This window comes from Cupressus sempervirens, chromosome 3, assembly GCF_028749045.1.
Source record: "Cupressus sempervirens isolate cs-2001-9-10 chromosome 3, ASM2874904v1, whole genome shotgun sequence".
NCBI classification, from domain to species: Eukaryota; Viridiplantae; Streptophyta; class Pinopsida; order Cupressales; family Cupressaceae; genus Cupressus; species Cupressus sempervirens.
In genome coordinates this window covers 771,877,745-771,949,833 of record NC_143120.1, presented here as the reverse complement: position 1 = coordinate 771,949,833, position 72,089 = coordinate 771,877,745, and positions in this window count along the sequence as shown.

Sequence of the window (72,089 nt, the reverse complement as noted above, 5' to 3'; positions counted from 1 at the left end):
ACATTATTTACAACATTCCCCAATGTAGCAATAAGATTGGATAACTCTACCTAGTCACTAGTAATTTTCTTAGCTACATTTTCTAAAAACAATTGTTCAAACTTCCTTCCTATCTTTTAAAGAAGTCTTTCCTAGCCATCTAACTCTTCATTGAACTTATGTATAATTTCAACTAATTGTTCAATGATGGGAAATTTTTCATTTACCTCTATAGATGGTGCATCCAAAAATATGTCTTTAATATCCTCAAGGACTTTTCTTTCATGTATTTCTACTCTCAACTTCTGCCCATTATATCCATTTTCTTAGTAGAGAAAATTGATAGATCCTAATTTGGAATCACAATTTCTTCCTCTTGGTCAATATCATCAATTTTCTTTTCTTTTCTTTTGACCTTGGTACCTAAAGAAAGGATGATTTCTTTCTCTCTACCTCCATCACTCCTTACTTCATTTCTTAGTTGAGGCTTCTCTTCTTTATCTTCTTCAACTATATCTTCATGCTTGATAGGTAGTTTCTTAGTTAGGCTTTCCCCATGAGTAGTTAGAGCCTATTACTCAGTTACTACTAGGGTGGATGAAGGATTTTCTTTCTCCTCTTCTTCCTTATCTACCCATGGTGAAGGTGTAATTTCTTTTTCTTTTTTTCCTTCTCATCATCATTCGGTTGAATTATGTTCAACTTGCTAGACTATAGCTCAAAGCTTGATGAGATAGGAGCTTAGCTTAAAGAGGTTGGAAGAGATATCATGTTTTCTACTGCAATTTTCTTAGGATTAGACTCTTCAATGGTCTATACCTCTAGTAGATCTTCCTCTTTCTTCTTATCATTTAGATGAAAAATTATTTTCCACATATTGGATGTGGACTATAAAACATCCTCTACTTCATTTGACATAATATGAAATGTTTTGAATCTAGGAGTCTACCTATGTTTACACTTTAACATTGTCTCCTTTATTTCCTTCACAAAGACATTTTGCATTATCTTCCTTAAAGTCTGTTCTTTAATATCCTGCTGTATTTTGATTGCATTATTCCAATGGTGAGAAATAACCTTCAATAGGGCTTCAAGAGCAATTCCCTTTGAGTACATTGGGATCATATTTCCACTTTTCCATTTTCTCCACCAATGCATCTTCAATCCATTCTTGCTCCTTTTTTTCTTGATTCATATTTGAAATATTTGAAATCAGCCATGCCACTTCCCTCCCTTATTGATTTCAACCTCTGTTAAAAAGATGGTTGGGGCTTCTTTAGTGAGTTTATTAGTGTGTTATCTTCCTCATCATCATCATCCTCATCATCTAGCCTTAATCTCCTTCTTGACTTCCTAAGCTTGGTGGTAGTAATCACAGGAGTAGAAGACCTTGTAAATTTTCTTGATGGTGTCTTCGCTTTCTTCTTTGGAGGTTCCTCTTCCTCTTCTTCTTTGTGTTTACTTTTCTCTTCATTTTCTTCTATATCATCACCTTTACCATCAGATTTTCCAAATTTCTTCTCAAGGATTTCCATCCTTTTCTTTCCTCTCTTCAAGATTTACAGAATCTGAATCTCAAGTGAGATTCTAGTCTTGGCTTCTTCATAAGTTCTAAAATAAGTAGCTTTATGATCCACTGGTTCATTGATAAGAGATTCAATGACGTCTTTTGTTTCATCAATGTTAACTTCATATCCCAATGGCCTCACCCATGCAATCCTAGGTCTGACTACTTGAATTTGATCCTTGTCACAATTAACTAAGAAATAGATGTCTTTCTCATAATCATCAACCATTTGCTTGGGGATCCTAAACCTGTTTTAAATCTTCTCCTTGAAGTTCTCATAATATGCATCCATGATGCCATCTAAGTTGTCACCCATTTCATTAATGAAATCATTGATCTGATATAACACAAGTCTCTCCTTGCTTCAGAAAATATTTACCTTGGATGGAAAGAATTTTTGCACAAAGAAAACTGAGCATATCAGAAGTGAACCAAAATTACATGTATTATTCTTGGATGCTCAAATTCTCTCCATATTCTTGCTCAACTAAATACACATTAATTCGGCGAGATCAAATGATAAGTTTTTCTTCACCACTTTGTATGTTAGGTAACTAATTCACAAGGAATGCTATTAGGTATGCTTGAACTATAGAACTTGTGGGATATGACATGAATTCTAAATTTGATTTCCATATTGCTAACATTATTCAGCTTCATGCCTTTGTCATTCCATTTAGCTTAGGTTAGCTTAAACAATTTTCCTTGAGCTAGGGTTTTTGTTGTCTTCAATTTTTCCAACATTGGATAACCATTAACTCAGTGGATCATCTTCTTGGTGATCTTGGCCAATTTCTAGAGCTAGAAGGTCATTTTTTGAACTCTACTTATTATGTACCTAATCCATTTTATTTAAAAGTTCCTTGGCATATGTAGAATGTGGGTCAAACCCTTAACTTCCAAATTCTTTTGTTCAGGTTTCAAAGCTCCATTTTCACAACATGCATTGTATGCTTGATCTAGCTTAGAATTACCTAACTCTTGAATTGAGCAGTGGTAAAAAGTCCTGACATCATGAATTATAAGTACCTTTAGAGGGATGATTGAGTGTGCTCCTTTGGGATCCTTCTCTTCAACAATTTTAGGGTACAATTTGAATTTAGGTGCTTTGCAAATTGTATTTTTAACCAACATTTTAAAACCCCTCCTTATCTTCATACTTGATGAAAATGAATAGCTCTAAGAAACCCCCCTTTGTAAAAGAATATAAAACTTTGGAGAATCTAATATTATTTTAGGGGGGAAAAACAATTTTTATTGGAAATTTTTTTTCTCAAAGTAGAAAAAAATAAATTCTATTGGAAATTATTTTCAATCATATAAATTGTATTGAAATTCTATAAAATTTTGGTTAATCTGGTGTGCTCCCTATCATATTATAGAGTAGGGTTAAGGGACAACTGGGTATGTACAGGATCATGGTGTGCCAAAAAGTGGCGATCTGAAAAATATGTATTTCTGAAATGCCTCAAAGAATTTCAAAATATATTCCCATTTTTTTCCCATCCATCCTAATACTAAATGAAAACAATTAATACCTTCATAATTCCTACTATATCTTTCAATACCAACCTTATATGGTCATATTTAAGACATCCTGAAAATGCGTTTTTGGCATGTTGTTATGTGTTTTTACTTCAAGCATGTAGCTGACGACTTTTTTTTAACTAAAATTTGATGTAATGAAAAGGGTTTCTTAAGAATGTTCTTATCTTTTCATAAATATAAGTTTTGTCAAATTATGAGTTCAGTAAGTAATTATTACTTATTTTCTAATGGAGTTAGCTACAAAGTGTTGATTGACATACTGGTTGAAAAATATCTATAACTTTCAAACCGTATAAGATTTGTGAAATCCAAAAGATGTGTCACATTCTATGCTTCGACTAGTATAAGAAAAAAAAAAAAAAAACCTAATTTTGATTTTTTTTGAACTAGTTAAGGTGGTCAGACATGGGAGTTTTTTAATTCTGAAAATAGTATAGTAGAAAATTCATAATTAATTATTTATTTGGAATAAAAATTGCCAAAAATATGTGTCACATCTAGGCATGAGTCTACTTTTTATATCTAAAATTATATTTAAAAATGTTATCATTTGATTATGATTAAGGTGGTCAGACATACATCTACTTTTTATTTTCGCCCTAAAATTTTTGTAGTACTGCATTAAAATCCAAACTTTTGACCAATCAAATAATTTTTTCTCTAGATAAGGCCTTGCAGTTTAGAAACTAGATTCAATTTCCTACAAATTATTTTCTTACAAGTTTTTGATATAAAGTCCAGAATCACTTTAAAATTATGTGTCAAGTTGACATAACCCTAATTTTTTGGTTTTTCACTGCCACTTAAGGCCATAGTTTGGTACACCATGATCCTGCACATACCCAACTCCCTCATGGGGGTTTCCAAGAGTAGCACTCCTGAAAGCCCAAATAACATTTAATATTTTATTAACATGTCCTAATTTTATATTATATCATATAACATAGAGAAACCCAATTTTTATAACCATTGGATGGTTCTTAATCAATGGTCCAAATCCTATTTTGGAAAAATCTTTTGAAGGATACCGAATTTTAAAGAAATTTCCTAAAATGAAGACATGTGTCCCTAATCAAATCTATTTTAGGCCAAAGTGAGAAATGATAAAATTTTCCATGGAAACTCTCCAGAATAGGGACACCTGTCAAATATATCTACTTAGATTATAAATAAACTTTAATTTATACCACATATTGGTGAATATGACCATTGACCAAGGCAATCCTTGCAAATTGTAGCCAATAATATCTAATTTTTCATGTGAAAATATTAGATTCTATTGGCAAAGTCATCACTAAAATAAAAATAAATTTGTATCATTAATGGCAATTGGCTGAAGCATGCTACCCAATTTTCATAAAGTGTGGGTGACATGGCCACCCTAAAAGTCCAATTTAGTTTTCCAAATTTGGAATCCCCAATCAGTGAGATTTGCCAATTGGCAAATATTTTCCACTAAAGTTATCCCTGCCAAGGATAACTTTGAGAAACCCCCCTTTGGAAAAAAGTATAAAACCTTGGTGAATCCAACATTATTTTAGGGAGAAAAAATTACTTTCTATTGGCTATATTTTTTTCAAACTTGGAAAAAAATTTAATTTCATTGATGTTTTTTTTTCCATCGTATGAAAATTTTTTAAAATCTTGCCAAATCTTCAATTATTTAATAAAATTTCTACCAAAAGTATAAATACCTAGAAACCATATTTTAATCATAAATCAATGGTACAAATCATATTTTAGGCCTAAATGTTCAAAGACAAATAGTTTTAGACAAAATCTCTAGACTAATGACACCTATCCATAGTCAAATCTATTTTGGGCCAAATCTTAAAAGGATAAAAACTTACTTAGAGAGACTCTGCAATAGAGACACCTGTCGAGTATATGTACTTATCATATAACCTAACGTAAAGTTTTACCATAGATTGGAAAATGTGACCATCGAATAAGACAAGCCTTAGAAACCCTGGGCAAAAAGATTTAATTTACTTTGTGGAAATATTAGAATCCATTAACAAAGTCATCATGAATTTTTTTTTATTATGTATCATTATTGGCAATTGGTTCGAGCATGGGACCCAATTTTCAAAAAGTACATGAGACATCACCACCCAGCCAAAAGTGTAAATTTTTTTGCAAAATTCAAGGTCCTCAATGAGTGAGATTTTCCATTTGGAGAATATTCGCCACTAAGTAATCATTGTTGATGAAGCTACCATAATGCTCAATTAATGAAGAAATATTGATAATTAATAGATGTTCTTGCAACCTAGCTTGGCAATTCACTCTTAGATTGCTCGGGGGTTTGAAATTTCTCTCTAAATTTTTTGTGAAAGAATAAAAATTCAATTTAACCTATTATAAAACAATAAACTTTTAGGGCCTCATAAATGCTTCATTCTATTGCAAGTGAAATAACTCAGTTAGATCTTCGAACTCAAACTCAACATGAACTTGGTTAGAACTAGCTACCAACATAAATTCACTCTAATTAGTCATGTGAATCAATTGAATGATGGAACCTGATCTTACATGGTTATATTTGAAGAGTAACTTGGTAATGATTGACATCTTGGTTATAACTAAGATTTGACTCTGTTAAAACATGATTCTTCGATTTGTCCTAGTGCATTTAATATGATGATTTGGACTTTCTTTCTTACTTGTCTAGAACTGATGTAGGATCTTATATTTTATTTATGGCTCTAGTGGTCTCCTTGTATGTTTACTCAAAGGTGGTTGAATCACTCAACTCATTGACTTGGGTGTCAGCAACTTCATAGTTTTGACTTGAACTTTCAGGAGATTTCCTTACCCATTGTTGATTCCTTTGAGCCTTGATCTCATAAATCTTAGTATTGCCTTTATTTTCTTCATTAGTATTTATAGTAGCTTGGTCATGTAGTTCCTTTCCAAATGAATGAGTTATTTGTACACATAGCATATTTTGGTAGTATTCATTTTTCTAAAGTGAGTCCTTACATAGTTTTCTCCAATGTGTCTATATTCTCAACTTAGATAATATTTGTACCGTGTTTTGTAATCCCAACTGATAAATTCTCCAAGTCTTGGTCCAATGTTCCATTGCTTTGTTATGTACTTAGAGGATTTATGACCTTACTTGTTGCATGTAAAGCACAAGTTCCTTCAAACTTTGGTTAATTTTTAACTTCACTTGATATGTGTCTAGGCTTTTTGCAACTATAGCAATTTTCACTAAATTTTGACTTTCCATTACTTCAACATTTTTTTGATGAGTTTCCTATATTTTTGTAGTGGTTTCATCTAGGTTTGTTGTTCTTTTGAGCTCCTTGTTGTGATGACTCTCCTTGTTTAATGTAACCCAATCCTATTTTTCTTTTGTATCTTTTCTAAGATAGATCAATTAACTAATTCATGATTTATTATGATCTCATCATTCTTTCATTCATTTCCTTTACCTCTCTAAGATAATTCTTGAGTCTATGATTTTCTTTCCTTAGATTGATGACTTCTTGATTTTCACCATTAAGATAATTTATCATATATGATTGATGTAGTGATAGCTGATGGATCTCATTGTCCTTTTCTTCTAGTCTTGTGCTAAGTTATCTTTTATCTTCATTTTCCATCTCTTTATCATTTTCATCTTGATTATTTTGTTCCACGACTTCACATATCTTGACTAAATGAATTTTTGGTTCTCTTTTCAATTTCTTGACTTCTTCTTGCAGAATGAGGTTCCTTCCAAGTAGATCTTCTATTGTTGAATCTTCTTGTTCTAAACTTCTTTCTCTACAAATAACTTCTCTTCTTTCTTCTATCTATAGATTGGCATTCATCTATACTGCTAACTCTTTTCTTGTTTTTAGGCATTGAGAGAGTTGAGCCTTCAGTTTCTTGATTTGTTCCATGGCTACATGTAGATCCATCTTTTTATTCCAAATGACTTTCTCTAGTTTGTACACTTCTATTGCTTCTAATATTTACTCTCAAGATGCTAAACTTCTGAAAAAGTGTAATGTAATATGCATGGAACATAAAGAAATAAAAAAACCAACACAATAATACTTTGACACTATATTTGGTAACCCAAAAACCCTCCAAGGAGAAGGTAAAACTAGGGTGGGAATGGTACCCACAATGCTTCACTACTATAGTAATAAAGTTGGCCTATTAGGGATTACAATTGATCACTTCTGGTGAGCTACTTGGTTAAGAGTATGTAGGAATGCTAGGTCCATCTTGTGAAAGGATTTATACAATATAATGAAGTATGCACTCTATTAAGAGATTCTGTAAGGATTGTTAGGTCTACCTGGTTAGAGGATTTGAGACTAATACACCTATTAGGATGAATCATTAGGTTGATCTCTTCTTTGCAACTTTTTTTTTTCTGATGAAGATCCTTTGAATAATATGACAATCACCTAACTATGATAGATGAGTATTTTCTTTACCTTTGTACTTCCTAGTAGCCTCCAAATCAATATGCTCTTCCATTATCCATATTTTCTTATGATAATGAATAATATATTTCCATGGTTATTTGAATGAAACAACATATATTTCATATATATATATATATATATATAGAGAGAGAGAGAGAGAGAGAGAGAGATCCAAATAGTAAATCTAGATTAGGTTGGCCATAATAGCAATTCAATATTTTCAAGAACAATTACCATGCCAGCTAAATGTTGATACTAAGGTCCAATAGCTTACTTAGGTGATATGTAGATACTCATGCAACACTATCTACTTGGCTAACATTGGATTCTTAGTTCGTATTGATCACTTAAAAAAATTGATGGCTCAATTCCCATTCCTTCTGCCCACTCAATTCTCATTGTAAAACTAGAATGCTCGGGTAACTCGATTTACACTAGATTTTGATTGATAGTGTTACCTTAGTTCATACCTGAGCTTGGTTAAAAAAAAAGAATTTGGTAGCATGGGCTATACTTGTGCTTGCTACTTTATGGAAAGCTCGGTTGGAGTACTAATCAACTTCCTATGATGACTAAATGCTTTGCTAGTAATTTAAAATATGTCTTGTGATAGGTTCAACATTATTTTCTTGTTGTTTTAATCCTACGTGGCATGTTGTTAGTGATGATGAAGAGGAATACATAAATCCTAACCCTAAACCTAAGGGTAGATAAGATGAAGAAAGGCTTCTGAGAGTTTTTTCTAGGGTGAATTCTACAACTTTTGTTGAAGTTTTTTTTTAATGATGGATGGCTTGAGATTAATGTTGTATTAGATTGGATCACCAAGATGGATAAATAATTTGAGTAGGAAGGCACTCTTGATAATAAGAAGGTTAAGACAGAAGTCACAAAGTTGAAGGGTCATGCTTCACTTTAATGGGTTAATTTTGCAAACTAAGATATAGAAGAGGGGAAAAGAAAAGATCAAGACAAGGGAAAACATTATTGGAAATATTCAAGGGAAAACATTATTGGAAATTTTCAAAGAAAAAATATCAAGTTAATTTGTTGAGAAAGATGAAAATTTGAGACAAAAGGACATGATTCTGAAGGAATATACAAAGGAATTTCATAGATTGGATATCAAATCTAGACATGTGGATGATCAAGTTGAGAAAGTTTTTAGATATATGAATGGTTGAAGGAGATAAATTCAAAAATGAGATCATCTATGTTATGATGGATAGTGTAGAAGAATCATATCAATATGCCTTAAACGATGAAGAAATATTGTTGTAGAAACATGATGAAAGACAAAGAGGAAGAGGTGGCATATTTCAAATAAGTAGAGACAAAACATATGGAGAAGGTAGCACATCTAATAGAATGATTCAAGTTAAATTAAAATCATAATGGAAAGAAGAGCATGTTGTAGAAGTAAACACTAGGAATAATAATGGTGGAAAAAGACAAGAAAGATCTTCATTTAAAGGTACTTATTATAAATTTAGAGAAGGACATAGATATTTTGAATGTACTAACTCTAGAAAGAAGATTGGAGGTAATAGTAGAAGCACCTGCCTTGTGAAAAAAGTTGTTGAAATGCTTAGTGGGCTTGAAAATGGTGAGAACCTAATGTTAAGAAGGATCTTGTGGAATGAAGAAATTGATGGAGAACCTATTTTGAGAAGAAGTTTGTTCAAAACTAGAAGTAAGATAGCTAGAAAATATTGCAATATAATAACTAATAGTGGATAATTTGGCATCTAGGGAGCTTGTTAAAAAATTGTAGTTGTAGAGATTAAGACATCTTAAGCCTTATTATGTTGCTTGAATCCAGAAGGAGAATAATTTAATTGTAAGTGAATAATGACTTGTTAAATTTGAAATTGGGAATTATCACTATGAATTCTTGTGTGATAGTATGCCTATGGATTATTGTCATATTCTTTTGGATAGACCTTGGTAGTATGATAGACAAGCTTTTTATGATGGTAGATTGAATTGGTATATTATTCAAGTAGATGGAAAGAAACAAATATTGTTTCCTTTGATAGAGAAAACTGAAGAGAATCATTATACCACATTCAGAGTATTTCTAGTTGAGGGTAATCAATTTGTTAGAGATACGAAGGAACATAATATTTGTTTTTCTTTGATTCCTAGAAAGACTAAGAAACAAGATCAGTTAGAGCATGCACTTGAGATTGATTTCTTGTTAGCAAAGTTTCAAGACATCATTATTTTTTATAATGTACTTGATGGTTTTCCACCCATGAGAAGCATAAGTCATTGTATGGATTTGATACTTGGAACTAGTTTTCTTAGTAAAGTATTGCATAGATTGACACTTGATGAAAAAGGTTGAATTGAAAACATAAGTGCAAAAATTACTTGAGAAGAGTTCAATTAGATAAATTTTGAGTCCTTGTGTAGTATCTCTTGTATTAACACCTAAAAAGAATGGGGAATGAAGTATATGCACTAATTCTAGAGCTATAAAAAAGATAATAGTGATGTGTTTATTTCCTTGGCCTAGATAACATGAAAAAATGGATAGTTTGAGTGGAGCGATGTATTTTACCAAGATTCATTTAAAAAATGAATATCATCATATTATAATTAGAGAAGGTTATGAATGGAAATTTGATTTTAAGACCAATGATGGTTTGTATGCATGGTTGGTTGTGCCTTTTGCTTAATTATTGCACCTAGTAATTTTATGAGGTTGATGAATGGGTTTTGAAAAGATTCTCAAATAAAAAAATTGATTGTATACCTTGATGATATTTTGATATTTATTAAGATTAAGGAAGAGCATCTTTAGTATATCAACCAAATATTGTAGAGATTGAAAGACAAGAAATTTTTGATTAACTTGAAGAAATTTTTATTTATGAAGAAATAAATTGTGTATCTTGGCTTTTGAATTTCAGCTAATGGTTTGAAAATGGATCCAAAGATGGTGAAAGTTATTCTTGATTGGCCTACACCTTAGAATGTTGTAGAACTACGATAATTTCATGGATTGGCTATTTTTTTATAGGAAGTTCATCATAAATTTTAGTTCTATTTGTAATTCTATGAATTAGACTATGAGAGGAGATAAAAGGATTTAAAGTGGACACATTGAGTACAAAAGAACTTTGGAACATTAGAATAGAGGACTCTAGAATTGCCTAAACTTGCTTTGCTTAATTTTAGTAAAGTATTCAAAGTTGAATGTGATGCTAGTGGAAGTGCTATTGGAGCTATTTTAAGTCAAGAAGGAAGGTTTGTAGATTTCTTTAGTGATAAATTGAATGATGCTAAGAGAAATTATTTAGTTTATGATCAAGAATTCTTTTCTATTGTTCAAGCTTTGAAGAAATGGAAGCATTATTGGATGCCTAAGGATTTTGTGTTGTATACTAACCATAATGCTTTAAAGTATTTGGGATGTTAGAATAAGTTTAATAAGAGACATGTGAAGTGGGTTGATTTTTTGTTGAACTTTTCCTTTTCTTTGAAACGTAAGAGTGGATAGACAAAAAAGGTTGTTGATGCTTTGAGTAGAAGAAGAAATTTGTTGACAAAAATAAAAGTTGAGGTACTTTGTTTTAATGATTTGAATTATTTGCACATGAAAAAAATCCTAATTTTGTAGAACCTTGGAATGCTTGTAAGGAATAAATAGTGAGAGATAAGTGGACATATTGCTTCTTTCAAGAAGACATGTTATTTAAAGGAATCTAGTTGTGTATAACTGGAGGATCTTTGAGAGAGATCATCATAAAAGAGAAGCATATAGGTGGACTTACTAGATAGTTTGGGATTGATAATACAATAATTTTAATTTTAAATAGGTCACTTTGGCTACATATTTATAAGAATGTGCATAGGATGGTAAGAAGTTGCAAAATTTGTCAAATGGAAAAAAGAACTAGTCAAAATTTGGGATTATATTCCCCATTTCTTATAACTGACAAGCTTTGGGAAGATATCAATACGGACTTTATTCTTTCCTTTCCTAGAACTCAAAGAGATTATGATTTTGTTTTGGTGGTAGTTGACATATTTTCTAAAATGGCTCATTTCATACCTTGTAAGAAGACATCTGATGTTGTACATGTAGCTGAATTAGTTTGTAAGGAAGTGGTAAGATTGCATGGATTGCCTAAAACTATTTTTTTAGATAGAGATACTAAGCTTATTGGTTATTTCAAGAGGACACTTTGGAAGAAGTTGAATATAGAATTGAAGTTTAGTTCTACATTTTATCCACAAACAAATGGAAAAGCTTAAGTTCTAAATAGAAGTTTGGGTAACTTATTGAGATGTTTTGTTGGAGACAAGCCTACTAATTGGAATTTGATTTTGGCACAAGAACAATTCACATAAAATAATTCTATGAATAGGAGTACTATGAAAAAAAATTCTCAAATTGTTAGTGGAATTTATCCTAAGGGAACTGTTGGAAATCTGATTGAAAAGATCATTGATGAAGAAGATTGATTGAAAGAGGGAGATTGTTGTTAAAAGAATGTTTTCAATCATTGTTTTGTCATTGATGTCAAACCTACTATTTGCTAGAATGAAATTTTCTTATTAGATCCAAGTACTATCAATTAGTTGATTGATGAAGAGGATTTGATCAACAAGATGTAATAAGAGAACCTAAGGGAAAGGTTGAGTTATGGTTTTGTAATGAAGTGAAAGGATCAACTAATACAATGGTTAAATGATGCATTGATAACATACTTGAAGATATAGAGGCTAGCCACACTTAGAAACATTGGAGGAATAAGTTGTAATAAGGTTGACTACAAAGCTTAAACTAAATTCATCAATGGGTGCAAAGCAAGCTAGTTTAAGCCAATCAAATTTTTAGTTGGAGCCAAGCAAATACAAAATCTAGTGTGTGCCTAGTGAAATTCAAGGGCTAAGTGAACTTTAGGTGCTGAGTGAAGTTAAAGTACTGAGTGATAAAGAATGAGCTGAGCAAATAGAAAATCTTAGTAGGTGCTGAGTGAACTTCAGGTGTCAAGCATTAGTAAAAATATAGTTGATGCCAAGTAATATAGTATGTGTTGAGCAATAGAATTTCAATAGTGCCAAGCTACTACATTATTGGAAATGTCAAAGATTCACCAGACCTAAGCCAACAGAGTTGTTACCTTTAATTTTGTGAACCAGTTGGAGGATAAGGATGATGAGCTAGTGGCACAAAATTCTATGTAAACCATTATTGATTGAATTCAAGAGGATTCTTCATGATGTTTCTAGAAGAAACAAAATATGGGTTAGATTCAATGAATCCTACATAATCCATTCAAACAAAAATTAAAGGAGGGAAGAATTAAGAAGGAAAATAAATTGCAAACTTCTATTTAAGGAGTCATAGACCAAGAAGCAAGAGTTGCTGGTGTGCCAAATTATGAAGTGGCTGAAGGGTGTCAAGGAGAAGGCATCTAGGGGAAGGAAGAATAGAGAAGAGAGACTTTACTTTGACAAGTGGTCAAAAAAGAGAAGATTGCACTAGTACATTAAGCATGGAGACTCAAGGAGAGAAAGCTTGAAAGGAGGGAAAGTTATCAAAGTTGCAGAGACTGAAAGCTAGGCAATGTTATGAGCTAAGAAGTGATCTAAAATTTACAAGTTAAGTTGTATTTTGTAATCAGGTCAAAACCCCTTATTGTTACTCTCTAGCAATTGTATTAGTTAGGGTAAAAGAAAATCCCATGGACTTGGGTTGTTTAATAGTCATTTGTAAATCCTTTAATAGGATGGCCTTCCAAGTGAATGTTGTAAAGTCCTCTAACCAGGCCCACTTCTAACAAGGTGGTTAAATCCTTTAACCAAGTCACATTTAATAGTGAGTTGTAGCCTTTAACAGGATAGGCCTTTGATAGGGCATCACTTTAGAAGAGTGAGAATTGAGTAGCATGTTACTAGTGGTTTTTCCCAAATTGGGTTTCCACATAAATCACTGTGTTATGTGTTGAAATTTTTATGTGTTATGTTTGCATGCTAATTTACAGTAACTTGCTTAATAGGAAAGTTAAAGCTTGGATGAATGAATGGTTGATTGGGCTCACTACATAGTAAAAAAATTGATTTGGACATATCAACCTTGAATAATTGATTCACTGCACCCTTTCAATTATTCTAAAGCATTTCTAACAATTGGTATTAGAGTCATCTACTGATTTAGTTTCAAGGTAGTGGAAGCAACAAGATCAAGATGTCCAAGGGAGAAGTTCCCAAGCTCAACAAAGAAAACTTCTTTGCATGGCAGAGTCTGATGAAATTGCACCTTGGATCAATAGGTGATTATGAAAAAACTTCAATTAGAACAGAACATGTAGACCCAGCTGGACCCCTCTCTATAGATGATTTGAACAAAAGGAAGGAGAAAAATTAGGCAATGCTAGAGATTGCCTCTACACTCAACTATGTTGAATTTGATGACATCAAATGTTGTGAGATTGCATTCAAGATGTGGAAATCCTTGTCAAATATCTATGGAGGAGATTAGAATGTCTAGAGAGAAAAGAGAGAAAGCCTCAAAGGAAAGTTTGATGACATGAAAAAGGAAGAAGCTTAAAATGCTACTCAATATGCTACTAGAATGAAAGAAGTGGTAAGTACAATAAGAAGTCTAGGTGGTCAATTGGAAGAAGAGACTATTAATAGTAAATACTTAAGGACCATGCTTCTTATCTATACTATTAGAGTTTTAGCCATCCAAGAACTAAGGTGTGTACAAGGAAACACACTAACCTTTGAAGGAATAGTGGGAAGACTTGCTGCATTTGAGTTATCCAACTTTGACAACTATAGACCCGAGAACCTTGAATCTTCTTTCAAGGACAAGCTGACATTAAAAGACACTAAGGAGGTGACATCAGGGAAGAAGAGTAGAAAAGGAAAGCATGCATCGAGTGACAACATCACAGATGAAGAAGATGTGGAATAGTTAGAAGCACTATTGGCTAGAAGATCTCATAGAGGCAAAGGTAAATTCAAAGGTAAGATACCTATCATTTGCTTTAATTGTAATGAGGTAGGACATATTGCTATAAGGTGTACACAGAAGAAGAACTACAAAGAAGGAAATGTTGCCCCACTTTTCATTTTGTACCAATTTTGCAAAGTAGAAGTTAACTTGTATTGTGTTTAGTTTGGCCAAGTTAGTTGGTTCTTTCTTCCTCAAGTGATAAGTATCTCTGTCAGGTTTTCATCTTTTCCCTTCTCCTGCATTGTATGGACGGGTGGGTTTTCTTTATCATCACGAGTCTTTTGTGTAGTTTAGGACCTATGGAGATTCTTGAATTATGTTACTTTAGATGAACTACTTGTAGCTCATTTTGTTTCAAACATGAAGAAGGTTGAAATCACAGAAAATCCAGTTTCATCTTCTCTTTGGTGAGTTTTCACAACCCCGAAGGTGAAACTCCACAGAGATTCACAAATGCAGTTTGTGAGTTTAAATGAAGAGAGATAAATTATGTTATGGATAGATAATTCAAATATTTCCATTTTTTAACTGCTTGAATCATTCAAAACTCACTAAGATGATTGAAAAAAAAAACATCGACAGAAAACTCATAAATAGCTTCTGCTTGGCGAGTTTTGAACCAAGAAGTTAGTTTTTTGAAAAGGCATTTTTGAAGAGGTAAAGTGAGTTAGTGGGTCCCATCTTTCACTTGTGAAGCCAGTTTAATATTTTTTGGAGGGTTAAAGTAAAGCGATTAGGGCAGAGAAGGTAAAATGAGGGCACAAGCGAAAAAGTGGAAATCGCCTTCTCCTCCGCAGGCTTTCTACCCTCAAGAACAATTTTCTACAAGTAATAGAAAATCATTCTTGCAAGCATAGTAATTGTGTAAATTGATTGTGGGATGTTTTGGGAAAAATATTTGAACCAAATAAGTTGAGTTTGTGAAGGTATTTTAAAAAGAATCTAGTTAGGCAGATTTCTTCCCAAGGAGTACTCTATTTTTATTTCTCTGAAACAAGGTAAAAATGGTAAAGTAAGTCTATAATTAAAGAAAGTTACCATTGGGCCAATGGGAACAGTGAGAAGATAGGGAAAAATCCATTAGAACCCTCACATTTACTAATTCAACAAATTTATCCTTAAATTTTCTCATGTGGCACGAATCATGAAAATCAATGGATAGATTAAGGGTTCTTATAGAAAGTTAAGTGTAATAGATTTTCAAATCACTTCTTTCTCTTTTGAATTGTTATGCTAAATAGCGCTTCCCAAAAATCTTCAAAGTTACAAGGTTCACTCTTCACACTATTTGCAATTATTAGATTTCAGTTTACCTTTATATCAAACAAAATGGCAACAAGATTCACCAGTTTTAATGGATTGGGTGGAATCAAGTCTATATGGAAAAATATCATAGACACTTCACTTCACTTCTTCAACATGCAAGACTTCCAAAGGAGACTAAGGATGGAGCCAATTCACCCCATAATGGAGAAACTTCGAGGAAGTGGATTAGTAGAGGCAGCTAGATTTCCAGTAGTAGTACAAGCTCCAGAGTTGATTATTGAATGCATCAATCATTACAATCCAGATACAAAACAAATCTTACTACCAGATCAAATAGTGCTAATCTCAATTAACAATTGTAGGAGCTATGTCTGAATTCTCTCTGAAGAATATGGTATGGAAAAAAGAGATATGAGTTCTTGGTTCTGAAATCCAAGGTGAGCTAAGAGTAAGGTCCCTAAAACCCTTTTCGACACTAATCTCAAGTGTGAGATTGTGGACATTCTCATCCTCTTGCATAGAATTAAAGGTGAGGTATAAACTCTTAATTTTGTAGAACAATACTTCTTTTTGGTGCAAGTTATTTTCTTGGATACACAATATGTTGGTTGGGCATATGAGGTAAGTGAACATCTATCTAGGGCTCTTAGTGTAGCTAAGTTCTACAATTCATTTTATATGTCTTCTTTCTTGATATATATGTTGGCTTCCCTACAATTGTGGCCAAGACTCCATAGATTAGAGAATTTCCATGATGACGTGAAAAGCTATGAATTTTATCCATGCTTGCAATTGTAGAATAGTTATGCAGAGTATATCTGAGTAAATGATGTGTTCACAATGAGAATATGCAGGGAACTCCAAGGATGTCTAGAGTGGAGATTCAATCTAGAAGCAATGGCGACCATCAGTCAATTTGGCAGTTATTCCATTCAATTCTCATCTTTTTCTTATTTTCATCTTGTAGTGTGTGATGGATTTCCTCTAAAGCTACCTAGATACCTGAATGACATGATTGTACTCATTAAGATCGTGAGGCAAGCAATTCAGATGAACATGTTGAGTGCCAGTTTGAGGAAGAAGTGATATGAATTCCCTAGGAAAGTTGGGGCCTACAGTTGTGAGACTCGATCAAATGCTAAAACTATGCCTAAGACATTTGAGAACAAGTACAAGTTAGAGGAGTATAAAATAGTGAGGCCTATGTTTGACCCAAATTGGTGTTCCAAAGATGTGCTTCAAATTGGAAGCATAATCAAGCATGTTACTACTATGGAGGATTATTGGGTGGATTGTAAACATGAGTTGGAAAGCTGAGATCAGGCTTTTGCTAGATTGATAGTGGATCAAATAAAGACATATGGCATTAACTTAGATGTGGATATGTTGATATGGAAGAGGACCTTGATGTTATGATAGCCTGGATCATCAAGAGAACCACAAAATGGGTTGAGTGGACAACAAAAAAGGGTTAGAGTAAGAGCAAGACTACTCAAGCTTCTCTAGTCGCTTCTACTCCCACTTCTTCTTAGAGTGCCACACCAAGTGTTACAGCTACAGCTACTCAAGGACCTACTCAATCTATAGGAGGAGGTGACCAACCCCCAGAGGAAAACATTTCAATAGCTCCAACTTGCTAAGGTGGTCCTCTACAAGTTATTGGAGCCCAAGCTAGCACTGAAGAAAAGAGAATTGAAGAGCCCAAAGATGGTGTTACTACTCCAGTCTCACCTCCTCATTTTACTACTCCAGTCTCACCTCCTCATGTTATTGCTTTAGTCTCACCTCCCCATGTTATTTCTCTAGTATCACCTCCTCATGTTACTCCAACTCCATCTCCTCATCATAGCCCTGGTCCATCTGCAAGCGCTCCTCTTTTGAAGCCAACTAGTTCCCCCATTCAAATAGTAGAGATCGGGGATGAAAAGAGCAGTAGCAGTGAGTCCACTCAATCTAATGAAGCTGCAAGGAAAAATCAAGAGAAAGAGAAAGCCCCAAGTTCATCTAAGCTTCTTTTTTAAGATCCAAAGAATCCTTTTTCTGCAGCTATAGTGGTAGTGACTCCGACGAAGAAGAAAATGTTCAGTATAGAGTCACTTGGGGTTGCTTCTAAAGTGATTAATATAAAGTCCTGGCTAGAAGAAACCTTAGAAAGGAAGAGAAAGAAGAAAGAGGAGAGCATCCCTACAAAAGATACTGTGTCTCAAGTAGTTCACTCTAGGTCTACAATAGTGAAACCTAAAAAGAAAAAGACTTTATCAATACTTGGGCAAGATCCAGAAATAGGACACTTAATAATGGAGATAGCAAAGCCAAAAAAATTAGGGAGAATTGAGGACATGACACCCAATGATTTCACTCTGCATTCAATTGATCTTGGAGAGGCTAGACATGATACAAAAGTGGGCCAATGGAGATCAAGTAATGAGGTGATAGAAGAACAATTGGAGAGCCTCAAATTGTTGAAAATCAAGATGAAGGCCAAGATTGAAGAATTGAAAAGATTTATAAGGTAGTTAGTTGTTCTATTGGCAACCATTACAGGTATTCTTGCTACTGAGAACCCCATAGTAGAAGAAGTGCAAGATTTCATCTCACAACTTTAGAAAGATAAACATTTTGGTCAGATCGAAAAAGATTGGATTGAGAAACTCAATGCAAATGGAATTGCTCTGATCAATCAAATTGGAAATGTTATCCTTCAATTGGAAATTGAGAATGATAATATCATATCTAATCACAACACTTTGGCTATGGAGAGGGCAAGATTTGATGAATGCATTTCCCTCTTGAAAATGATCATTCAAATGAAGGCAAAAGAGGCAGTTGAAGAAAAGATTTTTAAGAAAGGGACGCAGCCTTTGTTTGAATGGCTTCAAAGCATGCAATTTAAGCTGGAGATGATTCAAGAAGATGAAGAGGGACTCAAAGAAATAGGGGAGAAAGTGAGGAAGAACCAAGATAGAGCATTCAAACTCATGTGAGGATTACACATTGACTCACAAACTAGTGGGCAAGGGAAAGCTCTTGTCGGGGTAGAAGTAATGCAGAACAACTTCTCCACATACTTCATTAATCTATTTGGAATGATTTCAAGCAGTCAAAATAGAGTATTAGAATTGCAAACGCTTGGTTGATGTGCGTACACATGGCTGTTGAAGAATTGAGAAGTTAGCTAAATGCAGTAAAGGAGCTAGCTCGAGAGCATTTGAAGTGGCTCTTAAGATTCACTAATGTACATGTGCCTAGTCACAAAGAAATGATTCCAATTATAATTTTTGCTAATGCATATAGAGCAAAAAATGAAAAAGGAAAGAAGCCCAAGTGATTTAATGGATGGCCTCTTTTCATTTTCTATTGTAAACTTTGCAAATTTTGTAAATTTTGTAATACAACAAATTGACATCTTGCCATTTGTCATCCTTAGAAGATGAACTTATTAAAATTCCTATTGTAATGTTTAGTCATCTCTCAAACTCTATATGTATCAAGTTAAATGATTAATGAAAGGTGGGAAAATTTTTGGTGTAGGATACTTGATGTTGTAGAGTCATTTGAAGAGAATTTTATGTCAATTATTTTATGTTCCAGTAAGTTGATAGTTGTTAATGAGCTAATTATTTCTCTTAAACTAAGTTAGAGTAGTAAGGAAAGGATGTTTCATTCCTTTGTTTCAAGGTTGTGAATAAACCCAGTAGGATGTGCTATGGAAAATTTAGAGAAGGACTCATTAGACGTTTTTTTATGTCATTTATATCTCTATTAATAGTTGTTGTATATTAGTAAGCACTGAGTGTATGAATTCATAGGATGTGTGAGTTCTATCATTTGGTTCATAGACTAGAAAATTCCCCTTTCCTAGATTAAGTTCTTCTTAGGCTTGATTTGGTTTTCCTCTTTTGCTCTCAGGTTAAGAGCATACCTTGTGTTAGTTTTAGGATCAAAACATAATTCATTGCATATCATTCCATAAGGGAGTTGTACCTACCAATTCAGAGAAAAGGCAATAATCAGAGAATGACTTTTCAACTATTGTAACTAGATATTCTTCACAATTTGGGCACTTAGAGTCATATTCCTAAGAAACAAGAAAGGACAAAATCTATTTACCAACAGATTTTTGTCAATTTTGTTGGGGACATGAATAGTCGCTTGATCAAAAAGCCTATTTCATGAGGGAAAATGGTACTATCTCATGAAAAAATAATCCCAGTGCTCCAACCTAACCTTGGTTTTCAAGATGAAAAAGAGGACATAATTTCATCCCTTAACACATTCATTTGGAGGGACAAAAGGAACACTAAAAATTATCAGAATGCTAGCCAAGTATTAGAGGAAGAAGAAAGAAGAGTTGAAGCCTTGGAAAGAGCTATTCAAAGGAGAGATATCTAGAGAGCAGAAAGGTAATTAAGACAATAAGCTCAGAGATGAACTAGACTCAACATCTTGGAACAATTTAGGTTCCTCAAAAGTACCAAGGAATAGGGTGGGCAAGATCCTACCTTTGATAAACTTGCAGAGCTCGGCTTTCCTATCTTAGATGTCCCAAAGTATAAAGGTGAAAGTAAAAGTTAGAGTAGACCCCCTTCTCCTATTAGAAATTAGGACACCAGCACTTCACATTCCACTTGTCAGGTGTTAGAACTTCACAAAGTTACTGCCCCTCCAATTGTCAATTTTCCACCACATATTGATAGAACAATCATGGCCGCTCCATGGGCCACAACAACAAGACCGTTAGCATTAAATGCTTACCATCCACTCCCGACTGGTTCAAGGAAGAATTTTCCTAAATTCTCAGGTGATGGGAAAGTCACTCTAGATGAACACATTAAAGCTTTCTTTGTGGCTACTCATATCTTAGGAGTGGGACATGAAGATGTTGATGTGAGATTGTTTGTAGAAACCCTCATAGATAGTGCAGTAGATTATTTTTATCATCTATTTGATGGCTCAATAACTGATTGGGATACAATGAGAACTAAATTTGAGACAAGATTCAAAATTGTGGAAGATGAACATGCCTTGCTAACACAGTTGACTTCAATTAATAAGCAACCAACTATGAGCATGAGAGATTTTGTTTCCAAATTCAATAAGATTAATAGCAGAATTCCTACTACTGATAGACCCACACCTTGTAATCTGAAAACTTTCTTTATTAGCACTATGCCTCTAGATATCAATTATGATCTGAGAAGAGCATGTCCCACTAATTTGGCTGATGCACAAAAGAAAGCGATTGAATGTGAGGACGGTTTAATTTTTGTGTGAAAATGGAAACGAGAACTTCAAACTAAAGGAAGTTCTAGTAATATCACATCATCAGAAGAGATGATTCAGAAGTTGTTTAATGAATTAGTAGCAATGAAAAAGTAGTTACTCGGATTCAATAGCTCTTGTTAGTGGAATTACCAAAATTCACCAGGAAGAAGCAATGAAAGTAGATTTCCACAACTTACAAGTCCACAACCTAGGTTGCAAATTGAAGTAGTGCTAAGAAAAGGAAATATGTGCATCTTTCATTTGACCATAGATCATGACAGTGAGAATTGTCTGAAGACTGCTTGTATGATGCAGTTGTTATCTACTAATGAATTAAACACTACGGCTCCTTGTTCAGAACCTGATTCTTATTCAAATGGCAACTTTGGAAATTTATTTTTAGAATATGAATCAGATTCTAAATCAAAAAGTGAGTGTTATGCAACTATTTATGGAACTTCATACACAATGCTTACCCATGAACAAAGGTTAAAGAACCAAACCTCTAGTCACACTCACAAGAATGACTTCAGTCCTTCAACAAGTAATGTACATACGAATCAAGGAGCATCTACTTCACAAACAGGTAAGGACAAGACATCCTTTGATTTCATTCAATTTTGTGAAGAGTCAAAAATTCAAATTTCCACTATTGATTATTTAAAGTTAGATCCTTCCAAGTTAAAAAGACTAGTAGACTGATGTAAAGGAAAGACATCAGATGCTAATTGTAATGTAATGGTTGAAAAAAAAGACGAAACCTTGACATCTGGTTTGTTTAATCAAGAAAATTCCATAGTTTTAGCAACCTCTCCTGGGAAAAAACTTGAACCTTTTTATATCTCATTGTACATCAATAGATGTAAACTCAGTAATTATATAATAGATTCAAGTGCATCAGATAATGTTATGCCTTATTCTATAGCTAAAGCTTTGGGTCTCAATCTTACTAAAGTGCATGGAAGATGCTATTCAATGGATGCCAAACAAGTTCCCTTACCCAAATAGATTAAAGATGCTTAGGTAGCTTTAGCTTCACATCCAGAAAAGAAGCTCCTATTGACAATCCTAATAGCTGATATCCTAGCAAGCTATGGACTTCTGTTAAGTAGGAGCTTTTTGTCATGACTTAGGAGGAGAAATAAAACTAGACTAGTCCCAAGTAGTAATACCTATTGGGAATAAGAAAGTCATATTAGAACCTGAAGAAAAGGAAAAGTTCACAGTGTTGAAATCAGACAACCCTAAAGCTTAGATCCTATATCAAGAATTAGAGTTTGACAATTATATGTTGTTTACTGAAGAAAACCCAAAGGAACAAATGGATGAAAATCCAAGCAATAAAGTTTCCAATGAAAATGCTTGAATTTGACAGAAGTTGTGCCTCTTTAGGATCTGGAGCTAGTGTAGTATTGATATCCTCAAAAGGAGAACCTGAACTTATGGCTTTCAAATTAGAATTTGGGAATACGAATAACACTACACAATATGAGGCCTTATTACTTGGGATAATGATAGCAAAAGAAAAAGGAATAAAGATTTTAAAAGCCCAAGGTGATGTAAAGCTTATTGTAAAGCAGGTAAAGGGGCAGTATTTTGTTAAAAATCACAAGCTAAAAAATTACAGGAACAGAGTTTGGGATGAGATTGAAGGTCTAGATGCCTTCTCTATTGAAGCAGTTCTGAGAGAGATGAATACCAAAGCTGATTCCTTGGTATCTTCACCTCCCTATTACTTCCTCACCTAGATTTACAAGACAAGAAGTACCAGATCAAAATTTTGTATTGATCTGCCATTCCAGATAACACAGAATCATGGTAAGTTTTCAATGATGATAAAAGTTTGTAGATGTTCCTTGAGAATGACAAGTTTAGCTTTGTGCATGAATCCAATGGAAGTAATCATGAAAGCCCTGATGCAGAGAAAGAACAGAGCCAAAATGTGGAAATTTAGTTGAAAGGCAACATTATTCCCCCATATTTTGTGGCCCTAGAAAAACTATTTAATAGACATGATGCTTACATGAAGTAGAAGAGAGCAAAAAAAGGGCCAACAATGGGTGAATATGAAGGAGTTAACATTGTAGATATTCATAATCCCAAACTAATTAAAATTAGGAGGTGTTGTTCACCTGAAGAGAAAGAGGCTGAAAAGAATCTATTTATGGAATATAGAGATGTTTTCACTTGGAGCTGTGAAGATTTGAAAAGTTATATAAATGGGAAGGTAAAACATGAAATTCCACTGAAGCCTGATGCAGTCCCTTTTTGGCAGAAACAAAGGAACTATAATCCTAAAGTCACTGATGCCATCTTCTGAGAAATAAATAAGATGTTAAAAGAAAGAATTATTTATCCCATTCATCATTCCACTTGGATAGCCAATATAGTACCTGCCAGAAAGAAGAATGGAGAAATAAGAATCTATGTTGATTTCTGCAACCTAAATCAAGCATCCGTGAAAGATAACTTTTCTCTTCCTAATATGGACTATTTATTGCAAACAGTAGTAGGATCTAAAATGGTGTCTATGCTTGATGGCTTCTCGAGTTATAATCAGGTTGAAGTAGAAGAGAAAGACCAACATAAGATGACGTTCACTACCCCTTGGAGTACATTTGTGTATCATAGAATGCCTTTTGGACTTATCGACATTGGTGCTACATTCCAAAGGTGCATGAGTAAGACATTCACTAATTTGAAAGATCGAATCATATTCATATACCTGGATGACCTTACCGTTTTCTTGAGAAAAAGGAAAGATGACATGGAAGATTTGAGGAAAGTGTTACAGAGATGCCAAGAGCATGGAATATCTCTCAATCCAAAGAAGTCAATTTTCTATGTGATAGAAGGAAAGCTCCTTGGCCATATAGTGTCCCATGAAGGCATTAGAATTGACCATGAAAGAGTAGAAGCTATTTAGAGACTGAGCCTACCCTCAAACAAAATAGGTGTTAAATATTTCTTTGGGTAGGTAAATTTTCTTAGAAGATTTGTGCTTGATTTTTCAGAAACTACTAAACATATAGTGGACATGATGAAAGGGAATTCAAATTTCAAATGGAATGAGGTAGGAAAGCAAGATTTTCATGATATAAAAATCGCTATTGCTAATGCCCCAGTACTATGTCATCGAAATTATAAGCGTCACTTTTATCATCTATTGCTACACTTTTGAACATACATTATCGGCTATTCTTATGCAGGAGAATGATGAAGGAGTACAAGCTCCTATTGCTTTTATGAGCATACCTTTAAAGAACCATGAACTCAAATATTCAAAAATTGAAAAACATGCTTTTTCAGTGGTCAAGGCTCTTAATTTTTTTTGGTTCTATGTCCTACATTCACATTCAATAGTTTTTGTCCCAAATGTAGTAGTAAAGAGCATATTGACGCAATAGGATATAGGTTGCAATGTTAGAGGAGCATGGGTAGCAAAAATACAAGAATACGATATAGAGGTTAAACCTACCAAGTTGATAAGAGGGAATGCTCTATTCAAGGCAACTGTAGAAAAAAAAATCATTGGAAAGTCAGAAGAATTGGGTGAGAAGCAATTGGTTTTAGTTGTAGGTCTCTACAATCCATGGTTTGAAAACATCTCTTACCTTTTAACGTACGGTGAATGTCCAAAGGGCCCAAATGCAAGGCAAACAAGAGACCTTAAATTAAAAGTAGCCAAGTATGTCATCTGGGTTGGTAAGCTTTTCAAAAAATCTATTGATGGTACTTTCTTTAGATTTGTAGATAAACAACAACAAGAAAAGTTGTTGAAGACATTTCATGATGAAGGTTGTGGAGGACATTTCTATTCTTCAGTCACAAAATTTAAAATACTAAGGCAATGCTATTACTAGCCTAGGATGTTTAAAGATGCATATGCCTAGGTAGCAAAGTGTGAAAAGTGCAAGACATTCACTGGACACCCTTAATTAGTTGCTCTACCACTGAGACCTATTATCATCAAAAGGCCTTTTCAACAATGGGGCCTTGATTTCATTGGTTCGATTACTCCTATATCCAATGCTAGTCATCAATATATAATAACTACAACTAATTACTTCACTAAATGGGTAGAAGCTAAAGATACAAAGAAGACTAATTCTAAAGTAGCGTGTGAATTCATAAGGGAGAACATTCTGGTCAGGTTTGGTGTTCCTATTAAACTAGTGATGTATAATGCATCTTATTTTTCTTCAATCAAAATTACTTATTTCTGTTTTGAGTATGAGATCACTATTGGTCATTCATCTAATTATTTCCCTCAAGGGAATGGCCAAGCATAGTCTAGCAATAAGAACTTAATTAATATTATGAAGAAGCTAGTCTCAGATAATCAGAAGACCTAGCACAAGAGGATTTATGAGGCATTTTGGGCAGATAGAGTGACACCCAAGAGGGCAACTGGTATATCCCCTTTTGAATTGGTTTATGGAACTGAAGCCAATCTGCCTCTACCTCTAGAGTTAGCCACTAGAAAACTTAGAACAATAATTGAGGATGATGTCTATAAGGATGGTTTGGAGAAGAGGATCCTATATTTGAGTAAACTTGAAGAAGAAAGGAGGGAAATTGTAGACCACATTACACAGCACCAAATGTTAGTGAAAGAGCTCTTTGATAAGAAAACAAGACCTCAAAAATTTATGGTAGGAGACATGGTACTACTTTGGGACAAAAGAAAGGCTCCAAAAGGAATGCATACAAAGTTTGATGCTCTATGGAAAGGTCCATTTAGAATTCAACAGGAATTCAAAAACAATTCTTTCAAGTTGGCATATGAAGATGGTGAAGTACTACCCCTGACTTATAATGGTCAGGATCTCAAGCTCTATCAAATTGCAAATTAAAAATAGGTAGCCCCTGTGTCTTGTGTGCATCTTAGTTAGCCTTTTCCTTTCTATTTTCTTTTCCTTGTTCCTTTTTTTGTTTAGTTTCTATTGTGTTGTCACCTTTCATATCCTTTTGCAAATCTAGAGATTTTAAGTTCCTTGCTTGGGCATACTCTACCCAAGTCCCCAGTCAAAGCCACTTGTTGCCCCACTTTTCATTTTGTACCAATTTTGCAAAGTGGAAATTAACTTGTATTTTGTTTAGTTTGGTTGAGTTATTTGGTCCTTTCTTCCCCAAGTGATAAGTATCTATGTCGGGTTTTCATCTTTTTCCTTCTCTTGCATTGTATGGTCGGGTGGGTTTTCTTTATCATCACAAGTCTTTTGGGTAGTTTAGGACCTTGCTCGATGGAGATTCTTGAATTATGTTACTTCAAATGGACTACTTGTAGCTCATTTTTTTCTAGACACGAAGAAAGTTGAAATGGTGGAAAATCCAATTTCATCTTCTCTTTGGTGGGTTTTTGCACCCTGAAGGTGAAACTCTACCGAGATTCACAAATGTGGTTTGTGAGTTTAAATGAAGAGAGATGAATTATGTTATGGATAGATCATTCAAGTATTGTCATGTTTTCACTACGAGAATCATTCAAAACTCACTAAGATGATTATAAAAAAAAACATCAGCGAAAAACTCAGAAACGGCTTCTCATCAGCAGGTTTCAAACCAAGAAGTCAATTTTTTGAAAAAACATTTGTGAAGAGGTAAAGTGAGTTAATGTGTCCCATCTTTCACTTAAAAAGATAGTTTTATATTTTTCAAAGGATTAAAGTAAAGAGATTAGGGTAGAGAAATTAAAATGAGGGCACAAGTGAAAAAGTGGAAATCGCCTTCTCCTCCACAGGCTTTCTACCTCAACAACAATTTTTTGCAAGTAATAGAAAATCATTCCTGCAAGCATAGTAATTGTGTAAATTGATCATGGGATGTTTTGTGAAAAAAAATTGAAGCAAATCAATTGAGTTTGTGAAGGTATTTTAAATAGAATCCAGTCAGGCGGATTGCTTCCAAAGGAGTACTCTATTTCTATTTCTCCAAAACAAAGTTAAAATGGAAAAGTAAGTCTATAATTAAAGAAAGTTACCATTGGGCCAAAAGGAATAGTGAAAAGATAGGGAAAAATCTATTAGAAACCTCACATTTACTAATTCAATGAATTTATCCTTAAATTTTCTTGTGTGGCACAGATCATGAAAATCAACGGATAGATTAAGGGTTCTTATATAAAGTTAAGTGTAACGGATTTTCAAATCACTGCTTTCTCTTTTGAACTATTATGCTGAATAGTGCTTCCAAAAAAATTTCAAAGTTTCAAGGTTCACTCTTTGCACTATTTTCAATTATTAGATTTTAGTTTACCTTTATATCAGACAAAATGGCAACAAGATTCACTGGTTTTGATGGATTGGGTGGAATCAAGTCTATATGGAAAAATATCACAGACACCTCACTTTGCTTCTTCAACACGCAACACTTCAAGGAGACTAAGGACGGAGCCAGTTCACCCCATAGTGAAGAAACTTTGAGGAAGTGGATTAGTAGAGGCAGTCAAATTTCCAGTAGCAGTACAAACTCTAGAGTTGATTATTGAATGCATCAATCATTACAATCCAGATACAAAACAAATCTTACTACAAGATCAAATAGTGCTAATCTCAATTGATAGGCGAGTGGTAGTGAACTACCTGGGGATTCCAGAGTGAGAGGAGTTCTTTGAATTAACAATTAGAGGAGCTATGTCTAAATTCTCTCTGAAGAAGGTGGTGTGGCGAAAAGAGATCATGAGTTCTTGGTTCCAAAAGCTAAGGGGAGCTAAGAGTAAGGTCCCTAAAACCATTTTTGGCACTGATCTCAAGCCTATGATTTTTCTAGATTGACAGTGGATTAAATAAAGACAAATGGAATTAACTTAGATGTGGAAGGGCTAGAAAATGATGGGAAAAATATGTATAGTAATACATATTTGACCAAATTGAGAAATACTCTAATTAGTTCCAAGCCATATGTTGATATGGAAGAGGAACTTGATGTTATGATGGCTCAGATCATCACGAGAACCAAAAAATGGGTCAAGTGGACAACAAAAAAGGGCCAGAGTAAGTGCAAGACTACTCAAGCTTCTCCAGCTGTTGCTATTCCCACTTCTTCTTAGAGTGCCACACCAAGTGTTACGACTACAACTGCTCAAGGACCTGGTCAATCTATAGGAGGAGGTGACTAAACCTCGAAGAAAAACATTTCAATAGCTCCAACTTGCCAAGGTGGTCCTCTACCAGTTATTTGAGCCCAAGCTAGCACCAAAGAAAAGAGAATTGAAGAGCTAAAAGATGGTGTTACTGTTCCAGTCTCACCTCCTCATGTTACTGCTCAAATCTCACCTCCTCATGTTACTACTCCAGTCTCACCTCCTCATGTTACTACTCCAATCTCACCTCCAAATCCTTCTCCTCATCATAGCCCTAGTTTATTTGCAAGCACTCCTCTTTTGAAGCCAACTGGTTCCCCCATTCAAATAGTAGAGATTGGGGATGAAAAGAGCAATAGTAGCGAGTCCACTAAATCTAATAAAGCTGGGAGGAAAACTCAAGAGAAAGAGAATGCCCCGAGTTCATCTAGGCTTCTTTTTCAAGATCCAAAGAATCCTTTTTCTGAAGTTACAATGGTAGTGACTCCGGTGAAGAAGAAAATGTTCAGTATAGAGTCACCTAGGGCTGCTTCTAAAGTGATTAATATAGAGTCCTAGCTAGAAGACATCTTAGAAAGGAAGAGAAAGAGGAAAGAGGAGAGCATCCCTACAAAAGATACTGTGTCTCAAGCAATTCACTTTGGGTCTACAATAGTGAAAGCTAAGAAGTAGAAGACTTTATCAATACTTGGACAAGATCCAAAAATAGGACACTTAAAAATGGAGATAGAAAAGCCAAAAAAAGTAGGAAGAATTGAGGACATGACACCTGATGATTTCACTTTGCATTCAATTGATCTTTGAGAGGCTAGACATGATACGAAGGTGGGCCTATGGAGATCAAGTAATGAGGTGATAGAAGAACAATTGGAGACCCTCGAATTTTTGAAAATCAAGATGAAGGCTGAGATTGTACAGAATTGAAAAGATTTATTAGGAAGTTAGTTGTTCTAGTGGCAACCATTACTGATGTGCCTACTATTGAGAACCCCACAGTAGAAGAAGTGCAAGCTGTCATGTCACAGCTTCAAAAAGATAAGCATTTTGGTTAGATCAAAAAAGATTTGATTGAGAAACTCAATGCAGATGGAATTGGTTTGATCGATCAAATTGGAAATGTTATCCTTTGATTGAAAATTGAGAAGGATAATATCATATCTAATCAGAACGCTTTGGCCGCGAAGAGGGAACAAAGTGATGACTGAATTTCCCTCTTGAAAATGATCATTCAGATGAAGGTAGAAGAGGCGATTGAAGCAAAGATTTTGAAGAAATGGACGAAGCCTTTGTTCGAATGGCTTCAAAGCATGCAATTTAAGCTAGAGATGATTCAAGAAGTTTAAGAGGGACTCAAAGAAATAGGGGAAAAAGTGAGGAAGACCCAAGACAAAGCATTCAAACTCATGCGAGGATTACACACTAACTCACAAACTAGTGGGCAAGGGAAAGCTCTTATTGGGGTAGAAGTAATGAAGAAAAACTTCTCCACATACTTTAGTAATCTATTTCGAATGACTTCAAGCAGTCAAAATAGAGTATTAGAGTTATAGACACTTGGTGGATGCATACACATGGCTGTTGAAGAATTAAAAAGTCAGCTAAATATAGTAAAGGAGCTAGCTCAAGAGCATTCAAAGTGCCTCTTAAGATTAACTAATGTACACATGCCTATTCATGAAGAAATGATTCCAATTATAGTTGCTACTAAGGCATATAGAGCGAAAATTGAAAAAGGAAAGAAGTCCAAGTGATTCAGTTGACACCCTCTTTTCATTTTCTTTTGTAAACTTTGCAATTTTATAAATTTTGTAATATGACAAACTAACATCTTGCCATTTTTCATCCTCAGAAGATGAACTGATTAAAATTCCTATTGTAATGGTCATCTCTCAAACTCTATATGTATGAAGTTGAATGATTAATGAAAGGTCAACAAAATTTTGGTGTAGGATGCTTAATGTTGTAGAGTCAATTGAAGAGTATTTTATGTCAATTATTTTATGTTCTAATAAGTTGATAGTTGTTAATGAGCTGATTGTTTCTCTTAAACTAAGTTATAGTAGTAAGGAAAGAATGTTTCATTCCTTTGTTTCGAGGTTGTGAATAAACCCAGTAGGATGTGCTGTGGAAAATTTGGAGGAATCATTAGACCCTTTTTTTATGTCATTTATACCTCTATTAATAGTTGTTGTAGATTAGTAAACGCTGATTGTATGAATTCATAGGATGTGTGAGTTCTATAATTTGGTTCATAGACTAGAAAATTCCCCTTGCCTAGATTAAGTTTTTCTTAGGATTAATTCAGTTTGCCTCTTCTACTCTCGGGTTAAGAGAATACCCTGTGTTAGTTTTAGGATCAAAACATAATTCATTGCATATCATTCCATAAGGGATTTGTACATACCAATTCAGAGAAAAGCCAATAATCAGAGAATGACTTTTCAACTATTGTAACTAGTTATTGTTCATGATTTGGGGACTAAGATTCATATTCCTAAGAAACAAGAAAGGACAAAATCTATTTAGCAATAGGAAATAAGTACAAATAAAAAAGAGAAGATGATAGCAGAGATTATAAGGGCAAAGGAAAAAGATGCTACATTGTTGAAGAGGATTCTGATGAGAATAGTGATGAAGTAGTCTATGTGGCCATGAAGGATGAATCATATGAAGATGAAGCAACAACACTGGTGAGTTGTGTGAACAAGAATGACAAGTGCATCATAGACAATGGTTGCTCACATCACATGATAGGAGGAAAAAGTAAATTTATTACATTTACTCAATATGATGGAAATAGTGTTAGATTTGGAAATGATGCTCCATGTTAAATCAAAGGAAAAGGTTCAATTAAAATTACAGAGAGAATTTCATGTGATAATGAATTCTATATTGAAGGACTAAACTACAATCTATTGAGTGTATCATAGTTAGCCAATGTAGGTTGAAAAGTAGAATTTGGAAACAAAACTGCCAATATCTATGACACTGATGGAAATCGAATAGGAAAAGGTGAACAAAAAATAAGTAATCTATTTTACCTAGATATGGAAGATGCAACTTTTCTTGTTGTTAGACTTGATTATGTGTGGTTATGGCATAAAAGATTGTGTCATATTAACTTTGACAATCTGATTTGCATCAACAAAAAGAAGAAAGTCAGAGGTTTGTTTAAAATGAAGAAACCTAAAAACACAATGTGCAAACAATGTCAACTAGGAAAGATGACTAAGTCTAGTTTCAAAAGCAAAACCTACACTTTAAAAGAAGTACTAGAGTTAGTCCATACAGACTTATGTGGTCCAATAGAAGCGTAAAGCTACCTAGGAGACAAATACATAATGGTATTTGTAGATTACTACTCCAGGATGATGACTGCTATGTTCTTAAAGTAAAAATATGATGCATTTCAAATGTTTAAGTGGTATTTGGCCAGAGTTGAGAAGGAAACAGGAAAGTCTAAAATGCCTAAGGTCAGATAGAGGATGAGAGTTTACATCAACAGACTTTGAGATATTGTGCAACGACAAAGGTATTAAAAGACAAACATCAACACCAAGAACTCCACCTCAGAATGGCATTGCTGAAAGAAGGAATAGGTTAGTAATAGACTATGCTAGAATCTTGATGATGGAGAAAAATGTTGCTCTAAAGTACTGGAGAGAAGCTGTAAGTACTATTTTTTACACCCTAAATATAGTCCAAGTATAGAAAGCAACAACTACAACACCTTTTGAATTGTGGTATGGTCACTCACCTAATGTGAAACATTTCAAAGTATTTTCTTGTAAACGCTATATTCTTAAAGATACTAGAAATGAAAATTTTGATGCAAAAAGTGATGAAGGCATATTCCTTGGATACTCCACTAGAAGAAAGGCATATAAGTGTTTGAATAGTAACACTAACAAGATTGTGAAGAGTACAAATATAAATTTTGATGAGCATGTAGAAGTCCAAGTTGATGAATCCAAGAAACTAGAAGATTATAGATCTTTTGTATACTTCTCTAAAGGAATGACTATTGAAGATAATGCTATCAATCAAGTTGGAAATCATTAGCAAATTTCAGTATCAACCGAGTCACAACCAATGAATGCCAAGCTACTTTCAGAAGCTAAGTTGTAGAATGAAGAAAATGCACATTCTAACTCTAAAAATAGTATAAATGAAAGAAATGAAGAAGAGAAAAATGACTCTGAAGCTAAAGGATCAAACATGGAAAGAAGGATGGAACCAATATTAGCCAAGTATGTAAGAAGACATCACCTTGCAGATCAAATCATTGGTGACAAGGATGTCATACCAATGACAAGGAATAGACTAAGGAATGAATCATGTCTGTTGAACAAGGTTGAGCCTAAGATAGTACAAGATGCACTACAAGATGATGACTAGTATAAAGCTATGGAAGAAGAGATAGATCAAATTGAGAAGAATAAATCTTGGACCCTAGTTCCTAGACCAGCTGATAAGAATGTAATTGGTACCAAATGGGTGTTTAGGAACAAAATTGATGAGAATGGTGAGATAACTAGAAACAAAGCCAGATTAGTTTGCAAAGGCTATGTACAACAAGAAGGACTAGATTATGGGGAAACATTTTCCCCTGTTGCAAGAATGGAAGGAGTAAGAACACTGCTTGCATATGCTGCTTACAAAGGTTTCAAGGTCTACTCAATATATGTGAAGTCTTCTTTTCTAAATGGTATACTGGAAGAGGAATGTCTACATAGAAAAACTAGAGGGATTTGTTGATGAAAACAACAAGGATATGGTCTACAAATTGTATAAGGCACGGTATGGTTTGAAGCAAGCACCTAGAGCATGGTATGAGAGACTGTACAAATATATTTTGACAATTGGATTTGAGAGAATAGATGACAACAACAACCTAGACATCAAGGTAGAAAAAGGTAAAGACATTCTGATATCTGAAATCTTTGTTGATGATATAATATTTGGAGGAAAAGATGTTCTATGCAAAGATTTTGCTAATCAAATGAAACATGAGTTTGAAATGTCAGTGTTTGGAGAAATCGAGTTTTTTGTTGGATTTCAAGGACATCAATTGAAGCATGGTATATTTGTGACTCAATCAAAAAACATCAAGGAGATACTCAAAACATTTGGATTAGAAGACTCAAAAATAGTTAGCACACCAATGGTGATAGGACATAAGTTATACAAGAATGATGAGTCAGCTGAAGTAAACTAGACAATGTATAGATCAATGATTGAAAAGTTGTAGTATGTTGTACATAGTAGACCAGACATTGCATTGGCTGTTGGAATAGTGGCAAGATTTTTTGCAAATCCAACGGAAAATCATCTAATGGCAGTAAAGAGAATAATGAGGTACCCAAAAGAAATTGATGACTTTGGTTTGTACTACAAGAGGAGTGAGAAGTTTGAGCTAAGAGCCTACACTAATGCTGATTGGGGAGGTAATATTGATGACAGAAAAAGCACTAGTGGAGGAGCACTTTTCTTGGGAAGAAGATTGATTACATGGACCAGCAAAAAGAAAAGTTGTACCTCATAGTCAACAACAAAAGCTGAATATGTTGCAGCTGCTATCAATTGTACCAATATTGTATGGATCAAACATCTATTGCAAGCTATGAAGGATGAAGTGAATGAGCCTATGATACTTTATTGTGATAATACAAGTGCTATCAACATATCAAAGAACCCTATAATGTATGCCAAAACTAAGCACATTGCAATCAAGTATCACTATGTAAGAGAATTGGTGGAAGGAAAACAAGTGAAGATGGAGTATGTTAGCTCAAAGGAACAAATTGCTGACATCTTCACAAAAGTACTACCTAAATATGCTTTTGAGTATCTTAGAGGTAAGTTAGGGGTGATACCCCTAGCCAAGACTACTTAAATAAGCAAAGATTTCCCTATATCAAAGGAATTGATTGATGAAATATTACACATTGATGCACAAGATGTTTACTTTAGGATCATGCCTAAAGTAATTAAAGTGTTGAAGTTTCAAATCAGTCACAGGCAAGGTGATAGAGGGAGAAAGTGAAAGAACATACAAAAGCTGCACTTACATATTAAGATGCTAAAACAATGTGTCTTTGGCATTATTGGCAAAGAGGGAGAAGTAAAGCAAAAATTGATCAATAGTTGAAGGAGAAGATGAAGAAGCTAATAAAAAAAATGGACAAAGAAAGAAATAGTAGAAAGATGAGCAATGCATATAGAGGGAGAGAATGTAGGAAGGAAGAAAGGAAAGAAAAAGGATACAATAGCTAAGAGGGAGAAGTAGAAGTAAAGCAATCAAGATAGTAGATAAAGAGAAGGAGATGAGATAACTGATGGTAGCACAATTTTCTTTTTGGCATTTGACTTACTATTCTAACCTAGTTAGCCCTTTGATAACTTGGTTAAATAGTTTAGTCTGATGGTTGATCATTTTGGTTTTCCATCAATGCCAAAGAGAGAGATTGTTGGAAATCTGATTGAAAAGATCATTGATGAAGAAGATTGATTGAAAGGGGAAGATTGCTGCTAAAAGAATGTTTTCAATCGTTGTTTTGTCATTAATGTCAAACCTACTATTTATTGGAATGACATTTTCTTATAAGATCTAAGTACTATCACCTAGTTGATTGATGAAGAGGCTTTGATCAACAAGATGTAGTAAGAGAACCTAAGGGAAAGGTTGAGTTATAGTTTTGTAATGAAGTCCAAGGATCAGTTAAGAAAATGGTTAAATGATGTATTGATAACATACTTGAAGATATAGAGGCTGGCCACACTTAGAAACATTGAAGGAATAAGTTGTAATAAGGTTGACTACAAAGCTTAAACTAAATTAATTAGTGGGTGTCAAGCAAGCTAGTTTAAGCTGAGAAATTTTTTAGTTGGATTCGAGCAAATGTAAAATCTAGTGTGTGCCGAGTGAAGTTTAGGTGCTGAGTGATAAAGAAGGATTTGAGCAAACAAAAAATCATAGTAGGTGCTGAGTGAACTCCAGGTTCCAAGCATTAGTAAACACATAGTTGATGTTGAGTAACATAGTATGTGCCAAGCACAAAAATTTCAATAGTGCTAAGCTGCTACATTATTGGAAATGTGAAAGATTCGCCAGATCTGAGCCAATAGAGCTATTACCTTTAATTTTGTGAACTAGTTGGAGGATAAGGATGATGAGTTGTTGGTATAGAATTCTATGTAAACCATTTTTGAGCGAATTCAAGAGGATTCTTCATGATGTTTCTAGAAGAAACAAAATATGAGTTAGATTCAATGAATCCTACCTAATCCATTCAAATAGAAATTAAAGGAGGCAAGAATTGAGTGGAAAAATAAATTCCAAACTTCTATTTAAGGAGTCACACACCAAGAAGCAAGAGTTTCTAGTGTCAAGGAGAAGGCATCTAGGAGAAGGAAGAACAGATCATAGAGACTCTGCTTTGACAAGTGGTCATAAATGAGAGGATTTCACTAGTGCATTGAGAATTGAGACTCAAGGAGATAGAGCTTGAAAGGAGGGAAAGCCATCAGAGTTGCGGAGACTAAAAGCCAAGCAATTTTATGAGTTGGGAAGTGATTTGAAATCTGCAAGTTAAGTTATATTCTGTAATAAGGTCAAAACCCCTAATTGTTACTCTCTAGCAATTGTATCAGTTAGGGTAAAAGAAAATCCTATGGACTTAGGTTGGTTTAATAGCCATTTGTAAATCCTTTAACAGGGTGGCATTCCAAGTGAATGTTCTAAAGTCCTCTAACTAGGCCCACTTCTAATAGGGTGGTTAAATCCTTTAATTAGGTCACATTTAATAGTGTGTTGTAGCCTTTAACAGGGTAGGCCTTTCATAGGGCATCACTTCAGAAGAGTGAGAATTGAGTAGCATGTTACTGGTGGTTTTTCCCAAATTGGGTTTCCACGTAAATCACTGTGTTATGTGTTGAAGTTTTTATGTGTTATGTTTGCATGCTGATTTATAATAACTTGCTTAATAGGAAAGTTAAAGCTTCGATGAATGAATGGTTGAATGGGCTCACTACACTTGGTAAAAAGTTTGAATTCGACATATGGACCTTGAATAACTGATTCACCACCATATGAACATTGAGATAAAGAAAAGTGTTGACACTGAGGAATTTGCAAATTTCATAAAGAATTTACATCAAGAAGTTAAAATAAATTTAGAAGACAATAATTTGGAATACAAACAAAGATTTGATAAGAGGAGGAGACATAAATATTTTGAAGTTGGTGATGAGGTTATTATACACTTGAAGAAAAACTATTTTTTTACTTAGTACCTATAGTAAGATGAAGATGGAGAATTTTGGTCCTTGTAATATTCTGAGAAAGTTTGACACTAGAAATTTTTTTGAAGTTGAATTGAAAGAAGATATGGACATTTAACCTTTATTAGACATTGTCGATGTCTTTTATTAATTTTAATTAGATGATAAGTTGAATAGTGACTTGGGTTTTCCCAAAAAGAAAATAGAGAGTATTGGGAAGATCTTGAGTAGGCAAGTAAGTAAAAGTACTAGAGGAAAAGATTACATGGACTACCTAGTTCAATGGAAGGACAAACCAATTGAACATAGTTCTTGGATTACACAAGTTGTGTTGGATATTTATGATTTAGGTTAACATATAAGGAATTCTTTAATTGGACATCATCTCTTTATTAACCCTAGATATCTGATGAAGGAGCATTTTGGGTCTTTGAGAAATCTTGCATCAATCAAAAATATTTCCTATTTTCCATGCTAATCTATTATTCACAAAGTTATTATAACTAGTTTTATTTTCAAGTTATGTTCAATTGTACTCATGTCAAAGACCTATCCTAGATCCTTCTCCTAAGTATGCAAATTCTTACCTTCTATATTTCTTATGTTCTGTGTGGTTCTTTGTGGTCTTGTTTTCCTATTGTTTTCATCCTACATAGCATGTTGTTTTGATTGGTGTAAATTTCATGGATTAGATGGCATCTTGCAAAGTTATGTGTCGAATCCTAACACATGTGTGGACCTACCTTTAAGTGTGCATTGTTCCATATTTATATTTGCACATATCTTGGTTACTCTTCCAAGTATCAACCTATATTGCAATTAAATCTTTGATTACCTGACTTGTGGCTTAGTTGGCTATAAAAGAAGCTTGGTTATATGTAGGTAGTAGGAAGATATGATTCATAAAGTAGGACTTATAATTAATTATGGATATAAGACAAAAGATGAGAGATAAGGCTCTAATATTGTACAATTGTTATTTTCTATAAGGCTACAACCTAGAAGGCCTCATAGGAAGGTTAGTTGTGGTTTCTTTATATGTAAAGTGAAACAATTACACCTACAAATATTATTCATTTAGCCTTTTCTTTTTTGATTTCATTATTCTATGTGTAGCTTCCATGTGCATCTCTAAGTGGGGAGTGTCAACTACTTTAAGTTGAGTTTATTCCACATGTTGTACTTAATTTGTTTCACTTCCCTACATAATGATCACTACTCACATTGTCTCCCTTGTACAAAGTTAGGTATTCTATGTTCAAAATGGGTGATATCCCAATATTAGATGGGATCTCTATTTCATAATCATTATCACTATAATTGTGAAGGATTTTGTATGGACCTATCTTCTTGATGCATGAACTTCATGAGTCTTTGAGAAATATCACTTTAATCAAAAATATTTTTTTCTTTCTATACTAATCTTGTTTTCCAAATAAAGAACCATGTATATTAACACCTATATAGAATAAATAATTAGGTAGACAAGTGCAAGAGTTTCTTCAGAAAGGTTGAAGGCTAGAGAAATTTTGAGTCCTTGTGCAGTACTAATTGTATTGACACCTAAGAAGACCGGTTAATAGAGAATGTGGACTAATTCTAGAGCTATAAATAGAATAACAATAAAGTATAGCTTTCCTTTACCTAGAATTGATGAAATTATCAATATATTGAGAAAATTAAGGTATTTTATAATGTTTGATTTCAAAAGAAACTATCATCATATGAGGATCCTAGAAGGGGACAAATGAAAGACTTATTTTTAGTCTAATAAAGGTTTGTATGAGTGGTTGGTTATGTCTTTCAATTTAACTAATGCATCTAGTATGTTAATGAGATTAATGAATGAGGTTCTGAATAAGCTCTTGGGAAATTTTTTTATTATATATCTTGATGACATATTAATATACAATAAAACTAAAGAGGAACACCTTGAACATATCAAACAATTTTTACAGAGGCTAAAAGAGGAGAAATTGTTGATAAATTTCAAGAAATGTTATTTTATGAAGGAGAAGATTGTGTATCATGGTTTTGTGAATTCTATTGATGTATTGAAGGTGGATCCTAAATAGTTATAATCTATTCTTGATTTTCCTACTCCTAAGAATGTTGGAGAAGTTATATCATTTCATTCATTGGTAAGTTTCTACAGGAAGTTTATCAGAAATTTTATTCTAGTATGTAATGCAATGACTAAAACAATGAGAAGTGATAAAAAGAAATTCAAATGGACACATGGAGAAAATAATATCTTTGAAATAGTAAAGAAAATAGTTACAAAATTACCTATACTTTCTTTACCTCATTTTAATAGGGTAAAAGTACAAAGTTGTGTCACCTTTCAAGTTGACTAATCAGAATGACTGAATTTGAGTATTTCTATCTAAAAATTATTTTTGTTCAAACATATGATCTAAATAAATTCATTCCAGCTAAGTTATATATGGTATCATAGATTTACAATTGGAAATGTCTATTAAATACATGTTTTATACTAGTTTGTATTCAATTACTAAAGAAATATATGTATTTAAATAAATTGATGTTTTAGTAACTCTTACTATTTTTTATGATTTTTTTAAATAACTTATAAACACCATTTTATAGAGTTCAAAGTCAAGAATATTATCATATAGAGTTTATAGTGTTTTAATTAGATGTAGTATATTATAATTAAAAAATATATACAAGCACACCTTTTAACACTAAAAAAGATGTCAATTTTGAGAAAGAAAAAAATATTAAATTATATAAAAAAATTGAAACTTGTATGATGTTCTAGAGGAGAGAGTCCTCTTCTAGAATGTATATTTTTTATTTTGGTTAGAATAAATTTCTTTTAAAAAATGTGATGGGAGGTGTAAACTATTGATTTCAAGCGAGTTGAAATTTCAATCATTATAAAAGAAAAAATATAGGTCTAAAGACAATTTATATTTTTGGATGTTCTAGATATTATGTGTGTGTGTGTGTGTGTGTGTGTGTGTGTGTGTGTGTGTGTGTGTGTGTGTGTGTGTGTGTGTGTTATCGATAACATAATTTGAGCTCAAAGGAAAATAAGTTTATTTCCATATAGTTTTGTGGTGGGAACTAGACCCCTAATTTTTAGCATTTTTCAGCAACTAAAAAAATCTCTATAAAAATTATGAAAATATATCAATTCTTACTCCAAATAATTGTTAAAAATTATAATCCTAAACTTGATCAATTTCTACACATTTTATTAGTTTACATCATTTTCAAATTCTAAATGGTAATACCATTTTTATATCATTAAAGGTAACCAAGTATACTTTTGTTAGCCTTTTACTTTACAAAAGGGTGATACAGGTTTGTGCTTCTACCAAAATAAATTCAAGTCAAGATTGTGATGCTAGTGGGAATTTGATTGGCTCTTTTCCAAGTCAAGAAAGTAATCTTGTAGCTTTATATAGTGATAAATTGAATGATGCTAAGAGAAAGAATTTAGACTATGATCAAGAATTTATGAAGTTATTCAAGCCTTGGAGAAATAAAAACATTATTTGAGGCCTAGAGAATTTGTTTTGTATACTGATCATAAATCTTAAAAGTATTTTGGAAGTTAGAATAGGTTGAGTCAAAGGAATATGAAGTGTCTTGAATACATGCAATAGAATTCTTTTGTATTGAAGCATAAGAGTGGACAGTCAAATAAGGTAGTATATGCATTGAGAAGAAGAAGAAGCTTGTTAAAATAGATGAGAGTTAAAGCCAGGCTTGGATTTGAAGAACTTGTATGAGACTACCTTTCATTTTGTAGAGCCTTCAAAATTTTTAAGAATCACATGATAGATGTGCAAGATGAGTGGGTTGATTATTTCAATTGCGAAGACAAGTTGTTTAAGGGAATTCAATTGTGTAGACTAAGAGGATCTATGCAAGATAATTTCATTGAGGAGAAATATAATGGTGGACTTGTAGGACATATTCAGATTGATGAGATAGTGAAATTGATTTTAGAAATAATGGCAAAAAGTCACAAGAAATGTCAAGTATCTAAAGGAAATAGTAAGAATATTGGATTGTATACACATTTTCTTGTTACTTGTAGACCTTCAAAATATATTAGTATAGATTTAGTTCTTGGATTTCTTAGAACTTAGAAAGGTAATGATTCTAGCTTTGTAGTGCCTAATAGATTTTCAAAAATGACACATTTCATACCTTGTAAGAAGACATCAAATGCAACTTACATATAACATATCTATTTTTTAGAGAGATTGTGAGACTACATGGATTCCTAAGACTATATTTTTGACATAGATACCTAGTTTACTTTTTATTTTTGGAGGACACTTTGTAGGAAGTTAAATATTGAGCTTAAGTTTACTTCTACATTTCATCTATCAATTGATGGAAAAAAAAAAAAGCTATAAATGAAAGTTCGGATAACCTTTTGAGATATATGATTGGAGATCAACCTTCTCATTGGGACTTAGCTTTGGTACAAGAAGAGGTTGCATATAACAATTCAATGAACAAAAGTACTCATAAGACTCCTTTTGAGATTGTGAATGGCATGAGACCTAGAGGAACTACTCAATTACAGAAATTAGATATTGAAATGAAGATTAGTGGCAAAGTAAAAAAATGTGTAGAGTTTATGAATAATTTTCATGAAGAAGTTGGGAATAATCTACATGAAAGTAATCAAGGATATAAAGATAGAGGATATAAGAAGAGGAGACACAAGACTTTTGAGGTTGGAGATGAGGTAATTGTACATTTGAAGAAGAAAAAATTTCCCATTGATCCATAGAGTAAGCTGAAGATGAAGAAGGTTGAGCCTGATCTTGAAGAAATATGATAGTGCTAATGCTTTTGAAGTTCAATTATCTAAGGATATGGATATTTCACTAGTGTTCAATATTTTAGATTCTATGAGTACTATGAATCTAATGATGAAACAAAGTTTTTGATATGATTGGTTATCCTAGGAAGAATACAAAGGGAACTAATAATATTTTGGACACTAGAGTTAGTAAATGCACCAAAAGAAAGGATTACAAAGAATGCATGGTTTAATGGATGAATACACCTATTGAAGATAGTTCTTGGATATCTCAACATGAGTTGGATCTTTATGAATCTTCTCAAAACATTAGGACTTCCTGATGTAGACATCAATCCTTATTTACCCCAGGTATCTAATGTAGGAGATTCTTAGGTACTTAGACAATCTTACATCAACCAAAAACATTTCCTTTAGTTGTTCTTATTTGTTTTTTGAGGAATCGGCATCGTTGTTTTTGTTCTCTCTTTGTATAGTAGGTTCCAAGTAATATGGACCTAATGTGGATCCTATAACTAATCTCATGGAAACAAATTCCTTCATTTTTGGGGTTTATCCTTCTCAAGTTTGAGGCATGCTAGTTTCGTGGTAGCTCAAGAAACACATAGGTTTGGGTTTAGTGAGATTTTTTGGAGTATCAAGGGTTTCCACAGCCTCTAGAACCTCTTCTTGGATTAACTGTGGACTTATCTTAGCCCTCAAAAATGTTAATTTTCTAAATTGCAAGGTCTCTAATCTCTTCTTTGGGACATGAGCTATATTTTGTAATAAATTTCCTAGAAGGCCGACTTATGGTCATTTTGGCTATATATTTGAGACATCTGGGATTAAGAAGGGTAGAATTAAATTGGATAGAAGAAAGATAACAAGGGTTTGGATATGTAAGCCTGAGTTTCTAAGTTATCTAATTATATTTAAATATATATTGATGCAACCAAGTAGGCTTTTTCCCTAACATGTTTAATAAATATTGGCTCATCATATTTGCATTGATCTCTCTATAATGTCTTGTGCTTTCTCCTATATTGTCAACTTCCATGTGTAACTCTAGCAAGGGTAGCTTGGGAATGGACTTGGTCCCTACCTATAGTGTTTGCCCCTAGTTCGCATTTTTGTTATCATTGTCAAACTCTTTTAGGGCTAATTTTATGTTGATGATTATTAGTAACATTATTTTGAGATTATCAGATATTGTTTCAAATTCAGTTTATTATATGATGAGATTACTTGGTACTTTATAGTTCATGTATGCATGATGATTATTCAAGTGATTTCAGTTATTGATGATGATTAGATAGATGGTTTATTCTTTGTGTTTTCTCATGGATACTTACCCCATACTTGCATGTGTATGGTGTGCGTGTTCGTTTTCTTTTTGTATGGCATTTCTGATATGGTTAAGGAAGGGAGTCGTAGTCACCTGCTAGTCAGGATCTACACGATGCACCACTTCCTGCCATGGTATGTTTAGCTTAGTATATATTGTGTATGTACATGTGTGGATTTTATGCAGGCTGCAGGTACCAAGTATCGACTTCTCTGAATTGCCAGGATGAGTATACCCTATCGCATTATCTCAATGGTAGGAGAGGGGAGATAAATTCTCAAGTCCAAATCCTAACCCTTTAAGCCATTTGTCCTAATTGAAAATTAGGACAAGTATTTGAGTCGGGTACCCCTCGAATATGTTGGATGACATAATTCATGATATTAACCCTTGGTTTGATTTTGTATGTATTGGTTATGACGAGTTTTCGTATTTTACTTTATGATTCTTTAGTGTATTTTCTATTAAATAAGCCTAATTAAAAGATTTAATTAATGGTTTAATTTAAGAGAAAATTACAATGATATTTTTAATATTTATTTTATTTAATTAATTGGGAAATTAATTAGATAAAATAATTGAATTAGAAGATAAAAGTTATAATTTTAAAGTTGGAACATGATAATATTTATTTAATTTAATAATGATATATTTAGAGTTCATTTTTAAATAAATGCTAAATAATAATATTATAAATATTTTATCAATTAAGTTTCGAAAATGAATTTAAAAGTGGAAAATATATTATAATTATTAAAGATTCTAGATTGCATGATGTGTGCATAAATATATTAAGATTAAACAAGTGGATTTATTAAAGTGAGTGCATGAGATGTAAAATTAATAAATTAATTTAAATAAATAAATTATTTTGAAAAGATAAAAGTGAATATTAAATAAATTAATGTGCATTATTTTAATATTTACTCACATAGGAGTATGTGAACTCTCGAGAGTTGTCATGTAGACAACACAAGAGTTTGCACTCTAATTATGCACGTGTTGTCTACACTTAGGAGTTAGCATATTATTTAAGCACATGTTCTCTACAACATTCTAGAGACCTCATCATGTTTATCTTCGTATCATGAAAGTTATGTGCCTAGTTGTCATGCTTATCTCCTAGTTCTTTCTAGACACATTCTAGATGCATCTTAGAGGCCTTTATATAGAGGCTCTCCTAGTGTGTATGGACAAGCTAAAAGGTATTCGAGAAGCTCATATGCTTCTACATCCTCATATGCTTCTACAAGCACTTCTAGTCACTTGGGGGTTTCGGTTGGTTGATTCTTGGAGGAATGGCGAATGTTGGAGATGGAAGAGATTTTTCTATGGACTTCTGAGACAGAGAAAATTAGCATCAGTATCCAGGTGCACTCATGATTTTCGCATATTCCATTTGCACTCTTTCTCTTCTTGTCTTCATCGTAACTGTTATATGTGTCTGAATATACTCCATGAATGAATCTTCAATCTTGAAATTGGAATCTAGATATGTATGTTAATTTTTATTTGGATGGAAAGAAACATTAGGAAACCCTAGTTTTATTTATAAAGGAAATTCATCACAAACTACCCTGTCGCTGCCCCTTACATAGATTCGAACTCAGACATTCATAACTTTTTATCTAAACCAAATTTATTCGATCACTCTAGACAGCTACGACGCAACTTGGCCCTCTCCAACATATTTCAAATTCGGCTTGATCCAATGGTTCATTAGGGAGATATGGCCCTCGTACTGAGACTATTTTATTCAATGACAGTCATTCCACCATTTTTCATAACCAAGAGTTCTTTGTGCTTAAACTTCACAAAAATAATCTATCAAAGCATGGAATGAATTAAAAACTAAATCAACATAGATCTAAGAAATTTATAACCAAGATTTGGAAATTGATTTTGGTTTGGGTTCGAATAAAAGTAGAATCTTATTAATATGCATTAGTTTTATATGATTTATTATCTAATCTAATTAAATCAAATTTAATTAAGATTAGTTAATAATAGAAGAAGTGTAATTAATTATTAGTCAATTTAAGTAAATGGATTTTTAAATGAAAGAAAATTAAAAGAAAAGAGATATTAATAAGTGGAATTAAATAATTGAATTATTAATGAGATTGATTTACTTAAAATCAATGAGGATTATTGTCCTTGAAGTGTTTAAAGGAAATTGTAAACTAATTATTAGAAAGTTGATAAGTATTATGTTTTGAATAATGTGAATGATTTTATCTAAAAGTCAATGGGAACTAGTTGAATGATTTAAATAAGTTAATAATTGTCTTTGACTATTTTAGAAAATTGTTTTAAAACAATGGAGGGATAATTCTATGTTGACTTGGAAATTAAACGTAGAATCTTATACAATTGAAGTATACTTGAAACAAAAATTGAAACCTCATATTTGGCTTAACCATGTGATTGCAAAAGTAAACTAAAATATGTGTTTATATCTTGTTCTTTATGCTATCCATGTTTGGGGTTTGGGTGGTCCTAGAGTGTTGACCAGTTAGGATGTTTACCAGAGGCTTGGGAGTTATGCGAATGTGAAGGCATGTTGATGTTATTTGGTCTTGATTCTTTTAAAACCCAACCATGGTAATGTGATGACATGCTCTATGAGATGTTTGTATTTACTAATTTTTATTGCTTTCCAATCTTCTTGTGTAAAGTTAAGGTGTGTGATTATGAGATACTTGACATAACCATTTATGAGTCATCGATCAGTTATACTTGGGTTACTTTCTAGTCGCCATGATGGGACTCAAGTGTTGATTTATTTCTTGATGATGTCATGTTGTCATGTTTTGACTCAACCATTTTGGAGTCTTCGATCAGTATTACTTTGAGATACTTTTTGGTTTCTTGCTGAGAACCAATGGATATTGTGATTCATATTGGAGATTATATTTATGAGGTTTATTTTGTGGAGCTTTTATGTGTTCTTGGATGGGAGAACCATCTTATTATCAGGTTTCCTATTAAGGAACCAAGTTTGATCTTTATGAGTGTTGTGGTATGGGACACAACTGTGGATTTATGTGCTTAGGAGAGGTTGTCTAGGTACATGACTTTAGGAGTGGCTTGCATAGGAGTCTGAGACCCAAAGTGGTCAGTACCAGGGTAACCTTTGGGTCAGTACCAGGGTAACCTAATGCAAGTTATGTAATAAGTGATAATCTAGTAATTAAAATTTATGGGGGGAAACACACTAAAAAGATAAGTTACAGATATTTGATCCACCCATGCCTTGAGTGCTTGTATAGACTAAGAATGGGAATGGGATGAGTGCCTCATCTTCTTGAGAGGGCTTTTTAGTTTCCACATGTGCCACATTGAGGGTCCAGGGTTCAGAGTAACCAGTCCAGGGTAACTCAACACTTGAGGGTCTGGGGTCTATTTAGAGACCAGTCCAGGGTAACTCAAGTAGCCATGTGATGGAACTCTCTAGTATGTAGCCTGAGTCTCCTCTGTAGATTTTGTGTACCTCTAGTGGTGTACTTATTGTCGTGCCTCTGGGATTAGATGTTAGTTTTTGATTGGAACCTTTGAGTTAGTATACTTTTAGGATTCCTAGACTTAGAAAGTGTTTGTGCTATGTGATTTGATATCCTATTTTTGGGACTTGAGATTATCTCCTCAGTGCGGTGGGAGTGGACCATTTAGGTTCCACGCAATCGGGTGGTAGTGCTTTTCGCTCTTATCATTTGAGATCCGTTTGAGACACCGTGGTTGATGCATTCTTCATTGGCATCTATCCTCATTCTAATCATGGATTATGATAGTGGACATGTATCCTTACATTGATGTTTAGCATGTGATATATGATGTAGTTTACTTATCTTATGCTTTATTTTGCATGTTAGATTACTTTCTACATACGATGTAGTATGTTTTTAGGAGTGATAACCCTACTATGATAATGTTGATGATCTCTTCGATGATTTGGAATGTTATGCACAGAGGGATGGCTAGGGCCCATGATGGTCTAATGATGCTATTTACGGTTGGGAGGAACTGTGCACTTAGTTAATTAGGTTTGATGATATATGGTTATCTTTTATGATGGATGTTTATATCTTCTATGATGATGTATCATGTATGACATGTGGTTTCATTTACTACTTTTAATTGCATCATGGATTAGAATAGGATGATATACTTTATTTCACATATGTATATTCTTTTAATCCTTTCATACCCTGTGGCATGTACATCGGATGATTGAGCAATCAGAAATGTAATTTAAGAACATTGGACTTTTCATTATTCTTTCATGTGGATGTGGTAGTTGTTAGTCTTAGTTAAAACTAAATTAAATGTGACTCAACGTCTTGGGATCCTTAAGGAATGTAACCTATTATGTATGCTACGTTTACTTTCACTTGTATTGTTGCTATTGCTTTCGTTACTATATATAAATTGTAAATGGTTTTAACTTTCATGTTTTTTAAAAAATAAAATTAAAAAAATGCTACCAAACTTGTGAAACTTTAGGTTAATTCTTTGGATCCCTTGGCGGGGCATTACACTACCAGTCTTGCATCAAGTTGAAGTACATATTTTTAGAAGAATGAAGAACTTGTCAAGCTACATGGCATCTTCAACCAAGAGGAGCTCCTTCAACCTTGGGACTAGATGTGTATGATCTAAATATAATATTTTACTCTTGAGGGGTGGTTTTGGATTTAATACTATTACAATTTACCATTCTTAAATCATTTTCTCTACAAAGGTCTTATCTAATTTATTTTCTATTTGATTTTTTCTTTAGAATCCAGAATTAGATGGAGGTGCATAAGTGTCATATCTAACATAGAAAATACACCATTCTCCACCAAGGCCTCATGCTTCACCTTTATCATTTTGGCATAGTATTGGGACCTCCTAGGACCATCTCTATCCAAAGTATCCCTACCTCATATGGGCCCTTGTGGACCCCCATGCTGACAGTAGAGAAAGAAAGAAGAATGCTAAAAAAACCCATCCAACCCATAAGGAACCCCCTTCCAAATTTGAACAAAATAATAAAATTTATCTAGTGAGTCTCACTTCTTCTATGAAGAATCCTAAAATGTAGCCTAAAATTCAGCTAGTTAACTTAGATGCAAAAGGTAGGGAAACCCCGCATAGATATAACACAATTTTTGTGAAACCAAGGAGGAAGGAGAAATTCATTATTGAAAAATATGTGGAAGAGGAGAAAGATAATTTTGGCTCAGAGGGAAATGGTAAAATCAAGGATGAGAAGGAGGTTACTGACAATAGTACCAGCTCTACTCACATCTCATTTAGCTTTAAGATGGATGTTTTTTACTTTACAACAACAAAGTATGAGGAAGGAATTAAAAATACCTTTCTTGTGATAGGTACCTCCTCTCCCCATACAAGAGATAAGGGAAAAAAAATTTTCATTGAGAAAATAATTGAAGGAACAAAATGAGTTACTGGCATAGGTGGAAAAGCTAAACATATTTCTACCTAGGGTTGTGGGGCCAATTTGGAAGAAATAAATAAACTTTAAAGTTTTTTTAAAAATTCTAGATAGAAGCTTCACTAGGTTGGCTAAATTTTCTATGAAATTTATACATTCCTTTCCCACCACTTTTTTTTTCTTTGATAGGAGAAGGATACCTTAGAGGAGGAAATTAATGTAGGTGCCACCAAGGTGCTATTTGAGTTTCAAACTAATGATTAGACATTGCTACTACTTTGCAAGCCCAAGGAGGGAAAACACAATATTTAATGTTTTAATGATTGTTTCATTTTTTATTCCTATTTAGTTCTTTTTGCATCCTAGTGGATCATATGTTCTAGACTAGACCTATGTGACTTTTTATCGTAAATTTCATTTTACTTCAGAACTCTTTCTACCACCATGATGGCTCTAGGGCTTTTAATACATTTATTAATATGCTAGCTAGTTGTTTATCTATGTTTTTATTACTTGTAGAGTATGTCTAGGGGTAGGATGGTGTAAATGATTTTGATAGTTTTTCTTAGATGGTGGGAAGGGTATTTTTTATTAAGGTAAATGATTAGAAGACAACCTAATATTACTACCTCTATTTGGTTATAGCTAATATGTAGTAACTGTGGTGCTTGAGGTGCTGCCTCCTGTGACTTTTTTTGGGTCCCCCTCCCACCTCCCCTTGTTTTGGCTTCTTTCAATATAAAACATACCATAACAATAATAATTTTTGTGTGAAGAATCAATCAAGGGGAAAAATCATGATAGAGATAAATCCACAAGATGAAAATTATTTATAGAATTACTACAAAGCGAGGAATGCATATGCATTTAAGAACAATTCTTAGAACTCGATTCTCAAAAGGAAAGAGACATGTTTCTTTCAAGAGAAATACATATCATAGAGAGTTTGAATTGTGAAACAACATTTTCAAACTAAAAGATAGTCCTACTTAAGTTCAATATATTGATTTCTTATATTTCATCATATTTTCTTCTTTGTTACATAATTCTACTCTAATTAAGACCTCAAATCATTATCTTGTGCATGTGAAAGTAGGTATAATTCATATATCCACACCATGATTACATAAAAATGACTAAAAGCATAGATCTTATATATATATATAATAAGAGGTTGTGTCTCGTACATGTGATCTCAAGAAAAAATTACAAAACAAGGAAACATGTACAATCAATTAGCTAGATCTATATGCAAATACCAATGAAACCCAAAGTAATTGATCATACATTACTACACATTTCAACTTATCATCCTTGTTCATGAAATCAATAACCATAATTCCTCCATTCAATCTCCATAAGGATCAATGAAACCAAACTATCATTCTTCACTAGCAACCCTTAAATTGATACACTCAAGCTTCTAACTTACATGCTAGTTATCATTGAACCACAAAAGTCTAGAATAAGGTAGACCAAGAATCCATGAATCTTCCATTAGATCCATGATTCAAAATATTGGACTAAGAGTGCGTATTAGATTGAATACTAAATATTGTCATATATACTTTGTTAACTACTTGACTTAGAACAAAACATGAATCTACACCTTTTTTATTAAGGTATTTATATAGGGTATTTTGAATACTCTTTGCACAACTAATAAACAATATCTTATTATTTATAATTATTTCCTTTTATTCATTGAATCTTTTGGAATTGTACTCATTCCTAGGCTAAATATCTCAACAAAATTCTAAAAATATTCAAAGTGGGTACTTACAAAGTTTGAGAGACTTTTTAGTTGATAGAAGGGATAATTAGATGAATCCTTGACAAATATAGGCATGACCTTCTCCAAAACCTGAGATGCCATACATAGAAACTCGCTCTCCTCAACATGAGATCTCTACATCTCTTCTCTTTCCTTAGCTTGAGCAAATGAAGAAAGTGTCAATTTGTAAATTGGAGAGAGAGTGGCCAAATTGATAAGCCCACTCAAGAGTAACTTGAAGATCATCCAATTCAAGTCTATCCTTCTCTAGAAGCTCCTTCACTACCCTTGAAGTGTCTCTTGCTAAAGATTTTATGTTAGACATCATCTCCTCAATTATCCTATTTTCTTTTCCTTCACTAATTTTGAATGCTCCTTTATCTCTACCTTGAAGACCAAAAGAAACATTAACCTTAACAATATTTAATTCAACTAGATCAACATCTAGAACAAAGGTATCGTCAACATTTTGAGCCTCATTTGTAAAAACATCAAATTGGTTCTCTTCTAGGATTTTATATAAAATCTTCTTCATTTCCTTCTCAAATACAAGGTGACCAATGACAAGGTAAAGTTACCTTTTATCATTTATATACCTACTTTTTTAAATAATAAATGTACTTTTTCCTAGATCAAAAATATTTGCAACAAACCAATACAACTATATCAACTTTCCAATCACATGCACAAATTAATATCATGGATTTATGTAGGATTTTTTTTCAAACCACCTTTAGGACAAAGACTTCAATTTAATACTTAGATGAATTGCAAACACTAGAGAGATAAGGAGATAGAGACATGATAAGAAGAAGAGACTGAAAAAGGAACAAGTTCTTAGTTGACCTTCCATACTCCAAAATATCCCCACTACACACTAAAATACAATTGCTAATAATATAGTTCATTAACTCAACAGAGCCTATCCCACCAAAAGGTCCTCTCCGCTAATCGTTAATAATAATTTTATTCATTAACTCAAAATAACCTACCCAACAACATTTAAAACTAGAACTAAAACTTAAATCTTACCAAGAGGAACACTTCATTTTTTTTTAACTTACAAATGTCCCCTTATTAAGACTCACGTTTTACCCAATACCACCTACCCCACCAAGAGGTCCTCATGAAAATGCCAATAAGCAACGTGACTGATGTCAGAAGTTCCTCAAGTTCTTAGGACAGGAAACTGATGGTTGGTACGAACTTTTGTCAACTTGATCGCTAACGTATCTATCGCGCGATGCCACCCTGCAACTCAATTTAACGTTGAAGAATCTTTTCAGAAAAGAGTGACAGAATGTCTTGGCTTCAGTGTAAAGGGTCAAAATTCTGAGTACAATAAAAACTTTTACCAGACCATAATGGTCACGAGAAATATATGTCTGCAATTCATTCACAAATCTGGAGAAAATTATTACCCAATCTTTGAGCAGTTTACTAACCTCACATTAATGAGTGGAATATGTCTATAAATTCAGGAGTCTGATAAATAACAAAATCCGTTGGAAAGGAAAGGGAATGTTGGACGGGCTTAACCGAGGGCGTTGGCAACCTCAGGAAGATCTTCTCTTGAAGAAATTTATTGAAACAAATGTAAAGAGAGGTGACATTTCTGAGGATGAAAAGGATATTATCACAAGGCTTCACAAACTACTTTGAAACAGGTTGGAATTACTTACCCAGAATAGTGAAGTGTCCATACTATTATATTCATCTGGAATAACAGACAACGACGTGAAGAACTTCTGGAATATTCATCTGAGCAAGATTAAAACAAGGTGCATGGGAGTAAAAGATAACAGCATGATCTTAAAATCCCCGCTCAAGAGGAATTCTCAGTGTCGGAACCAATGTTTGAAGAAAGCAAAGTCCATCTCGGAGACAAATGAATTACTAAATATAACTCCATCTCCATCAAAGACTCTTGGTCAAGAGAACTCTCATGGAACCCTAAGTGATACTAAAGAGAATTCTACTGGAATCATAGGTGATATTCAAAAGGGCTCTAATGAAATCTTAAGTGACCTTAAAGAGACCCTAGAATTGGTAACCCCAAGCCAATATCTATTCGATGTCTTATTGGATTCGGAGTTTCTTAGGTTTGGCTGTGTCCCATGTCTGGATTCGAACAATCGGGAGAGATTTGAGTGCACTTATGTCTTTGACAGTAACCCCATATCTCAGTTCGATTCAATGAACATGTGGTACTAATGTTTTAGGTAAGAGTCAGTAAGAGCAGACAGACAACTAGGTGAAAGGTGAGGGAAATGGATGGCAATCCTTCAAGAATTTGATTTAGAAATTCAGTCCATGAAGCTGCTAAGAGGCCAAGAATTATAAAAGATGATAGTTGATAACCAGATTGAGGATGAGAGGAAATTCTGGTTTGATGGTGAAACAGAGATGGAAGATCAGAAGAAGATTGTAGTATCTCAAGTTGATATTGACCAAGGTATAGTAATAGATGTTTGATACTAGGATATTGTTTACTATATTTTACAAAATCAGTATCCCAATTGGATGAATAGTTCACAGCTTAGGGGACTCAAAATGAAGTGCAAATCCTACATGCTACATGATAGAAAATTATACCAAAGGAACTATGAAAGGATTAATCTAAAGTGTCTGGGGTGTGAAGAAGTAAAGAAGTTCTGGAACAATTTCATGATAAGTATGGTACAGGACATGGTTTAGTAGAGGCTATGACCCATATGATTTTAAGATTATGATTTTTAAAGATACTTTTGAACATGTGCATACTTGCCAAATTTGTTAGACTAGTGCTAATAGAGAAAGACATCCTGCAATGCCATTACGACTAGTGTTCAAGGTATGCCCCTTTGCAAAGTGGGGGTAGATTTCATTGGTTCAATGAACCCACCATCGTCAACTGGACATACCTTTGTTCTCATAGCTATTGATTACTACATGTGTTGGGTTGAAGTTGAGACTTTCAGAAATTACATGGCAAAGGTGGTTACAGATTTCTTGGAAGAACACATTGTTACTAGATTTGGGATGCCATTCTTTCTAGTGTGCGATAATAGATCAACTTCTGCATTGGTATTCCTTACTCAATGGGCACTAGAAAATCAAGTTATTATCAAGTTTTTTTCAAATTATTATCCATAAGGAAATGGTGTGGCCGAATCTACAAATAAGAACTTGATCATAGTAATAAGATGTTTGCTGAAAGAAAATCCTAAAGATTGGCATAATGAACTCAAATATGCACTATGGATAGACCGAGTCAGGGTCAAGAATGCTTTGGGGACATCTCCATATTTTCTCGTCTATAGACAAGAGCCAATATTCCCACTTGACCTCAGGATTCCTATTTTGAAATTCATGAGTGGGTATGCTAAAGATGTTGACAGGGTTCAAATCAAACTAATGAATCTTTTGGACATGGATAAAAAATGGATAGCTACTTTGGAGCATATGGTAAAACATCAAGCTATCATCAAGAGGTGGTTCGAAAAGAGGGGCCATGATAAAATCTTTTAGGATATTCAACCTTGTTCTACTCTGGGACAAGGCAAAAGAAAATATGAGTAGCCACACTAAGTTTCAACGCTTGTGGATTGGTCCTTATTAGATTGCTGAAATTTTGGGAGAAAATACTTTTAGGCTGAGTTCCTTACAAGGGGAATTGTTTTTCTTGTCAGTCAATGGCCAATTCCTAAAACATTACTTTGAGGCCTAAAAGCACTAAAAATTAAAAAATTAAAAAAAATTCTTTCTACAAGTTTGTTTATTTTTGCAAGTGTGCTTGCTTTTAGTTGTGTGTTTTCTTTCAAAGTTGTGTCACTCTGGGGGTTAGGTGCACTCAAGATTTTATCTTGACATATCTCATTAAACCATTTTTTATTTTGACTTTTGGGAAGAGGTATTTCTTTGTCAAAACATTTTAATGATTTTTCTTCTTATAACAACTGAGGATTGGATATTACTTGCAGTAATAGAGGATTGTCAGTCTTGAAGGCAGAATTTCAAATCAACGAGTTCTCAACACTTTATAAATTTAAAGATTGGTTATCCTAAGTTTTTTCAAACCAAGGTTGATGGTAGCAAGGGACAGTCCAAACCCTACCAATTCAAACATGTAAGAATTTGCCTAAGGGAAAAATTCACCCAAGAACTAAGAACTCAAACACAAGCACACAGTAGACCAAAGTAGACAGAGTATGATCAGAATAACAATGTATTCAATAACTGGTTCATTAAGAGTACACTAGGATTGCCTAAATATAAAGGCCTCTGAGATACATCTAGAATGCCTCATAATCAACACCATGATATGTCATACAACCAAACACATGTCCACCATATATGGGTTATCTTCCATTAAGCACGGAAGTAAGTGTGGTGATGTGAGGATAAGCCTACAAGGGTGTGACACGCAAAACAGTGTTGTAGAAACCATGTGCTTAAATAGAGTTGTCTACTCCTGTGTTGTCTACATGACAACTCAAAAAGGTGTGCAAACTCCTAAGTGTCTCATAAATAAAAATAATTAAATAATTAAATAATGCATTAACATAAGTAAACTTAAGTACGTGTAATAAGTAAATACTTATTTACACCAACACCCCCCCTTAAGTACAACTTAGGAGAATGCCCTTAAGCTTACGAACTAGGATGAGGATGTATAATGGGTCCTAGCTACTAGGCCATATTAGGTACCCAAGTACATAATGAAAATGCAATCTCCCATAAAGCGGGGAAAGAGGGAAAACCTCATGGGAAAAACCCTCCCCCAAAAAGAGAGATAAGTAGGATGCATTGATGGATGGAGTAATCAAGACCCCCCCATTATGACATACATCCAATATATACAAAGGAGAATAAGAGAAGGAAGAGAGAAAAAACAGGCTCCCCGTGAAAAAAAAAAGAATGCCAACAAGTGAAAGCCACTCCGATGAAGAAGCTAGTCCAAGAATGCAGAATAGTGTTCCTCCCCTTAGGAAGAAACTGTTAGAAAGGTTAATCTTTCCTTGGATATAATTTAATTAGATATTCCAAGGGTCCCTACATGTAGTTTGTCCACTTGTACACATGTGGAGGACATGTCATTGTTTGTCCCTTATTCCACATGTAAGGACAACTCTTGTTTATTTCTTTATTTAGTTTATCCTCCTTAAGAGGATTGTGACACTTTGCACACACCTATTATGAATGTGGCATTCATAGAAATGGGAGTTACAAATGCAACTCCTTTCTCATCTCTATATAAGAGATGCTCCTCCTTCTTTCTTCACAACTACAACACCACTCTAAGCACTTGATGTTATTGTATTGAGCTACTTTTGCTCCAACACTCTCTCTCTCTCTTCTCTAGGCATTTGACTTCATTCATAATAACTCACAAGGGGTTTTCTTTGCTTTCCCCTTATAAATCCTTGTCTCCATTGTTGAACCATCTTGGTGTATGCTCTTGGAGTTGCTTATCTTATGGTAACATTGTTTCACACTTAAACTTACTTGGATTGTTTCTCGTTCCTTGCTCAACATTATCATTTCTTACAGAAACAAAGGAAAAGGTACACTTCTGAAGATGTGTGCTGGCCCTGAAACCTACTCATGTATCCCTGTACTTATGCTGAAGTTCACCCCTTCCAACTATGCTGAAAAGAACAAATGCAGATCAGTTAAGGATGTCTGTTGAACCTGTTCCACTAAACCATCTATCTCCTCAACTGACAAAGCGACCTCCACTAATTGCTATTTTTAGGGATCCATAATCATGCCAACCTATTCAGATTAATCATGTAGAGAATGGACATGAGGGTCAGAGTGAGCCCTTGCAAAAATTGTAGAAGAATCATCATCAATGAGAAGATGTAAGTCCTCAAGTCTGTCTCCCAAGTCAAGTGAACCTGGAGCTGGAAGATGAGATGTACCATGCTAAGATGGACCTTTCACTATGGCAATATAAGCATGCGGACTGCACTGATGTGACCTCTCACTGCAACTATCAATAGAACCCCACATGCTTGAACCTATTGAAGTGCTATCGCTGGTGTCACTATCAGTTTCCACTGTGTATGATGTGTGGAGAGGAGGAGAGGATAAGCTTAGTGAACTTTCCTCAAAGAGAACATCCTTCTCCACAAAAATTTTGTGTGTCTCTGGATCCATAAGTCTATAAGCCTTCACATTGTCTTCATAACCGATAAAGGTACAAGGCCTAGGTGTCGGTGTCTTGCAACTCTTGGAAGAAAGGTTTTCTCATGCTGGAAAACTGAAGACTCTTAGGTGACTCACAACTAGTATTCTACCGCACCATGCCTCAAAAGGAGTCTTGCCATCTAAGGCTAGATGAGGAGACCTATTAAGTATGTGAGTAGCACTGCTAATGGCTTCAACTTCAACTGTAGGATCAAGAGACTTGGCCTTTATTATGAAACTTCCCATGGTCTTGAGAGTCCTAATCCTCATAGTTGCAACATCTATCTTGTGCAAACTGAATGCTGGTTAGTTCTGAAGATCAATCCCCTCAATTCTGCAAAAGTTCTTAAGTCTTCTATCAACGTATCTGTTCTCATTGTCCACCCTTAATACTTTGATGTATTTCCTTGACTTGTGCTCAACATGAGTCTTGAAGTCTTGAAGGTTATGAACTACTTCATTCTTATGATGAAGGAAGAAGACCCAAGTGAATCTTGAAAAGTCATCAACAAATATGAGTATGTAGCAGCCTTGGCTGACTGAAGTCACCGCAAAGGCTCCTGCTAATACCATGTGAACTAGCTGAAGAACAACCAGAGATTGAGAAGACTTCCCTGTATCATACTTCTCCTTGAGATTTATATCCACTGAACAAGATGAACACTCTCCCTCAGAAAATCTGATATTAGGTAGACCTTTGACCATGTGTTTTGAGAAAAGTTGTTGAAGAGAGTGGAAGTCAAGGTGACCAAACCGCTCATGCCATAAGTTGTTGTTTGAATGTGAGTGAGTTAACAAGGCTTGAGAAGGACTCTTAGGCACAAAGTGGGAGAAGGAATAAAGCCTCTTTTCATCATTGACTTTCCCAACTACTACTAATGAATCATCTGTGAGACTTTACACCATCACAAGATCTGGAAGGAACTCAACCTTATGACCATCTCCAAGGTGAGTGATTTGGTAAACTGATAGTAGATTGGAGCTTAGATTTGGAACATAGAGAACATCTTTGAATTCCCCATCTTTCATTTCCACATGTCCTTTCCCTTAAACTTCCATTTTAGTATCATCTCCCATGAAGATGTGTGGCACCTTTGACTGCTTCAATGAAGACAAGTCTTCCTTTGAAGAACCCATATGGTAAGAGGCACCTGAGTCAAGTATCCATTCTGAAGAAGAATTTGTATTTGCCATAAGTGCTTGATCTTTACCTTTTGAAGAGGTAGAAGTAGAATCCTTTGAAGTACTTGGCACTTCAATCTTGTTCTTCTTAAGTATATTTTCTAACTCATCAATTCTTTTTGTCTTGCAATGATGCTCATCATGATTTGGCTTTTTACAGTATGCGCAAAAGAGTTTGCCCTTCTTTTCATTACTTCCCTTTTTATTTGAATAAGTATTTCCTTGTTGAGAGGAGGATTATTGTGTCTCAAATTGTGTTTTTTGCTTCCACTACATCTTCTTCTTGTTGCTTTTTCCCCCTTGACTAGATTTGTGATCATCACTAGCCACTAAGGCTTTGGTCTTAGATGAGTTGAGAAGGCCAAAATCCACCAAGTGAGATTGTTCAACAATCAACATGTCTGCAAATCCATCAAATGAAGGCTTTTGGTAAGCAGATCCCATGGTTAACCTATGAGTATTAAAACTCGAAACAAAGTTAGCGTACTTAGTAGGTAGCTTCTTTAGGATGTGATGAATTAACTTGTCATCCTTCATGGGATTTCCACAATCTTTTAGAAGTGTCCTATACTCATTGACTTTAATGATGTAATCCTGAACTATGTCATAATTCTTAGGATCCAAGAGAAGTAGATCATCCTCAATCTAAAATCTCTTTTCTTCATCCATTTTACCATACAACTGATCAAGTTTATCCCAAGCTTCTTTAGATTCTGAACAATTTTTAATGTGAAAGAGAAGATCCCCATGTACAAAACTCCTAATTACACCTAAAGCTTGTCGGTCTTGTCTTTTCCAATCAATGAGTTCTTTAGCATTAGTAGGTTTGGTAATTGTACCATCAACATAAAGACTATATCCTTTTTCCATTAATCTACTCCATGCAATATCTTTCAATGTAGACTAGTTGCGTGAAGTTAAAGGAGGACATTTAAAACCCATGATGAAAAAATGAAAAGAGCATAATAGAGACACAAGAACACAGTACACACCCCCCCTTTTCACTCAATCAAAAGACCCCCCCAAAAGAGATGTTGTTGGCACTTTATAAGTAGTGCATTTACAATGGGCCACTTGTCAAAATGAACAAAGTGGACTTTCTGATTTTGCTTTTACAACTACCTTATGAGGCTGAAATCTGTCACTTAAGCACTGTAGCTCAGATTTACAACAATTCTAAAAAAGAATCAAAGCATTACAATGTCGAAAAAGGCCTAATTCTAAAAGTGAGAAATTGGTCCACACAACCCTAGGATCTGACTTCAGATCTAGAAAGTAGATGAAAAAATATGCACTTTCAAAAAAAATAGAACCTGAAAAAGTAACCAAATGTGCCCATACAAAGCTTATGAAGTTGCAAAACATAGGATTATGCAGGTACAGTTGCCAAAAAATGCAAATTTTGCAAAATCTATGTACCAAAACAAAAAAACAACACCACCACTAGAAAATTTAGGAAATTCTACCCAATTTAAAAAAAAATTGCACCGAATCGGAGTCCGCATGTCTAAGATATGAACTCGCAAATTCAGGCTGCCAAACTAAAAAGCAATCTGGAGAGGGGTTTGGAAGGAAAACTATGAGTCTAAATTTGATGATTAATCGGCCATCAAAATAGTTGTAAAACTCCTGGAAATGATGGTCAAATGGCCATGAAATTTAACACAGTGAAAATATGACATCAGCAAAAATGACAGTCCCTCTAGTGATATGTCAGCTAACTCGACGTCTGTACTGTATGGAAAAATACATGTCTATTCCATATGGTGACATGGCAGAAAAGACTGTCCAGCTTTCCATGGGTGACATCGCAATACCAGGCTAATGTATCAAATTATGACTGTGACACTTGTTTGATGACGTGTGTTAGGTGATAGCTAGTGCTAAGGTCCACAGTGGGTGGGAGCAAATAAAAGAACACCACATGGCATCATTGTAGGGATCAGCAGGCAGAAAATTTGAAAAAATCCATTGTCAAGAAATCTGCAGGACTTTCCATAAAAAGCAATGTGGATGGCGAGAAATGTCTGTTTCCAAAAGATTAATTGCAACTGTTGGAGGAGAGAGGTCCGGTCAGGGACTATTGGCGCTAAAAAATTATTTTTGCACTACCGAAAGTCACAATCGTTGGGAACATCGAAAAATGCCGAACACTGCTAAAACCTTTTTGCAATCACTGTGAGCAGACCTGCCGAAAACCTTCAATGCATCGGTCGAAAGTTTCAAATCGGCAGAATATGTATTGCAATTGTCATCGAAAAATCTAAAAACTCGTCGATTTTTCCAAATGGTACGCTTTCGAAAGTCTAACAAAGATAGTCCCACATGCAGCGAGAAAGCGCTTTATGCGCTAAATAAAAGATGCAAGCCTCTGATACACCAAATGAAATGTGGTTCATCGATAGGTCGTGGATGCCCAAAAATTGATATGCCAGTAGTAGGTGGGTATTCGTTGGATTTAGCAAGGTAATGTCCTAGATTATGTATCCCAAATTTGATAAATGGGTCGCAGATAAAAATAAATCTGCAATGAATAAATTCAAAAAATTCCACCAAATACACCAAATGACAGATCCGGGGTGTCATTGCCCTGGTTTGCTAAAAAAATTTCTCTATCGGGCTCAGAAGGGCCAAAAAAATTTCCAAAAATTTGACAAAAATTTAGAGAAATTTTCTCTATCGAGCCAGAAAGGGCAAAAATAATTTCCAAAAATTTGACAAAAAATCAGAGAAAAAGGGCAAAAATAATTTCCAAAAATTTGACAAAAAATCAGAGAAATATTCTCTGTCGGGCCCGAAAGGGTGAAAATAATTTCTGAAAATTTGACGAAAATTCAGAGAAATAAATGACAGATCCAAAAATTAAATTATAGATCTAAAAAAGACCATACCCATGCTGCAAATCAGGGCCTCTGGGTTCTGATTTGCAAAAAAATTTGCCTCATAGTCGACTTTGGGCCAAAGTACCCGAGTTTATAGTCGATTTTCACCACTTCAGCATTTCAAACGCAATGGTGAGGTCAGATCTAACGCTAGATGCTCTCAATTTTTGCAGCACTTCAAATTCGGGCTAAGGTGTTGAAGCAAGCCAGAGGTCTCGAACGACTTGTAATGAAAAAATCTCCAAGTTTCTCTGATACCATGTAAGAATTTGCCTAAGGGAAAAATTCAACCAGGAACTAAGAACTCAAACACAAGCACACAGTAGACCAAAGTAGACAGAGTATGATCAGAATAATAATGTATTCAATAACTAGTTTATGAGAGTACACTAGGAGTGCCTGTATATAAAGGCCTCTGAGATACATCTAGAATACTTCATAATCAGCACCATGATGTGTCATACAACCAAGCACATGTCCACTAGACATGGTTTATCCTCCATTAAGCATAGAAGTAAGTGTGGTGATGAGAGGATAAGCCTACAAAGGTGTGACACGCAAAATAGTGTTGTAGACACCATGTGCTAAAATAGAGTTGCGTACTCCTGTGTTGTCTACATGACAACTCAAAGAGGTGTGAAAACTCCTAAGTGTCTCACAAATAAAAATATTGAAATAATGCAAAATGCATTAACCTAAGTAAACTTAAGTAAGTGTAATAAGTAAATACTTATTTACACCTCCACTTTAGAATTGTTGTTCATAAGGATCCACAATCACGCTAACCTGCAAAGATTGATCATGAAGAGAATGGACATGAGGGTCAGAGTGAGCCCTCACAACAATTGTAGAAGAATCATAATCAATAAGAAGATGTAAGTCCTCAAGTTTGTCTCCCATGTCAAGTGAAGTTGGAGCTAGAAGATGAGATGCACCATGATGTGATGGACCTTTCACTGTGGCAATATAAGCATGTGCACTGGACTGATGTGACCTCTCACTGCAACTGTGGATAGAACCCCACGTGTCTGAACCTGTTGAAGGACTATCACTAGTGTCACTATCAGTTTCCACTGTGTATGATGTGCGGAGAGGAGTAGAGGATAAGCTAGGAGAACTTTCCTCAAAGTGAACATCCTTCTCCACAAAAATATCATGAGTCTCTGGATCCATAAGTCTGTAAGCCTTCACATTGTCTTCATAATTGATAAAGGTACAAGGCTGAGATTTCGGTGCCTTGAAACTCCTGGAATAAAGGTTTTCCCATGCTGGACAACCAAAGACTCTAAGGTGACTCACAACTGGTTTTCTGCAGCACCATGTCTCAAAAGGAGACTTGTCATCTAAGGCTGGATGAGGAGACCTGTTAAGTATGTGAGTAGCACTGCTAATGGCTTCAACTTCAAGTGTAGCATCGAGAGACTTGGCCTTTATCATGCAACTTGCCATGGTCTTGAGAGTCCTAATCCTCATAGCTGCAACATCTGTCTTGTGCGGACTAAATGTTGGTGAATTCTAATGATCAATCCCCTCAATTCTACTAAAGTTCTTAAGTCTTCTGTCTAGATATCCATTCTCATTGCCCACCCTTAATACTTTGATGGCTTTCCTTGACTTGTGTTCAACATGAGCCTTGAAGTCTTGAAGCTTATGAACTACTTCATTCTTATGATGAAGGAAGAAGACCCAAGTGAATTTCAAAAAGTCATCAACAAACATGAGTATGTAGCGGCCTTGGCTGATTAAAGTCACAGCAAAGGGACCTACTAAAATCATGTGAACTAGCTGAAGAACAACTGGATCTCAAGAAGACTTCCCTTTATCATACTTCTCCTTGAGATTCATATCCACTGAACAAGATGAACACTCTCCCTTAGAAAAGATGATATTAGGTAGACCTTTGACCATATGTTTAGAGAAAAGTTGCTAAAGAGAGCAAAAGTCAAGGTGACCAAACTGCTCATGCCATAAGTTGATGTTTGAAGTAGAGTGAGTGATCAAGGCTTGGGAAGGACTCTTAGGTACAAAGTGGGAGAAGGAGTATAACCTCTTTTCATCATTGACTTTCCCCACTGCTACCAATGAATCATTTCTGAGACTTCGCACCATCACTGAATCAGGAAGGAACTCAACCTTATGACCATCTCCAAGGCAAGTGATTTGGTAAACTGATAGGAGATTGGAGCTTAGATTTGGAACATAGAGAACATCTTTGAATTCCCCATCTTCCATTTTGACATGTCCTTTCCCTTCAACTTCCATCTTAGTATCATCTCCCACGAAGATGTGTGGTACCTTAGACTGCTTCCATGAAGAAAAGTCTTGCTTTGAAGAACCCATGTGGTAAGAGGCACATGATTCAAGTATCCATTCCAAAGAAGAATTTGTATTTTCCATAAGTGCTTGACCTTTACCTTTTGAAGAGGTTGGAGTAGAATCCTTGGAAGTACCTGGCACTTGAATCTTGTTCTTCTTGAGTAGATTTTCTAACTCATCGATTCTTTTTGTCTTGCAATGATGCTTGTCATGATTTGGCTTTTTGCAATATGTAGAAAAGAGTTTTTCCTTCTTTTCATTACTTCTCTTTTTGTTTGAAGAAGAACCGCCTTGTTGAGAGGAGGATTGTCATGTCTTAGATTGTGTTTTATGCTTCCACTGCTTCTTCCTGTTGTTGCTATTTCCCCCTTGACTAGATTTCTGACCATCACTAGCCACCAAGGCTTTGGTCTTGGATGACTTGAGAAGTCCAAAATCCACCAAGTGAGATTGTTCAACAATCAACATGTCTGCAAATCCATCAAAGGAAGGCTTCTGGTAAGCAGATCCCATGGTCAACCTATGAGCATTAAAACTTGAAACAAAGTTGGCATACTCAGAGGGTAGCTTCTTCAGGATGTGATGAATCAACCTATCATCCTTCATGGGATTTCCACAATCTTTCAAAAGTGCCCTATACTCATCGACTTTGATGATATAATCCTGAATTGTGTCATAATTCTTAGGATCCAAGAGAAGTAGATCATCTTCAATCTGAAATCCCTTTTCTTCATCCATTTTTCCATACAACTGTTCAAGTTTATCCCAAGCTTCTTTAGATTCTGAACAAAGAGAAGATTCCCATGTACACAACTCCTAATAACACTTAAAGTTTGTCAGTCTTAATTTGTCCAATCAATGAGTTCTTTAGCATCAGTAGGTTTGGTAATTGTACCATCAACATACAAACCATATCCTTTTTCCATTAATCTACTCCATGCAATATCTTTCCATGTAGAATAGTTGCATGAAGTTAGAGGAGGACATTTAAAACCCATGATGTAGAAATGAAAGGAGCACAAAATAGAGACACAAAAAATAGTACACACCCCCCTTTTCACTTAATGAAAAGACCCCCCCAAAAAAAATGCTTTGGCACTTTATAAGTAGTGCATTTACAATGGGCCACTTGTCAAAATGAGCAAAGTGGACTTTCTGATGTTTCTTTTACAACTGCCTTATAAGGCTGAATTCTATCACTTAAGCACTGTAGCTCAAATTTACAACAATTCTGAAAAAGAATCAAAGCTATACAATGCCGAGAAAGGCCTAATTTTGAAAGTGAGAAATTAGTCCACACAACCCTAGAATCTAACTTCAAATCTGGAAAGTAGATAAAAAAATGCTCTTTCAAAAAAAATAGAACCTGAAAAAGTGAACAGATGTGCCCATACGGAGCTTCTGAAATTCCAAAATGCAGGATTATGGAGGTACAGTAGCAAGAAAATGTAATTTCTACAAAATTCGTGCACCAAAACTAGAAAACAACACCACCACTGGAAAATTCAAGAAATTTTACCTAATTTCAAAAAAAATTGTACCTAAATCAGAGTCTAGATGTCCGAGATATGAACTCGCAAAGTCAGACTGCCAAACTGAAAAACAATCTGGAGAGGGGTCTAGAAGGAAAATTGGAGGTATAAATTTGATGGTCAAATGAACGTCAAAGTAGTTATAAAAAACCTAGGAATGATGGTCAAATGGCCATCAATTTTCACCTAGTGAAAATGTGATGTTTGCAAAAAATGCCCTGGTTGACATGGCAAGCACAGTCACCATCCGTACTGTATGGATGTGACACGTGTCAATGTTTCATATGCTGGCATGAACTTCTTTATGGTTCCATGGGTGACGTGGTAGTTTGGATGAGTTGGCCTATGGAGGATGACTTGTCCACTAACTGTGCAGAGTCTATGTGTCAACAGGGACACTTGGCACTTGTGTATTGGTCAGTACGGAGGTCCTCATGGCAGTTTGTGAATGACTCCACATGTTTCTGTGTTGGTAGGAAGACTGCATTATCAGTCGAAGTTCCTTCGCGGGGTGAGAAAGTTGGTATGTGATCTGCCGAAAAACTTAATTAACACTGGAAACTTTACTAACGGGCCAAAAAACTCAATGAGGGAGACTGTTCAGATGTGCCAGAAAATGACTGTGTGCCTAGGAAAATAATAGAGATGTCGACACTAGGAAGGAATTACAAAATTGGGGTTTGAAGTCTACGATGGCAAGATCTACCTTGAGCGTGGTGGAAATCTTCTACAAACAGCTACCGAAAAAGAAAAACGTTGCTGAGAAATGCCGCAAACATCGAGAGTTTAGAGGTCACAGAGATCCCATGGGTTGGGGTTGAAGCCGTCAGAGTGGGATTTAATAATCCCACATGTAGAAATCATAGAAGCTTTGTGCTATTTAAATGAAAATGGCCACAAGCTCTTAAGCAAACAGGTCGCCGATGGAGGCGCTTAGGTCACCTATTACATGGATGTCATCAGGGTTGTCTGAAGACGGTGACGATTGTATTGGTAAGATGAAATTAGGACAGTGTCACATGTAGTTAGGCCAAATTTTATAGATCTTCTATATGGCACACTTAATAAATACCCTGCGAAAAAATAAAATAACACTTCAAATTGGCAGATCTGGGGTGTCACTGCCCAGGTCTACTAAAAAAAATTTCTCTGAATTTTTGCTAATACTCCAGATTTAGGCTAAGGTGATGAAGCAAGCATGGTCTTGAATGTCTTGTGATAAGAAAATCTCTATGCTCTGATACCATGTAAGAATTTTCTTAAGGGAAAAATTCACCCAAGAACTAAGAACTCAAACACAAGCACACAGTAGACCAAAGTAGATAGATTATGATTAGAATAAAGATGTATTCAATAACTAGTTCATTAAGAGTACACTAGGAGTGCTTGAATATAAAGGCCTCTAAGATACATCTAGAATGCCTCATAATCAACATCATGATATGTCATACAACCAAGCACATGTCTACCAAATATGGGTTATCCTCCATTAAGCACGAAAGTAAGTGCGGTGATGTGAGGAAAAGCCTACAAGGGTGTGACACACAAAATAGTATTGTAGACACCATGTGCTTAAATAGAGTTGCATACTCCTGTGTTGTCTACATGACAACTCAAAAAGGTGTACAAAATCCTAAGTGTCTCACAAATAAAAATAATAAAATAATGCAAAATAATTAAATAATACATTAACCTAAGTAAACTTAAGTAAGTGTAATAAGTAAATACTTCTTTACACCAACAAAACAAAATGGTCTTCTTGAAGGAATTGCTAGCATCATTTTCTGTGTGAGAGTAGCATCATTGTCTGTGTGAGAGTTTTCAAAAAGTTCTTTAAAGAGGAACGTAAGGGACTTCAAGTAAAGATTGAATCTAAGAAACGACACCAATGTCTTGTCCACACAATCTAAGCATGGTTAGGGTACAAAAAGAAAAGAAAAAAGATAAATGGTATTAAGAAGGAAAGAATATAAAAAGTTTGAGAAAGGTAACTGGGCTATAGGGATATGCACTCCAATTAAGCTATCTTGTAGTGTCTGCCGTAGTTCGCATTTTGCTATTGTGGCCAAACTCATTTAGGATAGTTTTATGTTGATTATTAGTGACATTATTTTGAGATTATTAGATATTGTTTTAGATTCAATTGATATATGATGAAATTACTTGGTACTTTATATTCCATGTATGTATGATGATTAGTTAGATGATTTATTATCATATGTGTTTTCTTATGGATACTTACCCCATACTTGCATGTGTATGTTGTGCGTGTTTGTTTTCTTTATGTATGGCATTTCTAATGTGGTTAAGGAAGGGAGTCATAGTCACTTGCTAGTCGGGATCTACATGATGCATCACTTCCTATCATTGCCGATTTAGCTTATTATATATTGTGTATGTACATGCGTAGATTTTATGCAGGTTGCAGGTACCGGGTATCGACTTCTCTGAATTGCCAAGATGAGCGTACCCTATCACATTATCTCAATGGTAAGAGAGGGGAGATGAATTGTCAAGTTCAAATCCCTACCCTTTAAGTCATTTGTCCTAATTGAAAATTAGGTCAAGTATCTGAGTCAAGTACCCTCTGAATGCATTGGATGACGTAATTTGTGATATTAACCATTGGTTTGATTTTGTGTGTGTTTTGCTATGATGGTTTTCATATTTTATTTTAGAAGTCTTTGATGTATTTTCTATTAACTAAGCCTAATTAAAAGATTTAATTAATGGCTTGATTTAATGAAAAATTAATATGATATTTATTTTATTTTATTAATTGGGAAATTAATTAAATAAAATAATTAAATTTGAAGATAAAAGTTATAAGTTTAAATTTAGGACGTGATAATATTTATTAATTTAATAATAATATATTTAGAGCTCATTTTTATTTTATTCATGTGATTAAAATATATTAAGATAAAACAAGTGGATTTAATAAAGTGAGTGCATGAGATTTAAAATTAATAAATTAATTTACAAAGGAGTCAAATGAATATTAAATAAAGAAATTTAATAAATTAAGGTGTATTATTTTAGTATTTATTCACATAGGAGTATGCGAACTCTTGTAAGTTGTCATGTTGACAACACAGGGGTTTGTGCTCTAATTATGCACGCGTTGTCTACACTTAGGAGTTAGCATATTATTTGAGCACATGTTGTCTACAACATTCTAAAGACCTCATCATGTCTATCTTCTTGTCGTGGAAGTTACGTGCTTAGTTGTCATGCTTATCTCCTAGTTCTTTCTAGACACATTCTAGATGCATCTTAGAGTCCTTTATATAGAGGCTCTCCTAGTGTGTTTGGACAAGCTTACATGCATTCAAGAAGCTCATATGCTTTTACATGCTCATATGCTTCTACAAGCACTTCTAGTCACTTGGGGGTTTTGGTTGGTTTGATTCTTGGAGGAATGGCGAATGTTGGAGAAGGAAGGGATTTTTCTATGGACTTTTGAGGCATAGCAAATTAGCATCGGTATCTAGGTGCACTCGTGATTTTTGCATATTCCATTTGCACTCTTTCTCTTCCTCTCTTCATCATGTTTGTTATATGTGTCTGAATATACTCTATGAACGAATCTTCAATCTTGAAATTGGAATCTAGATATGTATGTTAATTTTTATTTGGTTGTGAAGAAAATATTAGGAAACCCTAGTTTTATTTATGAAGGAAATTCATCACAAACCACCCTATCACTGTCCCTTACATAGACCCGAACTTAGACATTCATAACTTCTTACCTTGACCAAATTTATTTGATCGCTCCAATCAAATTTGGCCCGATTCAATGGTTCATTAGGGAGATACGGCCCCGATACTAAGACTGTTTTATTCAATGATAGTCATTCCTCCATTTTCCATAACCAAGAGTTCTTTACGCTTAAACTTCATAAAAATAATCTATCAAAGCATGGAATGAATTAAAAAATAAACCAACATAGATCTAAAACATTTATACTCAAGATTTTATCCAAATGAGAAGCCTTTTCAATACCAAAAAGTAGACTGTGCCCTTACGGCAGCAAGCTAGGACTTTGTAGAGAATTTAATTTCGTATTGTATGAAACTTTGTTACATTGCATGATTTTGACCACAGTCACCCTAAAAACTCCCTACCATTCCTCCCTCCTAAAACTCATGCTCATCAATGCTAATAATACATTTCAAACTAGTTGCAACTTCCTCAAACCGATTATAGTCAGTTATGACTATTTCCATTTAGTCGAATATTTTTGTTGTGTAGTTGACAACATGGTTGTCAACTTTGATAGCCTTAAATCATGATGCATTTTATTAATATTTAAAATTATTTTCAAGATTTTTATCCCAACTTCAAATCCTCAAACCAGTCTTAAATCCCATAAACCCTATACGAACCTTCTAGGCTTCAATTTGCCAATTTTTGGGAATTTACATTTTTAGGCACTTCAAGTGCATTTGATGCCATATAATGGCTCTACTTTCCATATTAAAATAAATTGGACCTTTGAAGGTCTTTAAATAACTCATCTACCTTAGAATCCCAAAGTGAACCCTAGGTACACTAACTCCCAAAATGCCATTAAGGCTACATCATTGATCCTTTTACAAAGTGATCAATTAAAACATTTAAAACATAAACAAAACATTATTAAGTGACCATTGTGGACTTATTACAATCAAATGACCCTTCAAGGTCATGTTCATCCTTTTATCCCCCTAGGATCTATTTAGTGACCCTAGTTCCTCTAGGCCTTTTGTCCTTGGACCTGGTGCTCCTACACTAGCTAATAGTAGAAGAAGTGTAATTAATTATTAGTCAATTCAAGTAAATGGATTTTTTCATGAGGGAAAATTAAAAGAAAGGAGATATTAATAAGTGGAATTAAATAATTGAATTATAAATGAGATTGATTTTACTTAAAATCAATGAAGATTATTTTAAATAAATTATTGTCCTTGAAGTGTTTTAAGGAAATTGTAAACTAATTATTTGAAAGTTGATAAGTATTATTTTTATGATTTGAATAATGGAAGATGCTCTTTGAATTAAGGCAATTTCATTTAATTATTAGTAACATTGATTTTAGTAAATAATGCAACGATTTTATTAAAAGTCAATGGGAATTAGTTTAATGATTTAAATAAGTAAATAATTATCTTTTGACTATTTTAGAAAATTGTTTTAAACTAATGGAAAGATAATTCTATGCTTTATTCAAAGAAATAAATGGGTTGATTTGTAGAAGAATCTTATACTCTTGAAATATACTTGAAACAAAATCAGAAACCTCATATTTGGCTTAACCATGTGATTGCGAAAGCAAACTAAAATATGTGTTTGTATCTTGTTCTTTATGCTATCCATGTTTGCCATTTGGGTAGTCCTAGAGTGTTGACTAATTAGGACGTCTACTAGAGGCTTGGGAGTTATGCGAATGTGATGGCATGTTGATGTTATTTGGTCTCGATTCTTTTAAAACCCAACCATGGTAATGTGATGGCATGGTCTATGAGATGTTTTTATTTAATGATTGTTATTGCTTTCTAGTCTTCTTGTGTGAAGCTGAGGTGTATGTATTTGAGACACTTGACTTAACCATTTTTGAGTCATCGATCAGTTATACTTGGGTTACTTTCCAGTCGCCATGATGGGACTGAAGTGTTGATTTATTTCTTGATGTTGTCATGTTGTGACATGTTTTGACTCGATCATTTTGGAGTCTTTGATTAGTATTATTTTCTTTGAGATGCCTTTTTGGTTGCTTGTTGAGAACCAATAGATATGGTGATTTATCATTGATATGCATATTAAGATTTAATTTGAGATACTATACGGTTTCTCAATGAGGACCAGTAGGTATTGTGATTATCATTGATACCTTAGTTGCTAATAGAGGACTATTGTGGTCATTATTATCAATGGATGCTTTTTAGTTGATAATGGAGATTTGATGTTCTTATCGTGGTTTATCTTTTGGTATTTTTCTAGTCGCTTGTATAGGGCTGAGGTGAATTTGTGATTTGTGATTTCTTAAGCCTAGGGTAGTTTATCTACTTGTAGTGTTAGGAAGTGGCTTGCAATGGGGGCTGGGTCCCTAAGTGGCTGCCAGGGTAACTCATTGTAAGTTATTTAATAAGTGAAAAAATTTACACTAAATGAGGATTATAATGAACCTAATAAGATAATTGTATATTCGCGCCCATGCCTTGAGATCTAGTATAGAGTAGGATGGGAGTAGAGATAACGCTTGGTTGTGACCTTGCATTCCATAGTATGCCTTGTTAGTACGAGAGGATACTAGTGGCTACATAGGGATCACTAGGGGGCTGAGGTCTATTGAGAAAGTACTAGGGTAACTCTAGTGTGATTCGTGCGATGACACTTTCTTGCTTACATAGTAGGTTTCCTACATGTCTTTGTGGTGCCTCTGGGATTAGATGTCAGTTTGTGTTGGAACCTTTGAGTTAGTATACTTTTAGGATTCTTGGATCTAGAGAGTTCTTGTGTTATATGATTTTTTATCTTGTGTTATGTGATTTGATATCCTGTTTGGGACTTGAGACTATCTCCTCAGCATGGTGGGAGTGGGCCATTTAGGTCCCACGCGGTCGGGTGGTAGTGCTTTTTCACTCTTACCATTTGAGATCTGTCTGTAGTCACCATGGCTAGTGCATTCTTTATTGGCATCTATCTTCATTCTGTTCTTGGTTTATGATGATGGACACGCATCCTTATATTGATGATTAGCATATGATAGATGATGTTGTTTACTTATCTTATGTTTTACTTTGCATGATTAGATTTCTTATGCATATGTTGTAGCATGTTAGATTTCTTTCTGCATATAATGTAGTATGTTTTAGGAGTGACATTCCTACTATGATAATACCAATGATCTCTTCGGTAACTTGGGATGTTACACATGGAAGGATGGCTAGGACTCACAATGGTCTAATGATGCTATTTACGGTTGGGAGGAACCATGCATTTAGATAATTATGTGTAGTGTTTATGATTTATGGCTATCTTTTATGATGGATGTTTATATCTTCTATGATGATGTATCATGTATGGAATTTGGTTTCATTTACTTTATTGCACTTGCATCATGGATTAGAATAGGATGTTGTAATTCATTTTCACACATTTATATTCTTTTAAGCCTTTCATACCCTATGTCATGTACAGTGGATGATTGAGCATTTTGAATTTAATTGCCAAGAGGCATTCAGAACAAATGTGTAATATGGATATTGGACTTTCTATTTACTCTTTCATGTGGATGTGGTAGTGGTTAGACTTAGTATTAAGATCAAATGTGACTCAACGTCTTGGGATCCTTAAGGAATGTAACTTGTTATGAATGTTTTTAGTTGTATGTATGTTATTACTTCCGCTACTGTGTGTTTGATATGAATGGTTTATCATTCATGTTTTAAAAAAATAAAAATTATTTGGCAAACTTAGTAAAATTTTAGGTTAATTCTTTTGGATCCCTTAGTGGGGCGTTACATATATCTAGAATCTAAACAATTGCTTCAACAAAGAATCAAATGGTGACATGCAAGATACATGAAGAAAATATTCATAAGATTTCCTAGGACTTCAAATAAAATGTCATAACCCATTAAGAGCCCTCAGGAGTGATTCTCTCATCTAGTTAGACAAGGGATTAATAAACAAATTTTGTGAGGATTCCCAATGAATGGACCGGAAGGGTGGATGATTGTTTCCAAGTTGTAGGAAGCTTTTGATTGATTGCATTCTGAGATATCAAAGAAAATGGATACACTAAACACATACTAAACTTGGAGATTCAAGATTTTGAGGTTTCAACTACAAAGTGACTCAAAATAGGCTTGGAGTATTTAGGATTCAGTTGGTGTTTGACACATATTAGAGGAATGTTTGCTGATGAAGAAATGCCTTTTTCATTTCTTCCTTTTTTTAGGAGTATTTGTTGTGGTTTCACAATGCTTGCCTCATTTCAATTAGAAATGGGGACCCCCTAATTTATTTTTTAGCTTTTCAGATCCCTAGTCCGGGGTCTGAGTCTTTTTAAGGTGTTTCTACCTAGTTTGGGTCTCTGCCTAAGAACCCATTTTGCCAGAAACTAGAGGTTCTGAGGAGGAACATTCATTTTTTTTATAAAGAGGTGCACTTGGTAGACCTAGTGCAACCCAAAAGGTGTGCTAGTGTACCAAATACACTGGTGGGAGCACTTCCCTTTGGAAGTGTGCATAT